Genomic DNA, 58,369 nt, shown 5'->3' on the forward strand with positions numbered 1-58,369 from the left:
GAACGGGCCGAGCACGGCTCTGCTGGGACAGCTGGCGTCTGATGGGGACAGGGACAGAGGGCAGGACCCCCCCACGCCAGCCCGAGCAACCTGCACCCCGGTGGCACAGCTGTGTGTCACCCCTGCCAGCAGCCCTGTGTGACAGTCCCCTAGGACCTGCACAGCACCCACGTCCCAGCGGGACCCCGGGACCTGCTCCCCCACCTCGGTGTGGGAGCCTGTGCTGACTGGGGACCCTCTGCTGCACCCATATCCTGGTGTGGGATCCACGCCCTGGTGCTGGGTCCCACAGGACAGCACCCAAGTCCCATCGTGGGACCCCAAGACCTGCATCCTCGTCCCAGCGCGGGACCCTGCACAGCACTCGCATTCCACCGTGGAATCTTGTGCACAGCACCCAGGGCCATGTGGAGCCCTGCGACCGGCACCCACGTCCCAGTAGGACCCTGCACAGCACCCACGTCCCAGTGTGGGACCCTGACCCCGCACCCGTGTCCCGGCGGGATCCTGCGACCGGCACCCACGTCCCAGAGCGGGCCCCGGCCCGGCCCGGTGCCGGCCGGCCCGGTTGCTCCCGGGCAGCGGCCCTGGCAGCGTCTCGCGTTCCCCGCCCCGCCCGGCTGGCGCCGCCGCCCCCGCCCCGCCCGGTGCCGCCCGGTCCCGCCCGTGGGCGGCGGGGCGGGGGCGGGGCGGGCGCAGGAGCCACGGGGCTGCGGGGCGGCGGGCGAGGGATGGCGGCCCCGGGGCTGGAGCGGCACCGGCTGGCGCTGCTGGCGGCAAAGGAGGACGTGAGCAACCCCCGGGCCGGGACCAACTGGTGAGCTGGGGCCGGGACCGGCAGAGGGAACGGGTACCGGGAGCGGACACCGGGAACGGGCACAGGGCGGGCACTGGGAACGGGGACCAGGCACCGGGAACGGGGACCAGGCACCGACAGTGCCGGGGCGGGCGGCGGCGGGCGGTCCGAGCCACACCGAGCGGCGGCACCGGGACGGGAGGGTCCGGGGCGCACCGGGGATCCGTCTGGGACGCGGGGCGCCGGGCCCGGGGGGGCTGTTCCGGCGGTGCCGGGACGGGCCCGCGGTCCTGGGACTGAGCCCCGCCCGCCGCTGCACTCGCCGAGCGGCGCTGGGAACCGGGCGCCCGGTCCCGCCCCGCCCCGCCCCGCCCGGTCCCGCCGCCGCCGGGCTGGGAGCGGCGCCGCCGCCCGGGAACGGGGCACGGCCGGGGGCTGATCCGGGCTGGGGGAGCAGCCGAGCCCCGCGCCGGCTCCTGCTGCCGATCCCGGGCTGGGGAAGGGGCCGGGGGTACCAGAGGTGCCCGGGGCGGTCAGGGTGCCCGGCCCGGCTGTGCCCCCTCCTGCCCCGGGCCGCACCGCGGGGACAGGCGGCGTCCTGCCCGGGGCAGGGAGAGGGAGGGGCCGGGGGTCCCGGGCCGGTGCCGCGGGGCTGGAGCCGCTTCCTCCCGTCACCCCGCGTCCCGGCCGGGGTGGCCTCACCCCGCTGGGCTGACATCACCGGCACGGCCCGGGATGGGGACAGCGGCACCGGGGCTGCACGGGTCCCGCAGCCGCCCCTTGCCCTGCGGCCCGGCAGCGGCGCTTTGGGCCCAGCACCGGGGCCACCGGCCAGCAGGGCGCTGCCCTCTGCCCTGGCCACTGTCCGGGCCAGCGCGTCGCGGTGCCGGAGCTTGGCTGGCCCCACGCCAGCGCCCAGCCCTGCCGCTGCCAGGCCTGCGCGCAGCCAGCGTGCCCTGCCATGTCCTGCCATGTCCTGCCATGTCCTGCCATGCCCAGCCACGGCCTGCCACACCACGCCACGCCATGCCCTGCTGTGCCACACCGTGCTGTGCCCTACTGTGCTATGCCGGCCGTGCCATGCCCTGCAGTGCCATGCTGTGCCAGGCCATGCCATGCCGTGCTGTTCCATGCTGTTCCATGCCATGCCATGCCATGCTGCTCCATGCCGTGCCATGCCACGCTCCACGTGAGCTCCCAGAGCTGTGCCGCGTCCCGGCCGGCGCGCAGCGCGGAGCAGCACAGCGTGCTGCCACATGTGCGTGTAATCGGAGCCATGAGGAGACAAAGAGGCGGCAGAGCCGACGGGGAATGCCCAGCCAGGGCCTCCGCCGGCAAGGGGTCCCCAGTCCCGCAGCCCCAGCCCTGGGCAGGGGGTCCTGGCACAGCGGGGGCGCTGGGGCTGCTCCCCCCGGTCCAGGCAGGCGAGGGGAGGATGGGGCTGGCAGGCCGGGGGCTGCCCGCCCGGTGGGGGGGGGGTGCCGCGTGCCCTGTGAGGTGCCAGCCGGGTGCTGGGTGCCACCAGCATCGCCCTGAGGGGCTGGGAAGGGGACAGCCCAGGGGGCTGGGGGGGCAGGGAGGCCGTGCCGCTGCGGCGCTTCCCGCGGCCCCATTGTCCCCGGGGCGGATGCTGCCGGCGGCACTTCCATGAATTCAGTGCGGGCAGACGGCACAGGGGGGCTCCGGGGGTGCCCTGGCCTGGCACGTCCCAGCTGCCTCCTCCTGTCCCCCCGGGTCCCCCGGGGCAGCTCCCGGCCCCCCGCAGAGCCGCTGCCCTGGGGGGACACAGCGGCCGGTGCTGCCCGGAGCGGGCCGGGGCCGCGGCCAGGGCCGTCCGGGTGGCCAAAGCACCTGCCGCAGGTGACCTTGCCGGGACCGGGGCAGCTGCCTGTGCGGCTCCCCTGCCCTGGACCCTGACCCCCCCTCTTCCCCCCAGGGCCGTCTTTGCCTATGAGAAGCACCATGACCTCAAGCTCCTGGACTCTGGAGGTAACGGGGAGCGGTGCTGCTGACTCCGCGCCCGGGACAGCTGGGGGTTACCGAGGGGTCCCACCGTTCTCACCCCCGACCAACCCCTCCCTGTAGCCGGGGGTCCGGATGAGCTTGCCGAAAAGTTCTCCAGCACCAGCATCATGTATGGGCTGTGCCGCATCCAAGACCCTGGCACTGGCGCTCACCGCATCATCCTCATCAACTGGGTGAGTGCAGGGCTTGGCGGGGGCTCTCTGAGCATCCTGCCCCCCTACCTGGCATCCCGGGGGACGGGGCCGCGTCACGGGGTCCCAGCCTGAGCCGTGTGTGTTGGCGGCAGGTCGGTGAGAAGGCACCAGAGTCCCAACGAGAGGCGTGTGCCGGGCACCTGCCCGCCATCCGCGCCTTCTTCAGGGTGAGTTCCTGGGGGCACAGGACCCTTTGGGGGGCTGAGGGGGGGAGTAGGTCCCACACCCCCCGCTGTGTCCCCCCCACCCCGGCCAGCCCGACCTTTGCTTGCTGCGCCGGGTGCATTCCTGGCTCTGCTGACTCAGACGCCGCCGTTCCCAGTTCCCAGCCTTGGCCGACGATCCGGGGCTGTGGTTGGGCTCCCCGCCCCCCCGGCCGGATCCTGTCCTCGCTCGGTGGGATCCTGCCCCCCACCCTGCTCCCATGTCCCGACCCCTAAAGACCCAGCTGGGTCCTGGATCTGGATCCGGCTCCACATCTGGATCTGCCCCCACAGCTGGATCCAGCCCCACATCTGGAGCCAGAAAGCACACACGAGGGAATGGTGCCAGGACTCCCCGGGGAGGCTGCACATCCGTCCCGGGGTGGGGGGGAGCGTGGGGGGGCCACGGGTGCCGGGGGGATGACGCCGTCCCGTCTCGGCGGCAGGAGGCCAGTGTGGTGCTGAGCGCCCGCCGCGCCACAGAGGTGACGCAGGAGGGGCTGAGCCGGGCGCTGGCACACATGGCCCCCGCCGCCCCCGCCAGGAAGGGACCCCCTCCGGACGCCCAGGAGCTGGTGGTGAGTGGGGGGTCCTGGGCGAGGATGTGCCCGCATGGACGGGGACTGGCTGGAAGGGCACCTGGTGGGCAATGGGGCTCTCGCCCACCCTTCCTGGTGCCCTCCCGGGGCTCCCTGGCTGGGGGGCTCCTGCTCTGAGCCCCCGGCTCGGTCCCCGCAGGGCACCAACTACCGCAAGACCAACCCGGCGCTGGAGATCCGCCGCACCAAGCGCGACTCCTTCTGGGCGCAGGCTGAGGTGAGGGGCGGCGGCACGGGGGGCACGGGCGATGGGTGCGTCCCCAGCCACCCCGGCATCCCCGGGACCGGGGTCACGGCTGCTGTTCTGGCCATGGCGGTGCCAAGGGCCTGGTGCGGAGCCGAGTGCGATGCTGGTGCTGGAGGGGGTCCCAGCTGGGGTCCCGGTGCTGAGCGCGGTGCCGGCGGGGTCTCAGTGGGGGTCCCGGTGCTGAGCGCGGTGCCGGGTGGGGTCTCGGCGGGGTCCCGGTGCTGAGCGCGGTGCCGGTGCTGAGCGCTCGGGCGCAGCTGGAGGAGCAGCAGCGCAAGGCGGAGGAGCGGCGGCGGGCGCAGGACGAGCGGCGGCGCTGGGAGCGGCAGCGCATGGAGGAGGAGCGGCGGGGGGCGGCCGAGCGGGAGCTGCGCTGCCGGGAGAAGGAGCGGCTGATCGAGGAGCAGCGGTGAGCGGCACCGGCGCCATCCCCGCGGCGGGACCCCCGCGCCTGCGCTTCCCCATCCCCGCGGCGCTGACCCGTGTGGCTCCACGCACAGAGACCCCAGCAGGGTCCTGCGCCCCACGGCTGCTTCCCCTGTGCCTGGTGTCCTTACGTCCCCCGCACCTCCCATACCCCGCTGTGTCACACATATGCCCCGTGCCCCCTCTGCTCCCTGTGTCCCCCTATGTCCCCCATACCTCTCATGCCCCCCAATCTCCCCCACACCCCCAATGCCCCCCATGAGCCCCATGTCCCCCCCGACACTCTTGTCCCGGCAGGAAGGAGCAGGCGCGGCTGGAGGCGGAGGAGCGGAGGAAGGAGAAGGCGCGATGGGTGAGCGGACGGCCGGGGGGTCTGGGGGTGCTGGGGACCCGCGGCCGCTCAGCCCCGCGTGTCCCGCAGGAGCAGCAGCAGCGGGAGCACGAGGAGGCCACGCGGGACCGCGGCCGGCACAGCGAGTCCAGCGAGAAGGCGGCGGTGAGTGCCGGGCGAGCGCCCGGTGCTGCCGCGGGCGGCTCTGGCTGTGCCGCGGTGCCGTGTGGCGGCGTGGCCGCGCCACGGGCGGTACGGTGCCGGGCGGCAGTGCCGCGGTGCCGCGTCCCCTGACCGTCCGGTGCTGCAGGAGGCGGCCGTCCTGGTGTCGCAGCGCTCGCAGAACCCCCGGGATTTCTTCCGGCAGCGGGAGCGCTCGGGATCCACCTCCGGCCCCCCGCTGCCCGCGCCCGCCCTGGGCGCCAGGCCCGGTAGGTGCCCCCGGGGCGGTGACGGTGCCCGGGGCGGGCGCGGGGTGCGGGGCGGGCCGGCCGCTGACCCCCCTGTGCCGCAGGTGCCCGGCGGCCGTTCCTGCGGTACCAGCGCAGCCTGACCGAGTCGGCGTTCATCTTCCGCCGGCCCGAGCCCCCGCCCGGACCCCTCCAGCCCGGGGCCTTCAGGGCTGCGCCCCCCGCCAGCCCGCACCGACCCTCGCCCGCCATCCCCCGCAGCCCCACGGCGACGGGGACCCCTCCCTGTGCCCCCACCGGGACCCCCCCCCCGCCCCATGGGGACAGGGTCCGCTCCCTGTGCCACCCTGGGGAGCCCCCCCAGCCCCGCCAGGGCAGAGCCCCCCCCCGCCACTGGCCCCACAGGGACAAGCCCCCCTCCTTGTGCCACCCTGGGGACCCCCCCCGGCCCTGCGGCCACAGAGGCCCCACCTCTGGCCAGCCCCATAGGGACAGGGCCCCCCAGCCCAGCTGGGACAGGGACAGGGTCCCCCCCCATGCCTGGGCCAAGGCCCTTGACCCCCACCAGTCCCTCCAGGACTGGGTGCCCCCCCAGCCCCCCCGGATTGGGGTCCCCTGACAGCACTTGTGGGGCAGCGGCCGTGCCCCCCCCCAGCCCCCCCTGGCAGCCCCCCCCGGACACGGAGGAGCCCGAGACTCTGCTGCCCCCCAGCCCCCCTGACACCCCCCAGGCTGGGGATGGGCCCCCCCTGGACACCTTCCCCCTGCCCAGCCCCCCAGCGTGGGCGTCTCCAGGGCTGGGCGAGGGGGTCCTGAGCCCCCGAGAGGGGTCTCCTGTACGCCCCGCTGGGACCCCCCTGCGCAGCCACAGCCCCCCCAGCCTGCCGCAGGATAGGGCCCAAGGATCGCAGCCAGGTGGGTGGCCAGGACCCCACTGTGGGGCTGGGGGGTCCCGCACCCTGGACCCCCCACCCAGGCCCCGGGACTGCCAGGGGGCTCAGCCTCCCCTCTCCCCATAGGGCCTGCGGGGCAGGAGCTCCCCCGGGACAACCCGGGGCACAACGGCATCGGGGGCCATGAGCATGGGGGGTGGCCGGTCCCCTGGGAGCAGGACCTCCCCCCGGGACAGGTACGGCACCAACCGAGGCAGCCGGGGGGAGGATGGTTTTGGGACTGGGGGCTATGGCTGGGTGGGCTGGTTCTGGAGGTCAGGATGGGGCTGGAGGGGACAGGACAGGGCTGGGGGCTGCAGGGGGGACACAGGGCAGGAGACAAGGCTGGGGACAGGACAGGGCTGCGGGGTCACCTAGGGGGGGACAGGCACAGCTGGGGGCCGTGGGGATCCCTCAGGCCCCCCCACATCTTGCAGGGGGACAAGCTCAGCAACAGCTTCTTCCTGCCACAGCCCCTGCACAAAGCCACGCCAGGTACCCCCAAACCCCCCGAATCCCAAACCCACCCCCCGTACCCCAGCCCTCCTGTCCCTGTACCGCCTGCACCCCCCACCCCTGTACTCCCCAAACTCCCCCTATCCCTGCACCCCCAATCCCACCCCGACCCCCATGCTCACCCCCCTCTCTTCAGGCTTCGCGCTGCTGCTGGACCGGGACGCGCCCCCCCCGCAGCGCCCCGGGGGCCGCAGCCCCCCCGCCGAGGACGAGGACCTGTCCCCACACGCTGTGTAGCCGGGGGCGCAGCCCCTCGCAGGGACACCCAAAGGCACCACGGCCACCGTCCCCAGCCACGACCCCTCCCCACACAGCGCAGCCCCCGCACAGCCCCACTCGCACCCACAAGAGCAGCTTTGGGAGCCCCAGCCCCCGGGGTGGCGCAGGGCGGGGGGCGCAGAGCACACCCCAGGGCGGCCAGAGGGACCCCCGCCCCCCAGTCACACAGCGGCTGTTAAATAAACTTTAATGCATATTAATAAGGTGGCAGCTCTGGCCCCGGGGGGGCCGGGCTGGTCCCTGCCGGGGGCGCTGCCCCCCGGGAAGGGCGGGGGGGGGCAGCAGCGGGGCCGGGGCGGCGGCCCCCCCGGTTAGAGGTGAGGAAAGCAGAGCTGGGGCCCTGTGCACCCCGGGTTAGACGCGCACCCACCCAGCGGGGTTTGCCCTGAGCACCCGCCCGGGGGTCCCCAGCACCCCCAGCCATGAGGGGTGTCACCCCCAGCCCCCCACTTGGCAGGGTCAGCCCTGAGCCCACCCTGCCCCGCCCCGCCCGGCAGACATTCCAGTTTCTCCCCAAGAACAGATGCTGGAGCCCCCGGCCCCCCAGGACTCCCTGCGGTGTCACCGGGGCTGCAGGGGGGTCCCCCCACCGCGAGGGTCCTGAGGCTCAGACCTGGGACTGGAGGGGCCGGGGGGGCGCGGGGGGGTCGTGCTTGGCAGCTGGGCTGGCGCTGCCGCTGCTGGAGCCGGAGCCGGGGGGCGAGGGGCGCCGGGGGGGCGCCTGCCGGGACCCCCGGCCCTTCAGGGTGCTGAGCTTGGCGTCCAGGGACAGGGTGCGGGGGCGGCCCCAGGGCCGGCGGGGGGGGCTGGGGCTGCCCGCCCGGCACAAGGCGGGGGCACCGGGAGGGGGCTCCTCAAAGAGGGACAGCCAGGGGGGCGTCCCGGACGCCTGGGTCCCCGCCCGCCGCGTCAGGATGTCTGTCACTGCCTCGATGTCGTCGGCCGGATCAATAGCTGGGGGAGGAACAGGGGGGTCAGCTGGCCCCCCCCAGACCCACAACCTGCTCCTGTGGGGATGGGACCTGCCAGCGGCCAGGACGGGGTGTCCCTGCGGCCAGGACGGGGTGTCCCCATGGCCAGGACAGGGTGTTCCTGTGGCCAGGACGGGGTGTCCCTGCGGCCAGGACGGGGTGTCCCCATGGCCAGGACAGGGTGTTCCTGTGGCCAGGACGGGGTGTCCCTGCGGCCAGGACGGGGTGTCCCTGCGGCCAGGACGGGGTGTCCCCATGGCGAGGACATGGCCTGGGGCAGGGGGGGACAGAACATGCTCATGGCTGGGACATGCACTGGAGCCAGAGCAAGCGGCTGCGTCCCGTGGCTGCCACAGCCACATGTGCCCGGCACAGCCACATGTGCCCGGGAGCCAGGCAAGCGCCAGAGCCAGGACCGCCAGGACGTGCCGCGCAGCCGGGATGTGCCAGAACGTCCCGTGTCCCGGCCATCCCCACGCTGTCCCAGCGGTGCCTGGGCCGCGGCACGTGGGGGTAACCCCGCCGGCCCCCCGCCCGTCACCTGTCGCTGTAATAGGAGGAGAGCAGAGCGCGGATCTCCGCCGAGACGGCGTTATCCTGCAGCAGGAGCCCTTCGCAGGCCGAGGGCGGCACGGCCGGGCCAGGCAGGGCTGGAGCCACCGCATGCGGGACGGAGAGACGGGACAGAGACGGCACGGAGAGACGGCACGGAGAGATGGGACAGAGAGACGGCACGGAGAGACGGCATGGAGAGACGGCACAGAGAGATGGCACGGAGAGACGGCATGGAGAGATGGGACAGAGAGACGGGACGGAGAGACGGCACGGAGAGACGGGACAGAGAGACGGGACGGAGAGACGGCATGGAGAGATGGGACAGAGAGACGGCACGGAGAGACGGCACGGAGAGATGGCACAGAGAGACGGCACGGAGAGACGGCACGGAGAGACGGCACGGAGAGACGGCATGGAGAGACGGCACGGAGAGACGGCACGGAGAGACGGCATGGAGAGATGGGACAGAGAGATGGCACGGAGAGACGGGACGGAGAGATGGGACGGAGACGGGACGGAGAGACGGCACGGAGAGACGGCACGGAGAGACGGGACGGAGAGATGGGACGGAGAGACAGCATGGAGAGATGGGACAGAGAGACGGCACGGAGAGATGGGGGACGGAGAAAGGCAGGAAGGGACAGGAAGGCAGGAGGGGGCACACAGAGAGATGGGGGGCAGAGAGGGGAAGGGGCAGCAGAGAGAACAGCGGCGTTAGGGAGGTGCCGGGGAGGAGCCGGCGCAGGTTAGCGGAGAGCAGAGAGGACAGCGGCGCAGCCCCGGCCCTGCTCACCCATCTCGTGGTACAGCGAGCCCTGCCGGGGCAGCACCGCGGGCGGCCGGCGCGGCGGCGGCACCTCCATCCGCATCAGCTCCTCGCAGCACTGCTTCCACTGGCCTGGGGACACGGGGTCAGTGCCACCGGGGGCCCGCGGGGAGGGGTGCCAGGCGGGGTCCCACCGGGACACGGGTCACGCTGGGATGAGGCGTCCCACCATGACGGGGGCAATTCAGGATGGGGCACTGCTGGGACCGGGGTCCCACCCGGAGGCGGTCCTGCCAGGGTGAGGGTCCCGCAGGGACGGGGTCCCACTGGGATAGGGGTCACGCGGGGCTGGGGGTCACGTAGGACTGGGGTCCCGCCAGAATGGGGTCCCACAGGGATAGGGTCCCGCTGCGATGGGATCCTGCAGGGATGGGGGTCCCACAGGGATGGGGTCCCGCTGCGATGGGATCCTGCAGGGATGGGGGTCCCACAGGGATGGGGTCCCGCTGCGATGGGATCCTGCAGGGATGGGGGTCCCCGCACCACCCCCCACACTCACTCATGTCGTAGAAGTGCTGCCAAAAGGCCTCCAGCCAGCGCTGCGCCTCGGCCTGGCTCTCGGCCACCAGCGTGTGTGTCACCTCCTCGCCGCCGTAGCGGTTGGTGACGGCCACGCCGTGGGGCTGCCCGCGGCCCTCGCGCTCCGTCGCGCGGATGCGGGTCTCCTGCGGGGCAGCGGCCCTGAGCCCCACAGCCCAGAGCCCCACAGCCCCACAGCCCAGAGCCCCACAGCCCAGAGCCCCACAGCCCAGAGCCTCACAGCCCCACAGCCCAGAGCCCCACAGCCCAGAGCCCCACAGCCCCACAGCCCAGAGCCCCACAGCCCCACAGCCCAGAGCCCCACAGCCCCGCGGCCCCGAGCCCCCACAGCCCCGCGGCCCCGAGCCCCCACAGCCCCACAGCCCAGAGCCCCACAGCCCCACAGCCCAGAGCCCCACAGCCCCGCAGCCCAGAGCCCCACAGCCCAGAGCCCCACAGCCCCACAGCCCAGAGCCCCACAGCCCAGAGCCCCACAGCCCCACAGCCCAGAGCCCCACAGCCCCACAGCCCAGAGCCCCACAGCCCCGTGGCCCCGAGCCCCCACAGCCCCGCGGCCCCGTCCCGCCATACCTTGTTGACGGCGATGGTGAGCGCCGGCTCCGTGCCGCCCTCGGCCTGGCTGGGGTCGCGGTAGCAGAGCAGCCCAGTGCCGCGCAGGACGCAGAACAGGCGGGTCCCGCTCGGCGCCTCGGCCCCCGGCGGCTGCCCCCGGAGCCGGCACCGTCAGCACGGCCAGCGCCGGGACACCGCGCCCACCCCGGCCACGCAGTGTGGGGGGACAGGGGCAGCCCCCTCCCCAGCACAGGGATCCCCCTGCTCCCAGCACAGCCCCGAGCCCATCAGCGGGGGCTGCTGAGACCCAGCACGCTTGAGCCCCCGCCCGCCACTGTCCCTGTCCCCATCCTTGTCCCTGTGCCCATCTCTGCCTCCATCCCAATCCTTGTTCCCATCCCTGTCCCAATCCCCATCCCATCTCCCTGCTGTCCCCATCTTCACCCCTGTCCGCATCCTCGTCCACATCCTCATCTCTGCCCCCATCCCCATCTTTGTCCCGCTCCCATCTCCCTGCTGTCCCCATCTTCACCCCTGTCCCCACCCTTGTCCACATCCTCATCTCTGCCCCCGTCCCCATCCTTGTCCCCATCCCTGTCCCTGTCCCACCTCCCTGCTGTCCCCACGTTTGTCCCTGTCCCCATGCTGATCCTCCTCCCGGTCCCCGCTCACCTGCAGCAGCAGGAAGCCGCTGGTCACCGGGGCGGCCATGCAGCGCGGCTGTGCCACCAGGCGACAGCACATGCTGCCGTACAGGGGCAGCCAGAAGGAGCTCTCCTCTGGGGGGGGACAGTTGCCTGGGGTGCCGGGGCACGGACCCCCCCGACCTGCCGGGACCCCACACCCGTCCCACCCCCAGAGCAGCTGGGACCCCAGTCCCGTCTCTCCCCCACTGCACCAGCTCCCCCAGACTCATCTGCACCCCACAGCAGCTAGGACCTCAGCCCCCTCACCTGTCACCCCCTGACCCCCCCAGACCACTCACTCATCACCCCCTGATCCCCCCAAACCCCTCACTCGTCACCCCCTGACCCCCCCAGACCACTCACCCATCACCCCCTGACCCCCCAGCCCCATCTCCCCCCAGAGTAGCGGGGATCCAGCCCCATCCGTTCTCTGTGTCACTGCGTCCCCTGAACCCCCTACCCCCCAAAGAAGCCAGGACTGCAGACCCCTCCCCAAGCACAGCCCCAGCCGTGCCGTGCCACCCTGTGCCAAGCCGTGCCAACCCGTGCTGTGCCATGCCGTGCCGTGCCACCCTCTGCCGTGCCGTGCCACCCTGTGCTGAGCCGTGCCACCCCGTGCTGTGCCATGCCGTGCAGTGCCACCCTGTGCTGAGCCGTGCCACCCCGTGCCGTGCCACACGGTGCCATGGGGCACTCACCATTGCTGGCGATGGTGAGGTCGTGGGTGCGGAACCCGTCCTGCACCTCGGCCAGGGACAGCACGGCGTGCGCCAGCAGGTGGAACCGGGGGCCCCTGCGGACAGCGTGTGAGCGGAGGGGCCGAGGGACACGGGGGGCACGGGGGACATGGGGGACACGAGGGACATGGGAGACATGGGGGACATGGGGACACGGGGGCACATGGGGACACGGGGGCATGGGTAACATGGGGGACATGGGGACACGGGGGACATGGGAGCACACAGGGACAGGGGGACACAGGGACATGGGGGCATGGGTAACACAGGGGACACAAGGGACATGGGGGACACGGGGGCACACGGGGACAGGGGGACACAGGGACACGCGGAGACACGGGGGACACGAGGGACACTAGGGACATGGGGGCACACGGGGACAGGGGGACACAGGGACACGGGGACATGGGTAACACAGGGGACATGAGGACATGGGGGACACGGCGGCACGGGGGACATGGGGGCACAGGGACACGGGGGCGATGGGCACATGGGGACACAGGCACGCGGGGGCACTGGGGGCACACGGGGGCACTGGGGGCCCGCGGGGCGCGGGGCGGCACTCACGGCACGCTGGGCGCGGGCAGCAGCAGCGGCGCGGTGCCGCCGCTCCCCGGGGGGCTGCCGGGCGCCCCGTCCATGGCGGCGCGCACGCGGCGGCCCGAGGAGCGGCCCAGCGAGGTGCTGAGGCGCGTGGCCAGCTTCCGGGGGGCGCTGCCCTGCGCCGGCCCCCCCGCCAGCGCCGCGCTGTACAGCTCCACCTTCAGCTCGAAGTCCGGCCCGGCCTCCGAGCTGGGGGCACACACACCCCCCGTCACCCGCCGGGACCCCCGCACACCGCACAGTGCCCGCGGCGGGGGGCGCGGGTCCCAAGGGAGGGAGCAGGGGTCCCCCGGGGCTGCAGGGGAGGGCACGGGTCCCCCCAGCAGAGTGCAGGGGACTCCCCGGGGAGGAGGGGTCCCAATGTGCAGTGGCAGGGGGGTGCAGGGGTCCCCTGGGGAGCACGGGAGGGCGGGGGTTCCCTGGGGGTCACAGGCGACCCCTGGGGGGCACAGGAGAGCAGGGGTCCTGTGGGGGCTGTTGGGGTCCCCTGGGGACACAGGAGGACAGGAGCCCATGGGCGTGCAGGGGTCCCCGGGGGGCACAGGAGGACAGGGGTCCATGGGGGTGCAGGGGTCCATGGGGGGTGCAGGGGCCCCCTGTGGGCACAGGAGGGCAGGGGTCCATGGGGGTGCAGGGGCCCCCTGTGGGCACAGGAGGGCAGGGGTCCATGGGGGTGTAGGGGCCCCCTGGGGGGCACAGGAGGGCAGGGGTCCATGGGGGGTGCAGGGGTCCCCTGGGGGCACAGGAGGGCAGGGGTCCATGGGAGTGCAGGGGTCCCCTGGGGGCACAGGAGGACAGGGGTCCATGGGGGTGCAGGGGTCCATGGGGGGTGCAGGGGCCCCCTGTGGGCACAGGAGGGCAGGGGTCCATGGGGGTGCAGGGGCCCCCTGGGGGCACAGGAGGGCAGGGGTCCATGGGGGTGTAGGGGCCCCCTGGGGGCACAGGAGGGCAGGGGTCCATGGGGGTGCAGGGGTCCCCGGGGAGCACAGGAGGGCAGGGGTCCATGGGGGTGCAGGGGCCCCCTGTGGGCACAGGAGGGCAGGGGTCCATGGGGGTGCAGGGGCCCCCTGGGGGCACAGGAGGGCAGGGGTCCATGGGGGTGCAGGGGCCCCCTGGGGGCACAGGAGGGCAGGGGTCCATGGGGGTGCAGGGGTCCCCGGGGAGCACAGGAGGGCAGGGGTCCATGGGGGTGCAGGGGTCCCCGGGGAGCACAGGAGGGCAGGGGTCCATGGGGGTGCAGGGGTCCCCGGGGAGCACAGGAGGGCAGGGGTCCATGGGGGTGCAGGGCCCCCTGGGGGCGCAGGGTCCCGGTGCCCCGCTCACAAGAGGAAGGCTCCCTCGAAGCAGATGTCGGTGAGGGTCCGGTCCACCAGCACCATGGGGGTGTCGTGGATCTCGGCGCCCAGCTGCAGCAGGCAGAACACGGCGCAGCGGTGCAGCTCTGCGGGGCGGGGGCGTCAGCGCAGGCGGGGGCGCTGCGCACCCCCCCGCGCCCCCACTCACCTCCCTTGTTCCTGAAGTACTCCGTGTCCTTCCACATCAGCGGGATGCGCAGGTCTGGGGGCAGGCGGCAGTGAGGGGGACTGAGCCCCCCGGGACAGCCCCGTGGGGACACCCGAGGGCCCCGCGCCGGCTGCCTGCACCCAGGACCCCCCCATGGGAGGGTGCACGGTGGGGGGGCTGGAGGCACCCACTCTACCCGGGGGGCACAGCAGGACACCCCACCAAGGGAAGGTGCAGAGATGGGGGTGCTGGGTGTATATGGGGGTGTCAGGAGGGGCATGACAGCACCCCCCACCATGGGATCGTGCACAACAGGGGTGCTGGGTGCACAGGGGGATGCACAGGAGGGTGCAGAACGGGGGTGCAGGGTGCATGGCAGAACTCCCCAGTATTGAAGGGTGCACAGAGGGGTGCTGGAGAGGGCAGGACCCCCCAGTATGGGAGGGTATACAATGGGGATGCTGGGTGCACAGGGGTGCATAGGAGGGTGCAGAACGGGGTGCAGGGTGCGCCCTGAGGTGCACGCGGGGGCCGCAGTACGTGGGGGTGCACACAGGACCCCGTACCTGAGAGGCAGACGGTGCCCCGGCAGGGCAGGCGCTCGTCCCCGGGCGCGGTGTCCGAGGGGCTGCGGGGACACGTTTGTCGTGTTGTGCTGTTGTGCTGTGTTGCTGTGCTGTTGTGTTACTGTTGTGCTGCTGTTGTACTGTGTTGTGTTTTGTTGTTGTGGTGCAGTGCTGTTGTGTTGTGCTGTGTTGTGGTTGTAATACGTTGCTGTTTTGCTGCTGTGTTGTGCTGTGCTGTTGTGCTGTGCTGAGCTGTGTTGTTGTTGTACTGTTGTGTTGTTGTTGTTGTGTTGTTGTTGTTGTGCTGCTGTGTTGTGTTGTGCCGTGTGAAGTCCCGCCTCCCGCCCGTTCCCGCACCCCCCGCCGCTCCCGCGCCCGTTCCCGCGCTCACTGCCGTTCCCGCGCCCCCCGCCGTTCCCGCGCCCCCTGCCCCGCACTGTTCCCGCGCCCCCTGCCTCGCACTGTTCCCGCGCCCGTTCCCGCGCCCCCCGCCGCTCCCGCGCCGCTCCCGCGCCCCCCGCCCCGCACCGCTCCCGCGCCCCCCGCCGTTCCCGCGCCCCCCGCCGCTCCCGCGCCCCCCGCCGCTCCCGCGCCGCTCCCGCGCTCACCGCCGCGCCGCGCGCCGCAGCAGTTGCGCCTCCTTGCGGCGCTGCAGCTCCGCCATGTAGGCCAGCGCGCGCGCCGAGCACAGCAGCAGCGACTGCGCGGCCCCCAGCGCCTGCTCGCGCCGGCTGCACGCGGCCAGCAGCTTGCACGCGCCGTCCCGCAGCCGCAGCTCGCGCTCCAGCTTCCGCTGCATCTCCGTGTCCTGCAGGGGGCGGCACGGGGGGGCGGGGGCAGGATGGTGGGACGGGGATGGGGCACGCCGTGGGGCGGGGGCGCGGTGATGAGGGCACGGGATGGGGGGCAGAGAGTGGAGGGCACGGGGTGAAGGTGCACGAGATGGGGCTCCGGGGTGGGGGACGGGGTGGGGGACGGGGTGGGGGGCAGCCCCTGTGGCTGCCGCTTCCCCCCCAGGGCCAGGGAGCAACACACACACCCCCCGCTCTGCACCCCGGGGGTCCCGGACATGCACCCCTGGGGGTCCCGGCCCCACACCCTGGCTCAGCACAGCTCGGGGCGCCCGTCCCAGGTCCGAGCGCGGGGGGGACACCAGCACCCCCCCCCTCCAGCCCCCTCCCACCGCAGGGTCAGTCCCCGTGGCCGCCTCTGTGACCCCACACCAGCCTGTGCTGCGGCCAGGGGAACACGCCGGGACCCCCGGGGCCACCCAGCCGCCAGCTCCTGGGGGTCCCCCTCCCGGGCCCCACAGCTGCCCACCGGGGGCCCCTGTCCCACTGCCCCCCAGCAGCCCCCAAACCTGCCCGGAGGGGAGCTGTGCACCCCATGGAGACAGCAAGCACCCCTAGATGTGCCATGCATCCCCCAGAGGTGCCACACACCCCACAAATATATAACGTGTCCCATAGGGCAAACATGCACCCCATGGATACTTCGTGTACCCCACAGCAGAGCCATGTACCCCACAGGTGCACCAGGCACCCCACGGATATGCCACGCACCCCATGGATACATCATGTACCCCACAGATAAGCCATGCACCCCACAAATACATCATGTACCCCGCAGGGGAGCCACATACCCCACAGATACACCATGTGCCCCACAGGGGAATGACACACCCCACGGATACACTGGGCACCCCACAGATGTGCCATGCACCCCACAAATATATCATGTACCCCACGGGGGGATGGTACACCCCACAGATACACCCTGCACCCCACAGCTGTGCCATGCACCCCACAGCCACATCGGGCACCACACAGGGGACCCACGTGCCCCACAGATGCACAATGTGCCCCACAGATTTACCACAGACCCCCCAGATATGCCACACGTCCCACTAATACTTAATGTGTCCCACGGGGCCACCATGCACCCCACAGATAAACCACACACCCCACAGATACATTATGTACCCCACGGCAGAACCACATACCCCACAGATACATCATGTACCCCACGGCAGAGCCACGTACCCCACAGATACACCACACACCCCTTGGATGTGTCATGCACCCCCCAGATGTGCCATGCACCCCCCGGATTCATAATGTGTCCCATGTGGCAATTGTGCACCCCACAGATAAACCACACACCCCACAGATAAACCACACACCCCACAGATACACAGTGTGTCCCATGGGAGAGCCGCGTACCCCACAGACACACCATGCACCCCACAGACACATTGTGTATCCCCGAGGGAATGGCACACCCCACAGATACACCACGCACCCCCCAGATGTGCCACGTGCCCCACGGCCACATCACACACCCCATGGGACCCACAGATACACCACGCGCCCCACGGATTTGCCACGCACCCCCCAGATGTGCCCCATGGCCCAGACACCCCTATGGGGCGGACACACCGACAGCCACACCCCCCGGGCCCCCCCCGGCCGGTACCGGCTGCTGCTCCATCCCGGTACCGGCTGCCGCCTGAGCCCCCCCGGCCCCCCGCCCGTGAGCCGCAGTGACGTCACCGTGCTATAAATAACCCCCAGTAGCGGGCGGGGGGGCGGCAGCACCCGGGAACTCGCCCCCCGGAACCCGCCGGTGGGACGCGGGGATGCTCCCCGCAGGACGGGACGGGACGGGGGTGGCGCCCTCCACCGGCCGGGGCCTTTGGGACCCCCGGCCCCCGGGCTCTCCGGGCTGCGGGGGTCCCGGGGGGGTCCCCAGATTCCTACCTGGAGGCTAATGGCGATCTGGCGGATATAGAGCATGTTGAGATCTTCCAGGATCCGCAGCTTCTCCTGCATCTGCAGGCGCTGCCCCCTCCCCGCCACCTCCATCGGGACCACCGGCGCCCCCCCGCTCACTCCGGGGGGGCTGGGGGGGGTGGAGGGGGTGTCCCGCATCCACCCCGCGTCCCCCTCCGCGGACCCCGCGGCATCCAGCGCCGTCAGGAGCGGGGCTCGCTGCCCACCCCCCGCACGGCTGCGGAGAGAAAAGGGCCCTTTCATCGGCCCCCCCGGTACCGGCTGCCCGGCCCCCCCGACCGGGCACCAACCGCCCCCGGCCGCGAACAACCGGACACTGTGCGGGAAAGGGCAGCGGGGGCGGCCGGGGAGGGGACAAGGGGTGCGGGGGACAAGAGGGGGTACAGGGAGGGGACAAGGGGTGCAGGGGACAGAAAAGGGGTCCTGGGGAGGGGGGACAAGGGACGGGGTGCAGGGGACAGGACGGAGGCTGCGGGGACAGGACGGGGGTGCAGGGGACAGGACGGCGGGGACAGGACGGGGTGCGGGGGACAAAACGGGGGGTGCGGGGGACACGACGGGGGACACAGGACAGGACGAGGGGCGCAGGACAGGACAGGGTGCAGGGACAGGACGGGGTGCAGGGACAGGACGGGGGGTACAGGACAGGGTGCAGGGACAGGACGGGGTGCAGGGACAGGACGGGGGTGCAAGGACAGAATGGGGGTGCAGGGACAGGGGTCCAGCAGCCCGCACGGGCGCAGGGGACGGGCTGGGTGGGGGGCCCGGGACAGAGGGTGCCGGGGACCGGGAGCCGTTCGGGAGCTGGGGGGGGGTGTCGGATCGGGGTGCGGGGAGCCGACCGCGTACCGGGATCGGGACGGGCGCGGGGACGGGGGGACGGGGTTCCGGTACCGCCCCCCCTCACTCCCGTCGGCCCCGGTGCCGCCCGCCGCCCCCTACCGGCCCCGGTGGGCGCAGCAGCGCGAGCCAACCCCCGGTACCTTCCGCCGCTCCCGCTCCGCCGCTCGGCGCACAGGAAGGCGGCGGCCGCCCGCCCCCGGCCCGCCCCCCGGCCGCTCCTCCGCCGGCTCCGCTTACAGGGGCCGCCCCCCGCCCGGCCCCACGAGCGGCGGCACCGGGGCTGCCCCGGCCCCTGTGCGGGCGGGACCGGGGGTGCTGGGACCCCCCCCAAATGCCCTCTCGTGTTCATCAGGATCCAGCCGTGTGCACCGGGACCCCCCATCATGTGCATGCAGGACCGGGGCTACTGGGTCCCTCTGGAAATGCGCCAGGACTTCCCCCCGTGTGCAGCGGGACCCCCCGAGTGCACCGGTGTCCCGTGTGTGTATCGAGACTCCCCCGACGTGCAGACGGTACCGGGCGAACCGGGACCCCCCCATGTGCACGGGAACCTCCCCAAAAGTGCACCAGGGAACCCCCCATGTGCAGCTGTCACCGGAGGAACCGAGACCCCCTTGTACGCACCACGACCCCCTGTGTGCATATGAGATCCTCATACGCACGACCCCCTGTGCGGGACCCCCGGCTGCACCGCTTCACGCCGCCGGGTGCCACGTGCCAGCAGGACGAGGGTCTCGTTCCCACCGGCGCGTCCCCTGCGGCCCCCGCCGCGGAGCCCCCCCGGGCACCCCGGACCCCGTGCGGTGCCGGCGCCCCCCACCCCGGCGCCCCGACAGCCCCGGGTCCCGGCAGCAGCAGCAGCCGCGGTGCCGCCGGGCTGGCGCGCTGCCGGGGGCGCGGGCGGCTGTGCCGGGAGCGCGGGCGCTTCCCGCCCTGCCGGGGCCGGGACCGGGGCCGGCCGGTGCGGCGGGAAATCCCGGCTGGGCCGGTGGCAGCCGGTGCTGCCGGCGGGACGGGCAGGACGGGCGGGACGAGGGCGGCGGGAGCCAGAGCGCGGGGAGCGGCCGCCAGCTGCATGCCCGCGGCCGGTGGCGGGGCCGGGGCGGTGGCGGGGCCGGTGGCGGGGCCGTACCTGCGCGGTGTCAGCCAGCAGGCTGAGCCGGCAGCGGCCGCGGCGGATCTCCATCTCCAGCGCCGAGCCGCGGGCCACCGTCACCCGGCTGCGCTGGTTGCGGCAGAACATGGTGCCGGCGCCGGTACCGATCCTGGGCCGCTCCGGCTCCCGCGGGACTTTCCCCGGCTGCGGCCCCTCCCCGGCCCCGCCGCACCTGGCACGGGGCGGGACGCGCCGGGGGCACCGGGACGCGCCGCTCCCGGCCTCCGCCGACCCGCAGGGCTGCCGGGCAGCGCGGGGCGCGCCAGGCGGGGCGGGGGCTGGGCCGGGGCCGGTACCGGGCGGCTCCTGGCGCGGGCGGGACAATGGCCCGAGTCAGCGCGGCAGCTGCGGGCCCGGGGGGGCGGGGGGTGAGCCGGGTGTGCACGTGCACGTGGCAGCGCCCGCCGGCGGAGCCGCACCGGCCCGTGTGCGTGTGTGCGTGTGTGTGTGTGTCCACACGCGTGGGCAAGAGCTGGCACGGGGGCGTGCTCCCGCGCGCGCACACACACGTGCACAGCACGCGTGTCCGTGAGCGCAGCCCCGTGCGCCCGGCAGCGCGTGCCCGCGGGCACACTCACACGCGCTGCCCGCCGGAAACCGCCGCCCCGGGCCCGAGGATCCCGCGGGGCGGGTTTCCGCCCGGGCCGCGCTCCCCCTTGCCCGCTTCAAAGATGGCGGCAGCGGCGCCGCTGCGCCCGCCCGCCCGGGGTCACCGCGCCCAGCGGAAGCGGGTCCGCGCGGAACCGGTTCCCCCGCCCGGCGGGCCCGCGGCGCCCGATGAGCGCGGGCTGGCGGCGCGGCGCGATGGACGGCGGCGAGCGCGGCGAGCGCGGTGAGCGCCGGGCCAGGCGGGGCGGGCGGGGCGGGACGGGACGGGACGGGACGGGCCGGGCCGGACGCGCGGCTGCGGCCCCGGGCCGGGCCCGGCGGCGGGTCCCGGGCCGCGCTGACCGCCGTGCCCCGCAGGGCAGGACGCCGAGGCGGGCGGCGGGCACGGCGCGCACAAGAAGAAGCACAAGAAGCACAAGAAGAAGCACAAGAAGCGGCACCACCACGAGGCGGCCGGGCCGCCCCCCCCGGGCCCCGAGCCCCGGCAGCCGCAGCTCAAGCTGCGCATCAAGCTGGGGGGGCAGATCCTGGGCACCAAGAGGTGAGCGGGACCGGGGCACATCCCGGCACCAAGAGGTGAGCGGGACCGGGGCACATCCCGGCACCAAGAGGTGAGCGGGACCGGGCAGATCCCGGCACCAAGAGGTGAGCGGGACCGGGGCAGATCCTGGGCACCAAGAGGTGAGCGGGACCGGGGCACATCCCGGCACCAAGAGGTGAGCGGGACCGGGGCAGATCCCGGCACAAGAGGTGAGCGGGACGGGGGCAGATCCCGGCACCAGGAGGTGAGCGGGCCGGGGGCTGCACGGGCTCTCCCCTCGCCCGCAGACACGTGTCCCCGTCCCGGCCTCACCGCCCCGCTCTCCCCGCAGCGTCCCGACCTTCACGGTGGTCCCCGAGCCGCCGCGCTCGCCCTCCCCGCTCATGGTGGTGGACGAGGAGGAGCCCACCGAGGGGGTGCCCATCGAGCAGTACCGGGCCTGGCTGGGTGAGCCGGGGGTGCGGGGGGTTCGGGGCAGGAGGGGACCCTGTGGGGATGCTCCAGCCCCTCCAAACGTGCTGGGGTGTGGCTGTTCCCCTGTGCCGGGGCACGGACGGTTCCTGTCACCTTGTCCCGGGGTGGGGTGACCCCCGTGACTCCTGTGCCCCCACTGCCCGCCCAGATGAGGACAGCAACCTGGACCCCTCACCACTGCCCGACCTGGACTCTGAGAGCTGCTTTCCCACCCGCGAGGAGGAGGAGGAGGAGGAAGAGCGCTGGCTCGACGCACTGGAGAAGGGCGAGCTGGACGACAACGGGGAGCTCAAGAAGGAGGTGGACGAGTCCCTGCTGACGGCCCGGCAGGTGAGGGGGCCGAGGGGTCCCCGGGCAGGGCGGGGGCGCAGCCGCGGGGCTGGCGCTGCCAGTGCTGGGTGAGACGGGGTGACAGGGGCCCCAGAACCGGAGCGGGGCTGGAGTTGGGGGGGAGGGCCGCCCCGGCCCGGCTGTGACGCCGCCCCCGTGCCCCCAGAAAGCGCTCCTGCACAAGCAGCAAAGCCAGCCGCTGCTGGAGCTGCCCATGGGCTACAAAGCGAAGGAGCTGACGGAGGAGATGCTGGTGAAGCGGGAGGAGCGCGCCCGCAAGCGGCGGCTGCAGGCGGCCAAGAAGGCGGAGGAGAACAAGAACCAGACCATCGAGCGCCTCACCAAGACCAACAAGGCCAAGGTGAAGACGCTGCGGGAGCGCAAGGCCAAGCAGGCGCCCTGCCCCGTCGTGCACTATTGCAACGCGGCCGACCGCATCACCGTGTCGTTCCCGCCGGGCATGGCGCTGCCGCTGCCGCCCGCCCCCGCGCCCGCCGCGCCGCCCCCCGTGCTCTGCGGCGTCACCGGCTGCTCCAACCACAAGCGCTACAGCTGCTCGCGCACCGGGCTGCCGCTCTGCAGCCTGGCCTGCTACCGCCGCAACCTGCAGCTGCGCGCCGCCGTGGCGTAGGGGCCGCGGCTGCGCGGACAGAGGGGCCGTGGGGCGGCCCCGCTGTGGACTGAGGGGGCTGGGGGCGGGGGGGGCACGGCTGCGGCTGGTCCGGGGGGGGTCCGGTGTCGCGGGGCTAATTAAAGGCTTTTGGAGTAGGAGACGAGTGTGGGTCCGGTGTGGGGGGGACAGACCACCCTCCCCCCGGGAGCGCTGTGGTACAGCCCTTCGCCCCCCCTCCCCGAGCGCTGTGGTACAGCCCGTCCTGTTCCATATCCCCCCCCCGCCCGGAAGGATTATGGTAAAATCTTCTCTTTCCCCCCCGCCCCGGGAGCGCTGTGGTACAGCTCGCCCGCCGCGGGGGCGGGGACCCATCCGGCCGCAGCGCTCATTGGCTGGGACCTTTCCGGGCAGCGAGCGGCGGTGCTGATTGGTCTCCCGCCGCGCCAATCACGCACGAGGGTTGTGCCTGCGCCGCGCGTTCGCCACGCTGTTCCGAACGCCCGGCCAGCCAGGGGCGGCTGTGCCAGTCCGCCGGGCGGGGCGGGGTCACCGTTGGCTGGCGTCCCCGTCAGTCACACGCGGGAGGGCGGGGCTCCGCCTCCGGTTGGAGGTGCTGGCCGCCAATCTCGGCGGGGGCGGGGCTCGGTCCCTTTGTCTCTGTTGTTGGGCGTGAGGCGCGGGCAGACGGCGCCCGATTGGCGGAGTCAGGGCGGCGGCGGCGGCGCCGATTGGCGGGTGTCGGCGAGGCGGCGGCGGATTGGCCGGCGGCGGCCGCGGGGGGCGGCACCTTCGGCCCGGGCGTGATGGCGGCGGCGAAGGCTGCGGCCCGGGCGGCGGCGGCGGGTCGGGCGGCCGCGATGGCGGCGGCGGGGCGGGCGGCGGGGCAGCGGCTGCTGCTGCGGGCGGCGGGGGCCGGGGCCGGGGCGGCCGAGCGGGCGGAGCCGGCGCGGGGCCGCGCGGGGCTGTAGGCGCGGCCATGGAGCGGCCCGGGAGCGGCGGCGCCGAGGGGGCCTGGGCCGCGCTGCTGGGCCGGCAGCAGCAGCAGCAGGTACGGGCGGGACGCCGGGGGGGCCGGGCCGCTGCGGCTGCGCCGGCTGACGGTTGTGCCCGCAGGCGCGGGAGTTCTGCCCGGGGGTGAACAACCAGCCCTACGTGTGCGAGACCGGGCACTGCTGCGGGGAGACCGGCTGCTGCACCTACTACTACGAGCTGTGGTGTGAGTGGGGGCGCGGGGGCGGGCGGGCGGCGCGCAGCCGCAGCCCCGCGGGGCGGCCCGGCGGGGGGCTGACCCCGCTCTCCCGCGCTTCCCCGCAGGGTTCTGGCTGCTCTGGACCATCCTCATCCTCTTCAGCTGCTGCTGCGCCTACCGGCACCGCCGGGCCAAGCTGCGCCTGCAGCAGCAGCAGCGGCAGCGGGAGATCAACCTCATCGCCTACCACGGTGCCTGCAACTACCCCGCCTCCATGATGGACCTCAGTGAGTGCGGCCCCCCCGGCAGCCCCTGCGCTCCCCCCCGCCAGCCCCTGCGCTCCCCCCCGCCAGCCCCTGCGCTCCCCCCGGCCAGCCCCTGCGCTCCCCCCGGCCAGCCCCTGCGCTCCCCCCCGCCAGCTCCTGTGTCCTCCCCCTAGCCAGCCCCTGCGCTCCCCCCGGCAGCCCCTGCGCTCCCCCCGGCCAGCCCCTGCGCTCCCCCCGGCCAGCCCCTGCGCTCCCCCCGGCCAGCCCCTGCGCTCCCCCCGGCCAGCCCCTGCGCTCCCCCCCGCCAGCCCCTGCGCTCCCCCCCGCCAGCTCCTGTGTCCTCCCCCCAGCCAGCCCCTGCGCTCCCCCCCGGCAGCCCCTGCGCTCCCCCCCGCCAGCTCCTGTGTCCTCCCCCCAGCCAGCCCCTGCGCTCCCCCCGGCAGCCCCTGCGCTCCCCCCGGCCAGCCCCTGCGCTCCTCCCGGCCAGCCCCTGCGCTCCCCCCGGCAGCCCCTGCGCTCCTCCCGGCCAGCCCCTGCGCTCCCCCCCGGCAGCCCCTGCGCTCCTCCCCGGCAGCCCCTGCGCTCCCCCCCGGCAGCCCCTGCGCTCCCCCCGGCAGCCCCTGCGCTCCCCCCGGCAGCCCCTGCGCTCCTCCCGGCCAGCCCCTGCGCTCCCCCCCGGCAGCCCCTGCGCTCCTCCCCGGCAGCCCCTGCGCTCCCCCCCGGCAGCCCCTGCGCTCCCCCCGGCAGCCCCTGCGCTCCCCCCCGGCAGCCCCTGCGCTCCCCCCGGCCAGCCCCTGTGTCCCCCCGGCCAGCCCCTGTGTCCCCCCGGCCAGCCCCTGTGTCCCCCCGGCCAGCCCCTGTGTCCCCCCGCCAGCCCCTGTGTCCCCCCACCAGCTCTGCCCCAGGGCCCCCAGGGCTGCGGCTCCAGGCTCACTCCTCCGGGGCTGGTGGCAGCCCGGGGTCTGCGCTGATGCGTGCCCGTCCGCAGGGCTGCTGGCCTCCTTCAAGCTGCCGGCCTACGAGGAGGTGGCCCACCAGCCCAGCACGCCGCCGCCGCCGTACAGCGCCATCCTGGCCCAGCTGAGCGGCCCCCGCGGCCGCCCGGGCTCCGGCAGCCTCACGCTCTCGCCCAGCTCGGAGAACTGCACCAGCTGCTCCTGCGAGTCGAGCTGCGCCACGTCCCCCAGCAGCACGTCGCTGTCGGCGCCGGCGACGGACGAGACGGAGCGCAGCCGCGCCAGCACGCCCAGCGAGGAGGGCGGCACCAGCAGCACCAGCTGGGAGCTGCCCCCCGAGGAGGCGCCGGCCCGGGGGGGACCCCCCCAAACACGCCCTGTTCTCCTCCACCGTGGACTTCTTCGAGGCCGACGGGCACCCCTGCTCCGACATCGAGGAGGGCGAGGAGGAGGAGGGCGGCACGGCACGGGAGGAAGGCAGCGGCAGCAGCGAGCACTTCCGGCACCGGCGCCTGACGGGGACTCGGGCATCGAGGTGGGACGCTGCCCGGAGGAGGAGGAGGGTGAGGGCGAAGGCTCCCAGCTCCTGGGCAAGGCCGGACCCCCGCCCCGCTGCGCACTGCCGGGCCCCGGGGGCGCCGAGGGGCCCGGGTCTCCCGTGCTGCCCGTCTGAGCCTGCGCTGCCCCCCGGCCTGCGCTGCCCCCCGCCTTGGAGCAGCTGTGGGGAGTGGCGGGTGCAGCCCCCCTGCTCAGAGGGCACTCGGACGGGCAGCGCTGCGGGGGGCTGCCCACGGCCCCCCGTGCCTGCTGCTGGGGGCTGGGGCAGCATCCTGGGGTCTGGACTCTCAGTGCGGAGCCCCCAGGGGCCCCTCACCCCAACTGACCCTCCCGCCCCCCCCGTTGTATCTGGTACCTCGTGCGGCGCAGCCCCCCCCAACCCCTGAACTGCTCCCGGGGCCCCACGCCTGCCCCGTCCCCCCCCGCTGCCGGGGCCGCGCAGCCACGTAGCTCTTGCACCATTAAAGATGTGGAAGAACAGCTGCCCCATGCCTGCCGGGGGGCACCGGGGGGCCACGGGGCTGACTGAGCACCCCCATCCAGGGAGGGGACCAGGGACCCCAGCCGCTCAGGGGCTGCTATCCCGGCGCAGGACGGAGCCATGAGCCCTGAGAGAGGCAGCGCCAGCCTATGGGGGTGGAGTTTATTCTGGGGGGGCTCTGTGCCTCCCCTGCACCTGAGAAAGACAAGCAGCGCAGGCAGCTGCCCGCACTGCACCAGCCTTAATAGTCCTCGGCCATGGCCAGCACCACCAGCGCGGTCCAGCCGGCGAAGGGCCGGCAGCCGTGGCCGCGGCCGGTGCTGTCGCTGTAGTGCTCCCACAGGAAGCCGCTGTCCCGATGCTGCTGGTACACGTTGCTCACCAGGTTGTGCCGCAGCTCCCGGTACAGCTCGGCAGCCCGCTCCCGCTGCGGCCCCTCGGCCGCGGCGTAGCCGTGCAGCGCCCGCAGCGCCAGGTAGTTGATGTTGACCCAGATGTGGCCGCGCCAGTACGGCGGGTCGTGCTCGGTGTTGCGCTGCAGGTAGAAGGGGCTGTCGCGCGCCAGTGAGCGCAGCCCGAACGGCGTCCAGAGCTGCCGCTCGCTGCGCATGGCGTCCAGCAGCGCCGGCAGCCGCGGCGAGTCGGGGCGCAGCAGCTGCAGCAGCAGCGGGAAGAGGCTGACGTAGCCCAGGGCCCCCACGAACCGCGGCCGCGGCGGCTCCCGCACCTCCCGCAGCAGCTGGGGCGCCGGGGGGGGCTGTCCCGGCGCCGCGGGCGCCGCCGTCCGCCAGCGCAGCCCCACGGCCGCGCTGTGGTTGCCGTAGTCGGCGAAGGCGCCCAGCTCCGGCGCCCAGTGCAGCTCGTCCAGCAGCGCATTGTCGCTCAGCGCCCGCTCGGCCTCGCGGTACGGCCCGGCCGGCTCGCCCAGGCGCTCGGCCAGCGCCGCCAGCACGCGGGCGCCCAGCGCCATCCAGCAGCGCAGGTCCAGGTGCCGCTCCTGGGGCGAGGGGTGCGAGGCGCGCGGGTAATCGTCCAGCCCCGACGCCAGCGTCTTGGGGTTGAGGAAGCGCTCGTGCTGCGCGTCGCGCCCGCGCCAGCGGAAGGTGAGCGGCAGCGGCCCGGCCTGCGTGCGGTTGAGCCAGTCGTACCAGGCGCGCAGGCGCGGGAAGAGGCGGCGCAGGAAGGGCTGGGGGGCGTCGGGCAGCAGCCGCTCCAGCGCCAGCAGCAGCGAGGGCGGGTTGGCCACCTCGCTGTGCTGCAGCACGAACTCGGGCGGCACTTTGGCCCGCGCCTCCTCGCCCAGGATCTGCTCTCGCGGGATCCAGCCCTCGGCGTTCATCAGGTCCAGCCAGTGCGCCACGATGTCCCGGCTCAGCGCCGGCGCCCAGCGGCCCAGCAGCAGCTGGTGAAAGCCCTCGTCCCACAGGAACCCGCGCGGGAAGAAGGAGCGGGACGGGACGGCGGTGAAGAGCGCGGCCTCGGGGCCGGGCACCGGCTGCTCCTGCCCCGGCACCTGCACCAGCGAGCGCCCGTGGAAGTAGCCGACGCCGCCCAGCAGCTCGCTGAGCGCGGCCTGGGCGAAGCGCTGCTGCGGGGGCGCGAAGCCCTTGCGCCCCAGCCCAAACGTCTCCTCGAAGCGCCGCTTGAACGCGGCCGCGTGCCGCGAGAGCTCCGCCGACAGCACCCGCCCCGCCAGGCGCCCGGGCCGGCCCGCCGCCGCGCTGCCCGACTCGAACGTCACCTCCAGCGTCCCCGGCGGCTCCAGCGTCACCTGGTGCAGCAGCAGCCGCCCGCGGGAGGGGTCCCCCGGCGGCCCCCGGACGGCGTCCACGGCGAAGAAGCGGCGGCGCTGCTGCCCCGGCGCAGAGAAGACGAAGCGGCTGCTCAGGCTGCTCCGCACCAGCTCGGTCAGGCGGTGCAGCCCCGGGCTGGCCGCGTCCAGGTAGTTGTAGCTGTGAATGGAGACAGAACGTCAGGGGAAAGGGGGCGTTGGGGACAAGGGGACAGAGGGGACACGGAGACAAAGGGGACACTTCAGCAAAGCACCTGGCGTGTTTGGGGTCCTCCCCGCCCTCCGCCGTGGGTGGGAGGAAGGTGAGGGTGAAGCTCCCCAGCTCCTCCGTTGTCCCCGTCACGGCCGTCAGCCGCGTTCCGTTCTCCAGCTGCGGCTGCAGCGTCCCCTGCCCGTCCGTGGCCACGTAGAAGAAGAGGGACAGGAGGGGGACGGGGCCGCCCGCGCTCTGCGGAGGGAGAGCGGCGGCGGTGAGAACGGCCCCGCCGCGCGGCTCCCCGGCACGCCCCGTGCTCACCTCGGTCCGCGCGGTGACGCGCCAGCTCCAGTCCCCGCCGTGCTCCCCTCCGGGCCGCTTCACGAACTCGGTTCTCAGGACCAGCCCCCCGTCTCGAATCTCCTGCACCCCGAAGTTCTCCCCGTCGTGCATGAGCCAGCCGTAGCGCTCCAGCCCGTCGCTCTGCTCGCAGCCGTGCCGCAGCTGCCCGCCCTGCTGCAGCCACATCAGCCCTGCGCACCGCGGCACGGGGGTCAGCCCCGGGGGACGGGGGTCAGCCCCGGCAGAACGGGGGTCAGCCCGGAGGGACGGGGGGTCAGCCTCGGTGGGATAGGGGGTCAGCCCCGGCAGAACGGGGGTCAGCCCTGGCAGAACGGGGGTCAGCCCCGGTGGGACAGGGGTCAGCCCGGAGGGATGGGGGGTCAGCCCCAGCAGAACGGGGGTCAGCCCGGGCAGAACGGGGGGTCAGCCCCGGCGGGACGGGGGTCAGCCCGGAGGGACGGGGGGTCAGCCCCAGAGGGACTGGGGGTCAGCCCCGGCAGAACGGGCGGTCAGCCCCGGCAGAACGGAGGGTCAGCCCCGGCAGAACGGGGGGTCAGCCCCGGCGGGACGGGCAGCGCGGCGCCCCCGGCCCCGCTCCTCACCGGTAACGAGCGCCCGAGGGCTGCGCGTCTTCATCCCGAAGTAGACGTGCGGGCGGTAGGTGCCCCAGAAGAGCCGCGGCGCGGCGCGCGGGCCGGCGGAGCCGGGGGGCAGCGCGGGGGCCGCGGGGTGCGGGGTGACCAGCCGGGCGGCCGCGCTCCAGCGGCTCCACTCGGCCGCGGCCGCCGCCAGGCCCAGCGCCAGCGCCGCCGCCGCGCCCGCCAGCAGCGCCGCGCGGCCCCGGCCCGGCCCCCGCGGCCGCTCCCGCTCCCGCCGCGCCCCGCGCTCCCGGGGCCGCTCCCGGGGCCCGTCCCCGCCGCGCCGCCGCCGCTCGCCCGCCATGGCCCGTCGCGCCCTTGCGTCATCACGGCGCGACGGACAGAGCGGCGCGGGCTGGGTGACGGCGCCCCCTCGTGGCGCGGAGGAGGAACAGCACGGCCGGGCCTCTAGCGCCCGCCCCGCCCCGAGCCCGCCCCGCCCCGAGCGCGCCCCGCCCCGAGCGCGCCCCGCCCCGCGCCCGCCCCGTTCCGCCCCGAGCCCGCCCCGCCCCGAGCCCGCCCCGTTCCGCCCCGAGCCCGCCCCGCCCCGAGCCCGCCCCGTTCCACCCCGAGCCCGCCCCGCCCCGAGCCCGCCCCGTTCCGCCCCGCCCCGCCCCGAGCCCGCCCGGCCCCGCCCCGCCCCGCCCCGCCCCGAGCGCGCCCCGAGCCCGCCCCGCCCCGCCCCGCCCCGAGCGCGCCCCGCGGGGACACGGAGCCCCCGGTGCCCCCAACACACACAGCGGGCTCAGCGCGCCCCTGGAAACCGCTTTATTGTGTCCCTTGGCCGGCCCCACGGCCGGGAGGGCGTCCCGGGCACAAGCCAGAGGCCGGGGGGGCCGCCCCACGGCGGGACTCGGCCCCCCCACGGCCGGCAGCGCCCGGGCAGCCCCGTCACTGCTTCACCCGGCCCCCGTCGCCCTCGCTCACGAAGCGTTTGCGGCCCCTGCGGAGGAGGATGAAGAGGGGATGGAGGGGCCACGGGGTCCCCCCTTTGGCGGGGGATGGAGGGGCTGGGGTCCCTCATTTGGTGGGGGATGGAGGGGACGTGGGGTCCCCCTTTTGGCGGGGGATGGAGGGGCCGGGGTCCCCCCTGTGGAGGGGGATGGAGGGGCCGGGTCTCCCGCGCCAGTACCTGGCAGGACAAGCGTCCCGCAGCGCGCGGGTGACGACGCCGCGCTCGCAGCACCGCTCCAGCAGCCGCTCCAGCAGCCCGTGCGCCCGCGGCACGTCCAGGCTGATGTCCCCCAGCTCCTCGTACACGCGCCGGAAGCCCTGGGGGGGACGCGGTGTCACCCCGGGGGGCGCGCGCCCCACCCCCCGCGGCCCCACGCTCACCCGGTCCATCTGGTCCAGTGTCAGCAGCCCCGACTCCCACAGCACCTTCAGCAGCGTCACCATCTCCTCCAGGGGTCCCGAGCCCTCCAGCACCAGCAGCACCGCCTGCGGCACCGGCGTCACCGCGGCCGCCGGGACCCCCTGGCCCCCCAGCCCCCGGCCCCCGGCCCCCGGCCCCACCTCATACACCAGCTCGTGGTGGAAATGAGGCACCTCCAGCTCCCGCAGACACTGCTCGGCCTCCGACACCTCCCCGGACAGCAGGTACTCGCGCAGCAGCAGGTTCATCTGGGGACATGGGACAGCGGGCTGCAGGGACAGCGGGGGCAGCGTGGGGACATGGGGACAGTGGGCTGCGGGGACAGCGGGGAAAGCATGGGGACAGTGGGGACACCGGAGTGCGGGGACACGCCGGGGCAGCGTGGGGACAGTGGGGACGCTGGGCTGCAGGGACTCGAGGGGGCAGCAGGGACAGCATGGGGACATGGGGACATCGGGCTGTGGGGACAGCAGGGAAAGCATGGGGACAGTGGGGACACTGGGCTGAGGGGACACATGGGGCACAGCATGGGGACACGGGCACACAGCACTGCAGGGACATGTAGGGCGCACAGGGGGACAGTGTGGGGACACAGCGGGGGGACAGCTGGGGTGGGGGGTCACAGGGAGAGCCGGGGGTCACCACTGCCCGGGGTGAGCATGGGGATGTGTGGGGACACCGCTGGGGTCACGTCCAGAGGGACGTGGCAGGGGACACCCAGGAGACGTCTGGAGGCGGGGGGGCAGGGATGAGGGACGGAGCAGGGGGTGCGGTGACAGGGCTGGGGGACACAGTGACGCCGCGGGGGGACACAGTGGCAGGACCAAGGGATGTGGTGACAGGACGGGGGACACGGGGAGAGGACCAGGGGATGCAGTGCCAGGATGGGGGACACGGTGACAGGACGGGGGACGCGGGGACAGGACCAGGGAACGCGGTGACGGGACGGGGGACACGGTGACAGGATGGGGGACATGGGGACAGGACCAGGGAACGCGGTGATAGGATGGGGGACGCGGTGATGGGAATGCGGATGCAGTGATGGGACGGGGGACGCGAGGACAGGACAGGGGACGCGGTGAGGGGCCGGGGCGCGGCGCTGACCTCCTTGACGAGGTGCTTGACGGGGCGCTGGCCGCCCCCCGCGCCCCAGACGCTGTCCAGCCGGCTGACGTCGCGCTCGACGCGGAGCAGGACGGCGGCGCGGTCCAGGGCGGCCCTGCGGGACGGGGGTGAGGGGCTGCGGGGGCGCGGGGGGCGCGGGGGGGGCGGCGCTCACCTGGCGTGCTGGCAGCCCACGCGCCCCCTGTAGCGCTCCAGGAAGTCCCGCGGCAGCGCCTGGTCGGCCACCGCGCGCGCCATGAACTGGCCCAGCATCTGCGGACACGGCGTCAGCCCGGGACCCGGCGCGGCCACAGCGCCCCAGCGCGCCCGTGTCCCCCCGTGGCACGGCACGGCCCCCAGCGCAGCCATGGGCCCCCGGAGCTTCCCCAGCGCGCCCGTGTCCCCCCGTGGCACGGCACGGCCCCCAGCGCAGCCATGGGCCCCCGGAGCTTCCCCAGCGCGCCCGTGTCCCCCCGTGGCACGGCACGGCCCCCAGCGCAGCCATGGGCCCCCGGAGCATCCCCAGTGCACCCGTGTCCCCCCGTGGCACGGCACAGCCCCCAGCGCAGCCATGGGCCCCCGGAGCATCCCCAGTGCGCCCGTGTCCCCCCGTGGCACGGCACGGCCCCCAGCGCAGCCATGGGCCCCCGGAGCTTCCCCAGCGTGACCGTGTCCCCCCGGCACACCGATGACCCCCTCATCAGCCCCTGGCATGGCCGCAGGCCCCCAGCAAGGTGTGTCCCCCCAGAGCCATGGCCCCCCATGTCGCCCTCTGGCACAGCCATGACCCCCCCAGAGCAGCCATGGCCCCCCATGTCGCCCCCTGGCACAGCCATGGCCCCCGGCACAGCCAATGGCCCCCCATGTCACCCCCTGGCACAGCCATGGCGCCCGGCACAGCGTGTCCCCCAGAGTGTCCCCAGCACGGCCGTGTCCCCCACTGTCCCTGTCCCCCTGCGCACCTGCGGGGCCTCGGGGGTGTCGAGGATGAGGTCGGGCAGGTCGCGCAGCATCTTGTCGAAGGCCCAGGCGATGTCCTCGGGGGCCAGCGCGCGGGCCACCAGCTCGGCCAGCAGGCGGGAGGTCAGCTCGCGGTGACTGGCCTTGCCCTCCAGCGCCAGGGCCACCGCCAGCGCCGGCACCGCCGCGCGCCGCGCGCCCAGGTTCAGCCCCCGCAGCAGCTCCTGCGCCCGCGTAACCGTCACCCCGGCCCGGGAACCCCTCCTGCCCCGCAGAGCTCCCCCCGCCACGCGGCGCTCAGCGCCCCCCAAGGGACCCCTCCCCATCCCCAAGGGTCACCGGGATGCCTGTCCCCAGGGGACCCCTCCCCCACCCAGCCCACCCTGTTACTGAGGGTGCTGGTCCCTGAGGGCCCCCGCGCAGCCCCCACGCACCACGACCTCGCGGGTGTCCCCGTGCTCGAAGTACTCCAGCACCATGGGCTGCACGTTCTTCTCCAGCTCCCCCTCCTCCAGCTCGGGCACCACGGTGGCGTAAACCGTGTCCCCCTGCGGGGACAGGACGACGTCACCCGCTGTGCCGCTGCCGGGCCCCGCGGGGGCGGGGGGCTCGGGGGCCGTACCTGAGCCGCCTCGTCATAGTTGGGGTCGCGGGCGTCGGGCTCCTGGTCGCCGTAGACCACGCCGGGGGCGCCCCACACGCCCTTGCCCCCCGCGCCGCCTGCGCCGGGCACACGGGGGAGCGGGGGCTCGGCCCGGGGTCCCCAGGGAGCCCCCCGGGGGGACTGAGCCTGTGGCTCTGGGACGGGTCCCAGCGCCACGGGGGATGCGGAGTGATGGAGCTTCATGGGGTGCCCATGGGGGGGACAGGAGGGTCCCAGCCAGTGGAGGGGACAGGAGGGTCCCAGTCTGAGCCCCCTGGGGGACACAGGAAGGTCCCAACCCCAGGAGGATTCAGGAGGGGACTGATGGAGCTTTATGGGGTCCCCGTGGAGGGGACACAAGGGTCCCAGCCTCATGGAGGGGACAGGAGGGTCCCAGCCCCACAGGGACACCAGAGCCATGGGGACACAGGAGGGTCCCAGCCCCACAGGGACACCAGAGGCGTGGGGACACAGGAGGGTCCCAGCCCCACAGGGACACCAGAGGCGTGGGGACACAGGAGGGTCCCAGCCCCACAGGGACATGAGAGCCATGGGGACCCAGGAGGGTCCCAGCCCCACAGGGGCGCTGCCCCCACCGCAGCCCCTCACCTTTCTTGGGGAGCCCGCGGCCCTTGCCGGAGCGGGAGCGGCGGTCGTGGGCCCGGCCCCTGGGGCTGCCGGGCTCGGGGCCAGGCTCGCCGCCCTCGCCCAGCGACTCGCGCGCCGCGTCCCGGGCCGACGTGCGCCGCAGCCGCCGCTTGGCCTTGGCCCTCAGCCGCGCCTCGTGCAGCAGCTTCTCCTGGGGGGTCCAGGCGCGGGGACCCCCGGCCCCCAGCAGCTCCTCGTCCCCGTCCTCCTCCTCCTCCGCGCCCACCGCGCCGGGGCCCTGCGCACCGGGCACGGGGACGTGACACGGCCTCCCCGGGACCCCCGGTGTGTGCCCCTGATCCCCCTGGGGTCCCCCGGGACCCCCACTGTGTGCCCCTGACCTCACTGGGACCCCCATGGGAACCCAGCGTGCACCCCTGGACCCCAGCAGGACCCCCATGTACCCCCTGACCCACCCCAGGACACCCATGGGAACCCAGCGTGCACCCCTGACCCTACTGGGACCCCCATGGGAACCCAGCGTGCACCCCTGACCCACCCCAGGACCCCCATTGGAACACACCATTTACCCCTGACCTCCCTGAGGTCTCCCAGGACCCCCACTGTGTGCCCCTGACCTCACTGGGACCCCCATGGGACCCAGCGTGTGCCCCTGATCCCCCTGGGGTCCCCTAGGACACCCACTGTGTGCCCTTGACCTCCCTGGGACCCCCATGGGAACCCAGTGTGCACCCCTGGACCCCAGCAGGACCCCCATGTACCCTCTGACCCACCCCAGGACCCCCATGGGAACCCAGCGTGCACCCCTGACCCCACTGGGACCCCCATGTGCCCCCTGACCCACGCCCCTGCACCCCCATTGGAACACACCATGTACCCCTGACCTCCCCGGGACCCCATGGAAAACCCACCGTGCACCCCCAGCCTCTGCCGGGACACCCGGGGACCCCTTCCAAGTGCCCCCCAGCCTCTCCCAGCACCCCCACGGGACCCACCATGCACCCCCAGCCTCCTCTGAGACCCCCATGTACCCCCTGGCTCCCCCCAGGATTCCTATAGGACCCCAACCACACACCCCTGGCACCCCCAGCCTCTCCCTGAGACCCCACCATGCACCTCCAGGCCCCCCATGTACCCCCAAACCCCCATAGGAACCCCACCATGCACCCCGACCTCCCCGCCACCCCCTGAGACCCCCCCCCAAAGCGACCCCCAGCTCCCCCTGGGACCCCCAGCCCCCCCGTTTCCCGCCGCTGCCGCCCCCGCCCCGCAGCACCGATCCCAACCGGGGCTCCATCCCCGGTAACGGGGCTGGGGGGGCACTCGGTGCCGGCACTTGCCGTGGCCAAGAGGCCGCGCTCGGCGGGGGGGGCGGCGGCGGACGCGGCCATAGCGGGCGGCAGCGGGGACCGCGGTTCGACTCCGCCCCGCGGCGGAAGTGACCGGGGGTATCGGCATCATGGGAACCGTAGTCACAACGGGGACACCGGTGGCCCCCGAGCCCCGAGCCCGGGTCGACGGGGCTTCGGGAGCGGCCGTTCGGCCGCTCCCGAAGCCCCGTCGACCCGGGCTCGGGAGCCATGGACAGATATGGGGACGGACATGGGGACACCGGTTTTATTGGCTCAGGTTTCGGGGCTCCCCACGCACGGCAAACCGGGGACGCGCCAGCGGCGGGCGCGGTGCAGCCGTAGCGCCAGCCATTGCTGCTGGCTGGGTGACAGATAGGGCTCTGGGGACAGGTAGGACTCGGGGACACCGCGCTGCGGTTGTGATGGCGCCTCGGCAGCGGGAGGGGACAACGCGGGGGTCCCCGGTGAGGGGGGCTCCAGGGCGTCCAGGGTGCCCAGGTGTGGGTCCGGGGGGTGGGCGCCGTGGTCTGAGCCTAGGGGGGAAAATGGGGGTCAGAGGGGTGGACACGTAGCTGTGATGGGGATCCTGGATGTTCCCCCCCCCGAGACGCAGATGTTGTCACCACCACGCTGTCCCCAACACCCGCTGACACGGCCAGTGTGGCCGTGGAGCCACAGAACCACACAGGGTTTGGGTCCCAGCCCCCAGCGCCCCCTCTGCCATGACAGGGACATCGTCCCACCCCCAGTGCCCCCTGCCACGACAGGGACATCTTCACCAGCTCAGGGTGCTCAGAGCCCGTCCAGCCTGCCCTGGGATGTCTAGGGATGGTTCATCCACCACCTCTCTGGGAACCTGCGCCAGTGTTTCTCATAATGAAGAAGTTATTCCTCACGTCCAGCCTAAATCTCCCTCCTTTAGTCTAAAACCATCACCCTTGTCCTGTCACAACAGGCCCTGCTCCAAACTCTGTCCCCATCTTTCTTATCGTCCCCTTTTAAGCACTGAAAGGTGCACTAAAGTCTCTTCCCTTCCCTTCCCTTCCCTTCCCTTCCCTTCCCTTCCCTTCCCTTCCCTTCCCTTCTCTCTTCTTTTCTCTCTTCTCTTCTCTTCTCTTCTCTTCCCTTCTTCTCTTGTCTCTTCTTTTCTCTCTTCTCTTCTCTTCTCTTCTCTTCTCTTCTCTTCCCTTCCCTTCTTCTCTTGTCTCTTCTTTTCTCTCTTCTGTTCTCTTCTCTTCTCTTCCCTTCCCTTCTTCTCTTGTCTCTTCTTTTCTCTCTTCTCTTCTCTTCTCTTCTCTTCTCTTCTCTTCTCTTCTCTTCTCTTCCTCTTCTCTTCTCTTCTGTTCTCTTCTCTTCTCTTCTCTCTTCTCTTCTTTTCTCCTCCTCTCCTCTCCTCTCTTCTCCTCTCCTCTCCTCTCCTCTCCTCTCCTCTCCTCTCCTCTCCTCTCCTCTCCTCTCCTCTCCTCTCCTCTCCTCTCCTCTCCTCTCCCTCTCCCTCTCCCTCTCCCTCTCCCTCTCCCTCTCCCTCTCCTCTGCTCTCCCCTGTCCCAGCAGAGCTGTTCCAGCCTCGGGTCACTCTGGGGCTGCTCTGGCCCCTCTCAGCAGCTCCATGTGTGTCTGTGCTGAGGACCCCGAGCTGGCCCAGCACTGCAGGGGGTCTCACAGAGCGGGGCAGAGGGGTAGGATCCCCCAAACCTGCTGCCCACGCTGCGGGTGACGCAGCCAGGACACGGGTGGGTTCTGGGCTGTGGGTGCACACGGCCGGGTCACATCTTATTTTTCACCCCCCCACCCCATGTTCTTTTTCTCAGGGCTGCTCTCTGTCCCTCCATCCCCAGCCCGGACTGACAGCAGGGGCTGCCCCGGCCCCGCAGCAGGACACTGTCACCCCTGTGCCACCCCGTCCCGTCCCGTTGTGACTCACAGCAGCGGCGCAGGGAGTGCCACGGCCGGGGGGCCGCGCCGGCCGCCCCCCCGGGCTGCTGCAGCAGGCAGAGGATGGCGCCGTCCATCTGCTGGAAGACGCGCAGGGCGAGCAGGGACTGCCGCGTCTCGGGGGCCAGCCCGTAGCGCTCCGAGCCCAGCAGCTCCCGCACCAGCTCGAAGTCCTGCCGCAGCTGCAGCGCTCCCTGCAGGCTGGGGCAGCGGCACGGCTCAGCGCGGCCCCCCGGCGCCGCCGCGCCCCCCCGGCCCCCGGCCTACCTGAACTTGATGCGCTGGGCCAGGATGTGGTCCATCCAGGCCTCCAGGAAGGCCGTGGTCACCCGGGCCAGCGCGGGCGCCTGCGCGTCGCGGGGCAGCAGCTGCGCGACCTGCAGCACCTGCCCCAGCACCGCCTGCGCCGCCGCCGCCGCGTACGCGCTGGGGGAGCTGGGCACGTCTGCGGACAGCGGCTCGGTTCAGCCCGGCGCAGGGACCCCGGCCCTGCCCCCGCAGCGCGGCACCGCGGCAGCGCGACCCACCGGCGCGGAGGCCGACCCTCCAGTGCTTGCCCAGCGGCATGGTCTGCCCGAAGATCTCCGCCGACATGCGCTTGCAGTCGCTGGAGAACATCTTCAGCACGTCCCCCGCGAACAGCTGCGCAGAGCGGGACAGCGCGCTGGCACGACGGACCCGCGGCACCCGGCGGCTCCCCGGCGCGCCCAGCTGCGGCGGAACCACCATGGCGCGGCGCGGCACAGCACAGCTCGGCACGGCATGGCATGGCCATACCTGGATGCTGGCAGCCGTGGAGCGGATCTGCCGGCACAGCTGGTGTTCCAGGGGGGACGGAGCAGGGGGCAGGGGGGTGTCCCCAGGCTCTGGGAAGGTCCCGCTCACCAGCACCACCAGCCGGTCTGTCTCTGTCTGCAGCAGCTGGGGGGATGAGGGGTGAGAGGAGCCCTGCCCAGCCCCCAGCCCCACAGCCAGGCCCACAGCCAGCTATGCAAATAGCCCCCAGCCAGCCCCCAGCCCCACAGCCAGCCCACAGCCCCACAGCCCCTCAGCCAGCCCTACAGCCAGCCATGCAAACACCCCACAGCCAGCCCCCAGCCCCACAGCCCCCCAGCCAGCCCCACAGCCAGCCATGCAAACACCCCACAGCCAGCCCCCAGCCAGCCCTGCAACCAGCCCCAGCCCCACAGCCAGCCCCACAGCCAGCCCCCAGCCCCACAGCCAGCCCACAGCCAGGCCCACAGCCAGCCCACAGCCCTACGGCCAGACCCACAACCAGCCCCCAACCCCACAGCCAGATCTACAGCCAGTCCCTGCCCCACAGCCAGTCCCAGCCCCATGACCAGCCCCAGCCCCATGAGCAGCCCCAGCCCCATGAGCAGCCCCAGCCCCACACCGCAGCCCGGCCCCGGGTACCTGCAGGTCCCCCTGGGTGACGAGCAGGAACTGCGGCACGGCCCAGGCCGCCAGGTGCCGGCAGGCGCTGCCCATCAGCCAGGTGCAGGCGGCGTGCGCCGTGGCCAGGCAGCAGCCCAGCACCTGCAGCCGCGGGCAGGGGGGGCGGCCTGGGGACAGGGGTGTCACGGCAGCGGGGGCGGCACCCGGGGGGGCGGGTCAGCGCGGAGGTGCCCCCGCGGCGCCACTCACCGTGCGGGCAGGCGGGCAGAGGCCGCAGGCAGCGCAGGGCGAAGGCCAGGGCCGGGTAGAGCCGCTGCAGGCACCGCGCCGTGCGGCTGCACACCGCCGCCGGCACCGGCTCCCCTGAGCACTTGTCGGACAGAGCCGAGCCCAGAGCGCGGGCGAAGTCTAGGGGGCACCGGTCAGCGGCCCTGTGCCACTGACCCGTAACCTGCACCCCGTTCCCCGCACCCCACACCCTGAACCCCCCGCCCCACACCTGCGTCCCGCAGCCCCCGCCCCGTCCCCACCCCCGTCCCCAGCCGGTACCTCTGTCCCAGCCGCGGAGGACGCTCCGGCACAGCAGGCGCAGGCAGAGCCGCCCCAGCTCCTCCTGGCACTCCCGGGGCGCGGGGGCTGCAGGGCAGGGGTGAGGCCAGCGCACCCCATGGTGGCGCCGGCGGCTCCCAGGGAGCTGCTCGGTGCCGCCGCCACCCGGTGCCCCCCCGGCCCCCACCTACCCTGGGCGAGCGCCCGGCTCAGCTCCAACGCCGCGGCCGTGCCCGTCCCATGGTGCGGCAGCCCCAGGCGCTGCCCCAGCGCGGTGCCGGCGGCCGCCCAGAGCAGCGGGCGGTACCGCGCGTGCAGGGCCGCGGCCGCCAGCGCGTGGGAGGCGTCCAGCCAGCGCACCGACTTCCAGCCCGCGGGGCTCGCTGCGGTGACCGTGCCCGGCCCGGCTGCCCGCGGCTCGGGCGGCTCGGGGGTCCCCGCCGCTGGCCCCTCCTGCGGGGGCTCGTGGAGGACGTGGTGCCATAGGCTGTCGGCCGAGGCCACCAGCGCCCCCAGCACGAGGCCCATCAGCTCCTCGTCATCCCGGCACAGCGCCCGCAGCTCCCCGGCGAGGCCCGGTGGCTCCTCCCACCCGGAGGGTCCCACGTCCGCTGCCGGCGCGGTCCCGCGCTCCGGGGGCCAGGGCACCACGGCGTCCTCCCAGCAGACGTGTTCCGCCCCGGCACCCCCGTCCCGCGGCTGCAGGAGGGGCCGGAGCCGCTCGGCCGCCAGCCGGCCCCGCTCGGCCGCCAGGACCCCCAGCACCCTGGCTGCCGAGAAGACGTGGGAGCCGTCCCCGGTGGTGCCGTGGCAGCCGGTGATGCCGGCGATACCCAGCTCCAGCGCCAGGTCACCCAGAACCTGGTTGTAGATCTCCAGGCCCTGGAAGAGGTCGGAGAGCAGCGCCGGGGCGGGGGCGCCGGCCCGTGCCAGCCCCCGCAGCCGCACCTCGGCATGGCGCTGAGCCAGCCGCGCGGCGTGCAGCGCCAGCACCAGCAGCGCCCGCCGCATGTGCGCCACCGACTCGTGGCGCCGCAGCAGCAGTGGCCGCAGCCAGGGGTCACCGCGCATCCGCCGCCGCAGCGCGCTCCAGTGCCTGGCGTGGGTCTGCAGCTCCTGGCACAGCCCCCGCAGCGGCTGCGCGGCCCCCGGCGGCTCCGGCTGCTCCGGCAGGGCCAGGAGCCGGCGGAGGAAGGCGGAGGAGGCCTGCAGCCGGCGGGCGTAGTCGCGGGCCAGGCGCAGGAGGTGCCGGTGCCGCAGCAGGGCGTGCAGGGCGGCCCCGCGCTCGGCCACGCGTGGGCGCACAGGGTGGCGGGAGAAGGCGCCGCCGTCGCCGGGCTGGGGCCGCACGTGGCCGCGGAAGGTCTCGGTGCGGGGATCCTCCCAGATGCAGAGGCAGCGGCGCAGCCCCGGGAAGCTCAGCTCCAGCAGCGCCGGGAGGGCCGGCGCCTCCTCCTTCTCCTCGTCCTCGTCCTCGTCGTCGCTGCCGTCGCCGCGCTGGCGGGGCCGCAGGGGCAGCAGGCGCCGCAGGCCGGGGCTGACACAGCTGCGCAGCTTGGCCTCCGCCTTCTGCAGCGAGCGCGCCAGCCCGCCCAGGGAGCCGCTGCCTGCGGGGCAGGACCCGCGCTGGGGGGGACACCGGGACGGCCCGGCCCTGCCCGGCAGCTGGGGGGCGCAGCGGGACAGCCCCACCGCCCGCAGCCACCCCGGCCCTGCCCGGCAGCTGGGGGGCGCAGCGGGACAGCCCCACCGCCCGCGGCCGCCCCGGCCCTGCCCGGCAGCTGGGGGGCGCAGCAGGACAGCCCCACCGCCTGCGGCCGCCCCGGCCCTGCCAGCGCCGCTGCTGAGACCCCCACGGGCACCCGGGAGCCCACAGCCCTGCTGGGCACGGGGCCCGTTCCAGGGGCTGCTCCTGCTCCTGGCAGCTCAGGTACGTGCCACACGTTAATGACATCAACGTGCAACAGGTGTCACCTGTCCTGCCCCTGCGAACCTGCGCCCCTCAGGAGCCGCACCCCAGCGGGGCTGCCCTTCCAGCCCCCGGCTGCCGCGGGGCTGTGTCGATGGGCGGATCAGCCCACCGGTGCCGTCCCAGAGACCCCCGGAGCCGGTCCCTCCACCCGGTTCCGCCGCCCCGGGCAGCCCCTCACCTGGCTCGGTGTGCTCCCCGCGGGCAGCCCCATCGCTCGGGCCGGGCAGGGCCGGCCGGGCCGTGAGGAGCAGCAGGACGAGGCCGCTCAAACCGGCGCCGTCACCTTCGTCCACCTGCGACAGGTCAGACCCGCGGGGAAGGGGCGGGGCTGCCGGCCCAGGAGGCGGGGCATCCCGCCCAGTCCCCGCCCCCTCCGCGCTAACCCCGCCCCTCGCCGCCGCCAGCGCGGAGTCTCGCCTCCAGAGCCACGCCCCCACCAGGCCACGCCCCCTCCGCGGCGGCGGGGGCCGTTGTCAAGGAGACGCCGAGAGCGGCCTCGACCCCCGTGCCGGGAATGGCGGCTCCCGGCCGGGCGGAGGCAGCGAGCCCAAGGCCTGGCCGCTGTCCGCGGGTTGAATCTCCTCGCCCGTTCGAGGCCTCACCTGCTGGCAGGGCTCCCCGCCGCGACGCTCAGGGCTGCCGTCCTCCATGCTGGGCCATCCCCGGGGGCGGCGGGAGGAAATAGGCTTAGGCCGCGCCTGCGCTAATCCGGAGGAACGGGCAGCACTGACTCGCTGGGGGGCAGCGCCGCGGTGCCCGGCGCAGGCGAGGTCCTGAGCAGCGCGACGCGGCCGGGCCCGCGGCTTGAGGGAAGGCGGGAACGGCGAGAGGGCGCGCGGAGCCCCGGCGCTGCTTGGTACGGGCCTCACGGGCCGCCGTCCTGCCCACACCCAGCATGGCGGCCGGGCAGCCTCATCCGGCACATGCCCCACTTCCGTCCCGCGCTCCCGCGCCGTGCCCCACTTCCGGCGCGGGCGGCGGGTGCCAGGGCGATGCGGGGCGCGGGCGGGACGCGGGACTCGCCCTGGGCGGGCGCGGCGGCGCTCAGGGCCGGGGCCGCCCCCGCCGCCTGCCCCTGGGGCTGCGCGCCGGGCCCCGGCGGCTGGAGCGGCGGTACGGGGCGGGGGCTCCGGGGAGCGGGACCGGGAGGTCCCGGGGCGGCGGGGCCGGGGGTGCCCGCGGGGCCGGGGCTCGGCGGGGCGGGGCCAGCGCGGCCCCAGCGCCGCGTTTCGGTTTCGTTTCCGCCGGCTCAGCGGCGGCTCCGCTCCCCGCAGCGCCGTTCTGCCCCCGGCACCGCCCGCCCGGCGCCGCCCGCGGCCCGCGCGCCCGCCCGCAGGTACGGGGGTTCGGGGCGCTCGGGGGGCGGCGGGGCCGGGCGGGGCCGGGCGGGGCGCGGCTGCAGCCCCGGGCGCCCGCGGGGGGCAGCGCCGCCTCCCCCGGGCCGGTGCCGCCGCTCCAGCTGCCGGTGCCGCCGCAGGCCGGGTCCCGCCCGGGAAAGCCCAGCGCGGCGGGGGACGTGTCCGAGCCCTGGGACCCCTCCGGTGAGTGGGGGGAGTTACCGCGCGGGGAGGCGGCTGGCGGCACCGGTGCTCGGGAGCTGCCGGTAACGGCCCCGGTTCTCCCCGCGCAGACCTGGGCTTCTGGTACAGCCCCCGGCTGGAGCCGCCCGGCGAGGATGAGGACGAGGAGCAGTGGGTCGACTTCAGGCACCACTGGGACATCTCCAGCGACGACAGCGACAGCCCCTTCAACTTCTGCGCCTTCGAGAAGTCGCTGCTGCTGGAGGAGCCGCCCGCCCGCCCGCCCAGCGCGCTGGAGGTGAAGATGAGCAGGCTGCCCGCGCCCTGGGGACACCGGCTCACGGCCGAGGTGAGGGGCCCTGCGGCCCTGCTCCCGCGGTGCGCCCTGCTCCCGGTGCGCCCTGCTCAGCCGCGGTGCGCCCTGCTCAGCCGCGGTGCGCCCTGCTCGGCCGCGGTGCGCCCTGCTCCCAGTGCGCCCTGCTCGGCCGCGGTGCGCCCTGCTCGGCCGCGGTGCGCCCTGCTCCCAGTGCGCCCTGCTCAGCCGCGGTGCGCCCTGCTCAGCCGCGGTGCGCCCTGCTCGGCCGCAGTGCACCCTGCTCCCAGTGCACCCTGCTCGGCCGTGTCACGTCCTCCAGCCCCTCCTGTCCTCCCAGCCCTGGGGGCGCTGGGCGCTGGCAGTGCTGCCGGGGCTGCCGACGCTGCTGTCGCCACACCCGCGGCGGTCCCGCCGTCCGCACGCGGCGCAGTGCAGGTACCGGCACTCATGGCGTTGCTCCCCCAGGAAGCGGACAGGAACGCGCGGGAGCTGGTGGCGGAGGAGGAGCGGGTGAAGAGGAAGGCGGAGAAGAAGAAACTGAAGAAGAAGGTGATTGTGTCCCGCAGGAGCGGCCCTGCCCGCCTGCAGCGTGCCCGCAGCTCCTCTCCCTGAGCCCGGCTGTGTCCCAGGGCCCTGGGCTGCGCTCCTGCCCGGCGTGGCTGCGGCTGGGGCTCCGCGCTGCTCTGCCGGGCGCCGGCTCACAGCTCGCTCTGCTTTCCAGAAGCAGAAAGACCGGAAGAAACAAGAAAAATTGGGACAAGAGCTGCAAAGCCAGGGGGAGGCCGAGCCGGTGGGTGCCCGTGCCCGCTTCGAGCCCGACCGCGGGAGGCGGCTGCCGGAGCTGCCGGAGCTGCCGGAGCTGCCGTCTCACCGCCGCCGTCTCCTTCCAGAGCTCCTTGCTCCCCAGCAGCACCGCGGGCCCTGCGCACCCCCAGAGCAGCAACGCTGAGGAGGGGGAGGCCCCGCTGGGCCCCAGCCCCTCCCTGTGCCCTGGGGACAGCGCGGAGTCCTCGGGCGAGGAGCACGGAGGCTGCGGGGCCGGGGCCGAGCAGATGGAGGTGAGGGTCCCGGCGCAGGTCTGCGCTGCGGGGGGGGCCGGGGCTCTGAGCCCTCACCACCCTGCGCTCGGCCTCCCCAGGACGAGCTGGACCTGAGCTGCACCTTCGTGTGCAAAGCGCGGCAGAAAGCGGGCGTGAGGCTGCCGGTGCCCGGGAAGGAGAAGCCGCCAAGGAAGCAGGATGCGGAGCCGGCCAAGAGGGCACCGGGGAAGGTGGGTTGGGGTCCTGGGGAGGGACCTGCCCCCCCAGTGCAGGTCTCACTGCCCCCCTGCCTGAGCCCCTGCTGCCCCCCCTGCCTGAGCCCCTGCTGCCCCCCCTGCCTGAGCCCCTGCTGCCCCTGCCCGCCCCACAGGCAGCTGAGCCCACGCCCGTGGCCCCGGACGCCGACGCGGTGCAGCAGAGCCTGGTTCTTGCAGGTCAGTGCCTCGGCCCCCCGGCAGTGAGAGGAGGGGGGTGGGCTTGGGGGCTGCGCCGGGCCCCTCGCCATCGCTGATTGTCACCGGCCTTGGTGGCCCCAGGCTGGCCCCGAGGTGCCTTTCCCTGGTGACCGGGTGACGGTGGAGCCGCAGTCGGCCCCGTGGCCCCGCTCCCCTCTGCCGCGGCTCCGCTCCGCAGCCGGGGGGGGTCGGCAGCGGGCCGTGTTGTCCCCCCAGCCCGCGGCACCGAGGCTGCGCAGCAGGGCCGGTTCGCCGAGGCGGTGACGGCGTTCAGCGAGGCCGTGCGGCTGAACCCCCGGGAGCACCGGTGAGCGGCGTGGCTGGGGAGCGCCCCGGGGGCTCCACGTCCCGGCTGTGCCCGCGGCGACCCCCCCGTCCCCACAGGCTCTTTGGGAACCGCTCCTACTGCTACGAGAAGCTGCAGCGCTACGAGGAGGCGCTCGGGGACGCGACGGCGGCTCTGCGGCTGCAGCCCGGCTGGCCCAAAGGCCTCTTCCGCAAGGGCAAGGCGCTGCGGGGGCTGCAGGTACCGCGAATGGGGGGCTGGCAGGGGCTGTGGGGTGGACTAGAGCATGGGGCTGTGGGGTGTCAGTGGGGCTGGCTGTGGCGCTGTGGGGTGCCGGGGCGCTGTGGGTGTCAGTGGGGCTGGCCGTGGGGCTGTGGGGTGTCAGTGGGGCTGGCCATGGGGCTGTGGGGTGTCAGTGGGGCTGGCTGTGGGGTGCCAGGGCGCTGTGGGTGTCAGTGGGGCTGGCTGTGGGTGTCAGTGGGGCTGGCTGTGGGGCTGTGGGGTGTCAGTGGGGCTGGCTGTGGGTGTCAGTGGGGCTGGCCGTGGGGTGTCAGTGGGGCTGGCCGTGGGGCTGGGGGTGCCGGGGGCCGTGCAGGCAGCGGGACTCGGCTCCTCTCCCCAGCGCTACGCCGAGGCCGCCGGCGCCTTCGAGGAGCTGCTGCGCCGGGACGGGGCCAACGCGGAGGCGGTCGCCCAGCTCTCGGCCTGCCGGGCGCTCCTGCCGGTGAGTCCCCGGCGCGCTCCTCCCCCGCTGGCACCCCACGGGGCCTGACCTCCTGTCCCCCCACAGCAGAACGGCCCCCGTGGCTGGAGCAGCCCAGGGGGGGTCCCCGCGTCCCCGCCCCTGCTGGAGGCTGGAGAGCCGTCCCCGCTGCCTCCCTCCGGTAAGGGGCCTCGGTGCCGGTTTTGCTTTGGAGCTGTGGGCAGAGCTGGCAGCAGGGGGGAGTGTGGGAGCTGGGCTGTGGTCTCGGGGGGCGCTGGGCTGGGGGTGGCCATTGTGGGGGCTGCGCCGGCCCCCAGAGCCACCTGAGCCCGTCCCCATCTCTCGGCAGGAGAACGCGCGAGCAGGAGCTGCCAGGACCAGGACACGAGTGGCCTCGGGAGCTGCAGGAGCCAGGGCCGAGCTGTGACCCCCCAGCCACTGCCCCCCACCCACCCTGCCAGGTACAGCTGGAGCCGGCAGTGCCGGGGTGGCCCCCTGCCCCCTGGGACGCTGCCGGGGCGGCCCCCTGCCCCCCTGGGACGCTGCCGGGGCTCACTGGGGGCGCTGGGCGGGAGGGGGTGGATCCCAGAGCTCCTGGCGGCTGGGCGTGCTCAGGGTGGCGTGGGACAGGCCGGCTGCTGGTGCCACTGGTGCGGTTCTGCAGGGACTGCTATCCCCTCTGGGTGGGGAACGTCACTGCCAGGATCAGTGAGAAAGCTCTGCAGGGCTCCTTCGGCCGGTGAGCACGCCCCCGCAGCCCCCCAGCCTGTACCTGTCCCGCCCCGCGTCACCTTCCCGCTGTCCTGCAGCCCTGTGCCTGCCCCGTTCCCTGGTGCTCCTGGCCTGGGGGGCAAACCCTGTGAGGGGAGCACAGGGGAGCCTCTGGGATGGGTGCTGACACCCCCGCAGGTTTGGGGAGATTCGGTCCCTGCGGCTGCTGCCGGAGCGGCGCTGCGCTTTCCTCAACTACGCGCACAAGGAGGCGGCAGAAGCGGCGTACGCAGCCATGCAGGTGAGCGGGGGCGCCCTGACCCCCCAGCTCCGGGGCGGGGGGCGCTGGGGGGTGTCTGTCCTGGGCACGGCCCCTGCTGTCCCTCCCCCTGGGGCAGCGCTGCCCCTGCTGTCCCTCCCCCTGGGGCAGCTCGGTCCCTGCTGTCCCTCCCCCTGGGGCAGCTCGGTCCCTGCTGTCCCTCCCCCTGGGGCAGCGCTGCCAGCTCCCCCTGCCCTCCTGTCCCCAGGACGCGGAGCTGGAGGGCAGCCGGCTGGTGCTGCAGCTCAAGCACCCCTCCCACGCCACCCCGGCCCCCCGCCGGCACCCCCAGCCCTGTGGCAAGGTGGGTGCCCCCCCCGGGGGGCTCCTGTAGCCAGAGGGGCTTGGAGCTCCCCGCAACACCGCGGCTCCCAGTGCCCGAGCCAGCGCCTGCGTGTGCCTTTCCCTCTGTGGGCAGCGGGACCTACCCACCCGGGACCTGCCCCCCCGCTGCCTCTAGTGCCTGTGCCTTGCGGGGCTGCCCTGGGGGCTGTGCTGGGCTCACCTGCCTGGGGCCACAAGGGTCCCGTGGGGCTGGGGGAGTCTGTGACCCCTCAGAGCTCCTCAAACTACTGCTGGGGGGGCTGTGCCCCTCAGCCCCTTCGTGGATTTGTACCTCATTTGGGGTTTTAATAAAACTGAGAGCCAGTGGTGGCTGTCTGTCCGTCCCATCCCTCCCCTCCATCCCTCTCCATCCCTCTCCATTCCTCCTCCTCTTCTGCGGGGCCGGGGGCTCCTTCCCACGCCGGGGCGGGTTTTGTCTCTGGGACCGACTCTGTGCCCCTGAGACGCCCGGCGCAGCCGTTGAGCTCCGTTACAGCTCCCGGTGCCGAGCCGGCCCCGCCGGGGCTCCGGTAGGTCGGTGCCAGGGGCCGGCCCGCGGCTCCACCCCCCCGCAGCGCTCCCCCCGCAGCGCTCCCCCCGCAGCGCTCCCCCCGTGGCGCTCCCCCCGCAGCGCTCCCACCGCGGCTCCACCGCAGCGCTCCCGCCGCTCCCGGTACCGGCCCCGCGCGGCGCCACCGGCGGCCAGCAGGGGGCGGCCTCGGCCCGCGCGGGGGCGGGTCCGGTGCGGAGCGGCGCTGGGCGCCCTCCGGGCTCCACGCGCGTCCCGCGCTGCCCCGGGGAGCCCCGGGCGCGGGTACCGGAGCCCCAGCAGCGGGAGCCCCCGGCGCGCGCGCCCCCGCCCCGCGGGTCCCGGCCCCCCGACCCTGCTGTAACGTCGTTTGCGGGGACGGCGTCGCGGGGGCCGTGCGGGGGGTGACGGGCGGGCCATCAAGTAGAATTTGATTAATATGCAAATAGGCAACAGGGAGAAGGCGCGCGGGAGACAGCGAGTAATTAATCACTAGTTAAAAGAAATTAATACCAACAGCAGAGGTTGTCAGGAAACAGCGGTTGAGTTAATCATCCAGAAAATTGGAAGAGGAAGAAGATGAGCGTGTGCGGCGGGGAGGAGCGGGGGCTGAGCCCGGCACAGCCCGAGGCCCCGGTGACGGGCGGCAGGGGCGACAGGGGTGACGGGCGGCAGCGGTGACGGGCGGCAGCAGTGACGGGCAGCAGGGGCGATAGGGGTGACGGGTGGCAGGGGTGACGTGCAACCCGAACCTCCCTGGGCCCATTCCCCGCAAGCAGGGGCGGGTGGTCCCGGGGGAGCCGCAGCGGGTGCTGGGCAGGGGCCGTGGGGCTCACACGTGTGTGCGGTGCAGCCCCAGGGTCCCCGCTCGAGCTGTGTGCCCGGCTGCCTGTGCCGCGATGGGACACGTGTGCTGTGCGCACCGCCGGCGTGTCCCGGTCACGGCTGTGCCGCGATGGGACACGTGTGCTGTGCGCACCGCCGGCGTGTCCCGGTCACGGCTGTGCCGCGATGGGACACGTGTGCTGTGCGCACCGCCGGCGTGTCCCGGTCACGGCTGTGCCGCGATGGGACACGTGTGCTGTGCGCACCGCCGGCGTGTCCCGGTCACGGCTGTGCCCGCGGCAGCAGCTCTGGGCCCCACATGCACACTGGATGCCTGGCTCTGCTCCCACATGTGTGGGTCCTGGTGTCTGTCCGTGCGTGTACGTGTGCCCCCACACCGTGCCCGTGCTGGCGGTGTGGGCAGGCGCTGGCGGTGGTCCTGGTGGGCCGGTGGTCCCGGTGGCCTGGTGTGGCCGCGTGGAGCGGTGGGAGCCGGTGGGCACAGGGCTGGCGGTGGCAGCGTGCCTGATGCCTGCACCGTCTCTGGCAGCAAAGCCTCCTGCGGGGCAGCCGGGGGCGATGCCAGATGCTGCCAGGCCCGGCCAACGCTTCCGCCTGCGATTAGCTGCCCCGGGGGAGGCTGGTGTGGGGCAGGACGGGGGCGGAGGGGCGGCAGCCCAGAGGCCACGGTGAGGGAACTTGGCATCCATTGTCTGCCCTGGGCCGAGAAGGGACAGGGGCGTCTGGAGGTGCTGGACTGGCTCGTGCTATGGGGACGGATGAGATCCTGGTGGAAAGGGGGTTGGTGGGGCAGGGCTGCCCGGCTCTGGGTGCCGCGGTGGGGCCAGCACCGTCCTGTGGCACAGAGGTGCGATCCTGATCCCCTGGTGGGGCAGGGCTGCCCGGCTCTGGGTGCCGCGGTGCGGCTGGCACCGTCCCGTGGCACAGAGCTGTGACCCTGATCCCGCCAGCTGCTCCCGTGCGGTCGCCGAGGGACCCGGCCCCGCCGTGAGCTCATCTCTGGGGCTGGACTCCGCGTAGCCGCCAGGAGCTGCTGGGGTCGCGGGGAGCTGCTGGCACAGGTCTGGGGGGAAACCTGCCCTTTCTGGGTCAGCAGAGAGTGAGCAGGGGGTCACAGTCCCTGGAGCCCTGCCCAGGGAGTCACCCGCTGCGGTTCTGTGTGTGAACCCAGTGCCAGGTGTGTGAACCCAGTGCCAGGTGTGTGAACCCCAGGCAAGGGTGTGAACCCCAGTGCCAGGTGTGTGAACCCCAGTGCCGGGGTGTGAACCCCAGTGCCGGGTGTGCAGCCCCCCCAGGCCGGGGTGTGAACCCCAGTGCCGGGTGTGGGAACCCCGGGGGCTGCAGGGAGGGGGTGGAAGGTGCCAGCCCCAGAGCAGGCCCAGGGAGCGGGGGTGCCGGGGGCTCCTCAACCCCCGGGGTGCTGGGATGGGGGCCCTGAGCCCGGGGGATGCCAGGCTTGGGGTTCCTTAACATCGGGGGTGCCAGGGTGGGGCAGCCCGGGGGGGTTCCAGGGACCAGAGAGAGGGAGGCAGGATGGGACCCCCGGGGTTGCTCCCCATTGTCTCTTGCCCCTGCCGCGCTATCTGTCCCTGCCGGTCCCTGCCGGTCCCTGCCTCCACGGGCAGGGGCCCATGTCCCCCCTCCCCTGGCCGTGCCCCCGGGTCACCCCCTGCCGTTACCGGGCAAGGGCGGGCAGCGGAGCCGGGGGGCGGGGCAGCACCGCGCATGCCCCACGCGTGTCGGCCCGGCCGCTCCTACCTGTCAGATGAAAAGCAATTCCCCGCGGGGATGCTCAAAGGCACTTTCAGGCTAAATCTCATTTCTCCCCCTCCCCCCTCGGCCGGGCGGCTGCGGCGCGGGGGGAGGGGCGGGACAATGCAATTAAAACCGGAGAAAATACCGGGGGGGGGGCGGCTCTGCCTTCGGAAGTTTGCACCGCCGTAATTAGATCAGCGGGGGCTCATATGGACGCTGGAGGGACCCGCAGCCGCGACGGGCGTAGCTGCGGTGACAGGGGCCCCGGGGGACCCGCCGGGGACAGGGGCGGCAGCTGCCCGATCCCCCCGCGCGGGCTCCTCCCGGCCCCCCCGCTCCGGCTCGTCCGAGAGTGACATCACCGCTTCGCGCAGTGACGTCACCGGGGCATGACGTCACGAGGGGTGGTGTGGGCTCCAGCGGCCGGGGCGGGTCTGCGGGGGTGGTCGGGGAGCGAGGTGCCGCCACCCGGCGCTACCCCGGCCCCGCTCCGGTCATGCGTGGGGCAGCGGTCACGGGGGGACGGGCGCTGACGCCGCCCGCGGAACGTGCCCCCGCCCCCTCCCCCGCGGGTTCTGCGCCCCCCGCAGCCGACATGCGGGTGTGGGCGTGGGGCTGGACTCACAGACACCCCCAGCTCCCCCCGCAGCCGGGGCGCAGCGCGGCCCCGGAGCCGCTTTGGGGCCGTAGCCGGGACCCCCATCCCCTGCCCTCGCCCGGGCCGGTACCGGGTGACCTCCCCCAGCCGTGCTGTCCCCACGAGGGGGCCTTTCGGCTCTCGGGGGCGGCAACGCGGGGCAGCGGGGGACACGAGGTCCGCAGTCCCGGAGCCGCGCGGCGAGGCCGGGGCGCCCGCGGGGTGTCTGGTGCCCCGTGCTCCGGCCCGGGGCTGCGGGGTGACCTGTCCGCCCGTCCCGCCGCCAGAGCCGCTCCGCGCTCCTCGATAAGGTGTCGCCTTTATTCCAAATATGTACAGCCGGCCGGGCCGGGACCCCCGAGCCCCCGGCTCTGCGGCCCCGGGGCCACGGACGGGCCTGCGGGACAGACACGGTAGAAAATAACGTTAAAATTTAAAAAAAAAAAAAAAAAAAAGGAAAAAGGCGAAAAATTGCACCAATTGCCCCCGGGGGGGCAGCGCGGCCGCCCCGTCCAGTCCGGGGGCTCGGTCAGTCTCGGTGCCGGCCCGCGACCCCCCGGCCCCACCGCCGCCGCTTCAGTCCCCCACGTCGATCTCCTCCTCCGAGAGCTCGGCGGGCGGCGGCGGCGGCGCGGGGCCGGGCCCGGGGGGGCGCGGGGGGTCGGGCAGGGCCGCCAGCTGCTGCAGGGCGGCGGGGGGCAGCGCCTGCAGCGAGGCCACGTCGGCCCGGAGCTCCTCCAGGTCCCGCTTGAGCTTGGCGCGGCGGTTCTGGAACCAGGTGATGACCTGGGCCGTGCTGAGCGCCAGCCGGGCCGCCAGCTGGTCCCGGTCCGCCGGGGACAGGTACTTCTGCCGCAGGAACCGCTGCTCCAGCTCGTAGATCTGCTGGTTGGTGAACGCCGTCCGCGACTTGCGCCGCTTCTTGCAGGCCGGGCGCTGCCCCAGGGCGCCCAGCGGCTCCCGACCTGCGGGGACAGCGGGCTCAGCGCGCCGGCACCGGTACCGGCACCGCGCCCGTACGGGCACCGCGTCCGCACCAACACCGCGCCCGTACCGGCACGGCGCCCGTACCGGCACCGCGCCCGCACCAACACCGCGCCCGTACCGGCACCGCGCCCGTACCGGCACCGCGCCCGCACCAACACCGCGCCCGCACCAACACCGCACCCGTACCAACACCGCACCCGTAGCGGCGCCGCACTGGTACCGGCACCGCACCCGCACCAGTACCGCCGCGCCTCGCTGAGCCGAGCTTAAGCGACCCCAGCCGCGCGGAGCCCAGCCGGGCCCGTCCCTGCCCCGCCAACCCCCGCCGCACAGCACCGACCCCCTCCCAGCCGTGAAACGCCGAAACCGGCCGAACCGACCCCACCCGGGTCGCGCCGAGCTGAGCTGAACTAAACCGAGCTGAACCGAGCCGAGCCGGCCCCAGCTCAGCCGCACAAACCAGACCGAGCCGCGCCGAGCCCCGGGCCTACCCGCGGCGCTGCCCGGGCGTGGCGCCGCTGCCGGGATCCCGGTACCGGAGAGCTGCCCGGGCTGGCCCCGCGCCGTTCCGCAGCGGTCCCTGTCCCGCCGGGGCCGCCGCGGCGCGGGGCCGAGCCCACCCGTGTCCCGCCGGCGGCGCGGTCCGGCGGTCCCGGGACTCCGTGAGCCCGGTTCGCTGCCGCGGGGCCCGCACCGCGCCGGGGCCAGCATCCCGTAACGGAGCCCCGGGAGCTCCGGACGGCGGGGCCGGACCGGCAGTGCGATTGGCGGCCGTTCGACTGTGCTTTCACCCATCGATTTTCACGAGCCCCGGTGCCGGTGACTCCCCGGTTCGTGCGGGCGCCCCGGGGTCTGGTCCCCGCTGCCGCTCTCGGCGCGGCCGCGCCGCAGCCCCGAGGCCCCGATCCCGTCGCCCTCCGGTGCTGGTGACGGTGGAGGACAGAAACCTCCCGTGATCGCGTCTGCCCGCGGCACCGGTACCGGCTCCGCACGGGCCGCAGAGTCCCGGTCCTGCCCCCCGGGAACCCCCGGCCCCGCCGCTGCTGTGAGCGGGTCCCTCCGTGCAGCGGCCCCGGTCATTCGTTACCGAAGCACCGGGATCTCCCGGCCGTGTCCGCGGGTCTGTCCCAGTAACGGGGTTTTACGTCACTCGCGAACCCCGGTCGCTCCGTTTCTGTCTGTCTGTCGGTCCGTCGGGGCAAAGAGGCTTTTTTTTCGTTTATCACGGGACCCGCGCTCTGTCCGGCCGTGTCCGTCTGTCCGTCCGTCCGTCCGAGCAATGGGATTTTACCTTAATTACGGGAACCTCGATCTGTCTTCTTTCTGCCGGTGAGTCCGTCTGTCCGTGAGTCCCGGTTCACTCGCCGTTAGCCGCGGGCCGCCCCGCTCGGACAGAGAAGGAGTTTTGTTTTCGCTGATTACAAGGCCCACGCTCGGCCCGGCCGTGTCCGTCTGTCCGGCCGCGTAACGCGGTTTTACCTCCATCCCGGGAGCCCCACTCTGTCCCGTGTCTGTCCGTGGGTCCGTCCGAGTAAGGGGATTTTTTTTCCTTTATCGTGGGACCTGCGCTCTGCCCGGCCGTGTCCGTCTGTCCGCCAGGCAACGGCTCTTTTCGTTAATTACCGCAGCCCCGCTCTGCCCGGCCGTGTCCGTCTGTCCGGCCGGGTAACGTGTTGGGTTTTTTTAACCATAATTCTGGGAGCTCCAAGCTGTTCTCTTTCCGTCCGTCTGTCCGTCCGTGCAACAGCTTCTTTTCGTTAAATACAGGAGCGCCGATCCACCCTGCCATGTCTGTCTGTCCGGATAAGGGCTTTTCCCCTTCGTTAAGCCCCGCTCTGTCTGTTTGTCGGTCCGGTTCGTTAGTTAACGGAGAACCGCTCGGCCCTTCCCTGCCCGGCGCGGAAAGGAGGGTTTTTTTCGTTAATTACCGGCGCTGGGCTCTGCCCGTGTCCGTCTGTCCGCCCAGACAAGGGTTTCTTCGTTAGTCGCGGGGCTGCACTCTGCCTGTCCCTGTCCGTCTGTCCGGCCGGGTAACGGATTTCTTGCTTAATAACGGGAGCCCCGCTCTGTCTGTTCATGTCCGTCTGTCTGGCGGAGCAATGGTTTTCTCGTTAACGGCGAGGCCCGAGCTCTGCCGATCCATGTCCGTCTGTCCGGCCGAGTAAAGGTTTTTTTTTCTTCGTTAGTTGCATGAGCGCAGCTCCGCTCGTCCCTGTCCGTCTGTCCGTCTGTCCGGCCGAATAAAGGGTTTTATTTGTTGGGGTTTTTTGTGTGTTTTTTTTGTTGTTGTTGTTTGTTTGTGTTTGTTTTTTGTTTCTGTTAATCACAAAGCCGTGTTCTGTCTGTCTGTCTGTCGGTCTCGGAAAGGGTTTTTTCATTAACGGAGGAAGCCCTGTTCTTTCTGTCCGTGTGTCCCTCCATTTAAGGGATTTTTCGTTATCGGCAGGCGCCGCGCTCCGCCCGCGCTTGTCTGTCTGTCTGTCCGCCCGACGGATGACTTTCGTCTGGGCCGCAGGGGCCCTGTTGCCGCTCGGTTCGTCCGTCTGTCCGTCCGTCCGCTCTCACGGCGGGTTTGTTCGCTGGGGTCGAGCCGACGACCGTCGCGGCCGGTTCGTTCCCGCGGGTCTATGACCCACCGGGTCTGCCCAGCCCGGTGTCCCGGGAGAGCCGCGGCCGGTCCGGGGAGCGGCTGACGGACCCCGCCGGGAGCCGCCGCGGTTCCCCGGCCCCCCCGGTAAGGCATTTCTGCCGGAGAAGCGGAGCCCGGCCGGAGCCGCCATGCCCGGGGCTCGCGGACGCTGGCGACGCGTCGGTAACGGATTTTCGTTGCCGACGGGACCGATCCGTCGCTCTGCCCCTGCGCTCGGTCACGGTCACGGCTCGGCGGGGCCGGCTGCAGCCGCTCCACCCGGTGCAGCCCGGTCGCCGCCGCGGGACCGATCCGCCGCCCGGTACCGCAGCCGCCGAGGCCCGAGGCCGGGTCGGTCCCCGCGTGTCCCAGTAAAGCTGCCGCGCCCGGGCCGGCCGGTCCTCTCGGGGCTCCGAGCTGCCCGCGGCGGTGTCTCGGTCCCACTCGCGGCTCACCCGCCGCCGCGGAGCGGATTCGGCCGGGACTCGCTCGCGGTACCCGTGTCCGGCCCCGGGCCTCTCCCTCCCTCCGGGCCGCGGCCGCCGGTGCGGCTCCGGGGAGCGGTGTCGGGGCTGCCCCAGCCGGGCTGCCGCGGCCCCGCACCAGCACCGGCCTCTCCCCGGCCAGCGGCCGCCGGGTCTCTCGGCCGCTCACCGCTCCGGCGGACCAGCGAAACTTACCGGGGCCGCGCCGGGCTGGGGGCGAGGAGGGACCCCGGCACCGCCACGGGCCCGGCGGCGGAGCAGTCCCGGAGCCTCCCGCCCGCCGTCCCAGCACCTGCCCGATGCCCGCCCCTGTCCCCCGTGGTCGCGGAGCCCCCGCCGCCCCGGTACCTTCGGCCGCCTGCAGCACGCCCAGCTCCAGCCCCTGGAAGGTTTTGCTGGCGAGCTCCTCCAGCGCGCAGAGCGGCGAGGACGGGGCGCAGCCGCCGCCGCGGGGCCCCGCTGCCTTCTCGGGGAGCCGGGCGGGGGGCGCGGCGGGGCCGGGGGGGCTCCCGCCGCGGGGCCGCCCCAGGATGTCCTCGATGCCGAAGGGGGTCAGCGGCTTGTTGGAGTTGGCGGGCGGCGGGAGCTGGTCCAGGGCGCTCCGCCGGCGGCCGCCGCCCGGGGGGTGCAGCGGGGGGGAACCGGCCGCCTCCCGCGCCGAGGTCATGGCGCGTCCCCGCTCCCGCACCGGGGCCGCCTCAGCACCGCGCCCGCCTCATCCCGCCGGGGTCCCCCCCTCTGGCCGTCCCGCCCGCGCATCAAGCCGCGGTCGCACTTAAACCCCGTGGGCGCAGCCCGCCCCCTCGGCGGGGGCCCGGCGGCCGCGGGGAGCGCTCGGCCTCCCGGAGCCGCTCGGCGGGGCTGGGCAGCTCCGCGCTCGCCGCCGCTCCCCTTGCCCCGCGGCCCGGCTGCCGCAGACTTAAAGACCCGCGGCCGGGGCGGCAAATTGGGCACCGGGAGGAGGAGGAGCCACCGGCGGGGGCGGGGGGCGCCGCTCCCTCTCCGCCGCTGACACCGGGATGCAGACGGGGCGCGGTGCCGCACCTCCCCCTCGTACAGCCATCTTAATTCCCCCCCAGGGGGTGGCCGGTGGGTGCCCGCTGTCCCCCCTCCATCATCCTCAGCGGAGCTTTTACCGTCGCAAAAATTTATTAGCTCCCCTGCTCTAAAATGCCCCATAAAAGCGCAGGGGCCGCCGCGTCTGGGAGTGATTAGGCCGCTTCGGGTGGGTTTTGGGTTTCAGAGTGCGGCCCGGCCATAAATCCCCCCCCGCCGCAGCTGCCCTCCCCGGTACAAATAGCTCTGGGATCCTGACCGCTCGTAAAAAGCCCAGGGACGCCCGCACACGCAGGTGAGCCCCGGCTGCCGGCACCGGGCCTGGAGCCTCCGGTAGGACAGCGACCGGGGTTGCCAAATCATCCCTCCGGGGCAATTCGGCATCCCCGGCTCCGGTTCGCCCATGGGGCAGCTGCCGGGAGGTTCTGGGCCTGGCAAGGGGACATGGGGGGCACACAGGGGGGTGTGGAGGGCACAGGGGTCACGGCAGTAATGGGAGAAAATGAACCTGTGGGCAGGGGGTGGTGGGAGAGCTGTGCGGGGCTGGGGGAGCAGGTGCAGGGGACCTGGCAGTGCTGGCGCTGGGAGGGGCTGGGGGCTTCCAATCTTGCTGACAAAGGCAGAACGCGATCCCCCGGCTGGAAATTGGAGTTAGACAAATTCAACCTTGAAATTTCCCAGCAGCCGGAGCAATTAAATGCCGGCGCGGGCGGGGGCAGGGGCTCCGGCAGCCTGGGATCAAACCGATTTGGGAGAGATTTCCAGGCTGCTCGCAGGAAGCGCCGGCCTGGCAGCGCGGCTGCCCCGGCTTGGTGCTGCCAGACAGACCCCCCCCACGGGCACACCGGGCCCCACCGGCGTGCGAACCGCGGCAAGCTGACACAGCGGCGCTTGCACGGCCGCCTCGCGTGCAGCTTTTGTCCTCTCCGATGGCGGCAGCGTGACGTGGGGAGATGTGGAGCTGCCGCTGCTGCGTGTGCCGCCAGCTCCTCTCGCGTGCCGAAGCGGGGCCTGCTCCGGGTGGGCCGTGTCCCCGGCTCCGTCCCGGCCGCTGGCCCCGCAGGAGCTGCCAGCGGACCCGGGCTCAGCTGGGCCCCTCCGCGCCGCGGTGCCCCCGGGCAGCACCGCGCTGGACACGACGCCGCGGGCACCCAGCAGGCAGGGCCAGGGAAGGGACACAGCCCCAGCACGGCCCCGGTTGGCGCCCGTGCCCTGCGCTCCGTCCCAGCTAATGTCCTGTGACACGTCAGGAAATTGCTGCTCGGGAATAATTCCTTGTTCTTGCGCCGTTCGGGCTCAGGGCTCGCAGGGCTCGCAGCCACCCTGCCCCACTGAGCAGCCCCTGCAGCCCAGGCGCTCGGGGCCGGAGGGAGCTCTGCTGCAGAGCAGAGTGCCGGGCCCTGGGCACCGGGCAGGCAGGACCGGGCTGGCGCCCAGCGGAGCTCCGGCAGCATCGCTCACCCCGGTGGGACACCCCAGCACCCCTGCTCCATGTCCCCTGCCCGTCGCTCCGCAGCGGTCGGGTGAACACCCTGCGCGGCAGCCGGTGCCCAGGGAAGCTCCCGTGAGCAGTGCCAGCACCTCTCGCTCTCCTCGAGCCCCAGCTCGTGCCCAGGAGCCCCATGGCAGCCCAGGGCGCTGCCGGGGGGGCTGAGCAGCCCGAGTCCTGCTGGCCCCCAGGCAGCGCTGAGCCGGGCAGGGAGGCGCCAGGTCCAGCTGTGGGAACATGGGAACGGAACCGCTTGTCACCCCAAAGCGGGACACACAGGGAAATCGAAAGGAGAGCTCTGGGCTCTTGCAGGAACGTTGGAGTTTCCTGCGGAGCGGGGCAGAGCGCCCTGCGCCAGCCGGACGCCCACGGCTGGGGGGATGGCGGCGGGCACGGCTGCTTGGATGAATCTGGTGGCACCACGGGGCAGCACGGCCGGTGTGACACCGCCAGCGCCTCCTCAGCTCCCACACCTCCGTCCCACCAGGGCTGCGGTCCCTGGGGGTCCCTGGGGGTCTGGGGCCCTGTGCGAGGCCTGGGCCCCTCCCCAGCAACCATGCCAGGCTCTGCACGTCGGCACAGGGGCAGCGGCGCCTGAGCGTGTGAGTGCATGTGTGAGGGTGTGTGTGCACACGTGAGGGTGTGTGTGCACCTGTGAGGGTGTGTGTGTGTGTGTGCACAAGGGTGTGTGTTTACATGTGAGGGTGTGTGTGCACGTGTGAGGGTGTGTGTGTGTGCACAAGGGTATGTGTGCACGCGTGAGGGTGTGTGTACATGTGAGGGTGTGTGTGCACACGTGAGGGTGTGTGTGCGTGCATGAAGGTGTGTGCGCGCACAGGTCAAGGCATGTGTGCGTGTGTCAGGGTGTGTGTGCGTGTGTCAGGGTGTGTGTGTGTCAGGGTGCGTGTGCACGTGTGAGGGGGTGTGTGTGTGCACAAGGGTGTGTGTGCATGCATGAGTGTGAGTGTGCGTGCATAAGCGTGTGTGCGCGCACAGGTCAAGGCATGTGTACGTGTGTCAGGGTGTGTGTGTGTGTGTCAGTGTGTGTGTGTGTGTGTCAGGGTGTGTGTGCACGTGTGAGGGGGTGTGTGTAGACGGGTGCCAGGGTGTGTGTGTGCTGGGGTGTGTGTTTGTGCCGGGTGCGTGCATGCACGCAGGGGTGTGCACGCAGGGGTGTGCACGCAGGGGTGTGCACGCAGGGGTGTGCACGCAGGCACAAGGAGGTGCCTGTGCTGGGGACTGTCCATGCCAGTGGGGGCTGCCCTGTTCCCCCACTCAGGATGCCCCATCTCGGGGTCACCCCCAGTTCCAGGCACCGGCAGCATTGTGTCCCCCACGCGGGGCACCCAGGGCCGCCGGTGTGTCCCAGCCCGGTGCAGCCGCTGTGGCGCAGGCCGGCGGGACACCTGCACCGCGCCGGGTAACGCGGTTAGGGGAGGCGGTGGCTCAGCCCGCTAACACGCTTACGAACCAGCACCGCACGCTGCCCCTGATCTATTATTTAGCGGATCCATTTCAATAACGCGTCTCCGTGCCGAAGCGCCTGGCGGTAACTCGATTAGGGCCGCTCCCAGCCCCGCGCCGGAGCCGGCGCTGCAGAGCAGTTTGCACATGGAAATTGCTTGCAAATGAATTTTCCTTTAATAAGGGGAATAGCTCGGTGCAAAATTAAACTGTCGGTAGCAGAGACAAGTGGGGCATCGCCAGGGGAGCCACCGGCAGCGCCGCGCCATGCGCCGGGGGAGGAGACCCAGGCAATTATTGGCAATAAATCCTGACCCTGCTCACGGGGCTGGTGGCCACTGGCGAAGCCACAGCTAATGGGATTACACCTCGCCCCGGTAAACAGGGATTAATGTGCCGGGAGCCGGGGGACGCTGGGGATCCCCCCAGCGGCTGTTGGCAAATGATCTATTCATTAACACATGCTGACTGACCTCACTGCGCACTGGTGCGGGGCTGACGGACCTCACTGCGCACACCGGTGCGGGGCTGACGGACCTCACTGCGCACACCGGTGTGGGGCTGATCTGGCGCTGTGCACAGCGAGTGGAAGGGAGCAGTGGCAGGGACAGGGATGAGATGGGGATGGGATGAGGATGGGATGGGGAT

General features: G+C 73.3%; 9 protein-coding genes across 11 annotated transcripts; 4 read left to right on the forward strand and 5 right to left on the reverse strand.

Annotated features, from left to right (window-relative positions):
- The first annotated feature begins 686 nt into the window (after positions 1-686).
- Positions 687-7,100, forward strand: LOC308040073 (drebrin-like). Its single transcript, XM_080343883.1, is given in 17 exon segments — positions 687-817; positions 2,733-2,785; positions 2,882-2,994; positions 3,108-3,182; positions 3,665-3,796; positions 3,957-4,034; positions 4,322-4,473; positions 4,788-4,842; positions 4,912-4,986; positions 5,132-5,252; positions 5,336-5,535; positions 5,537-5,554; positions 5,637-5,707; positions 5,809-6,146; positions 6,251-6,360; positions 6,601-6,658; positions 6,816-7,100. Coding segments are annotated over 17 exon segments (1,836 nt in total). The 5' UTR covers positions 687-731; the 3' UTR covers positions 6,917-7,100.
- A 465-nt stretch (positions 7,101-7,565) lies between these two features.
- RTKN (rhotekin) lies at positions 7,566-17,343 on the reverse strand (the record flags this gene model as incomplete). The annotated part of the gene is made up of 12 exons (XM_080344062.1): positions 17,257-17,343; positions 15,106-15,305; positions 14,498-14,559; positions 13,932-13,985; positions 13,752-13,869; positions 12,393-12,617; positions 11,787-11,881; positions 11,075-11,181; positions 10,421-10,552; positions 9,810-9,975; positions 9,278-9,382; positions 7,566-7,912 (listed from the first exon to the last, which is right to left on the reverse strand). Exons 1-12 carry the CDS (start codon positions 17,326-17,328, stop codon positions 7,566-7,568), a joined length of 1,683 nt encoding a protein of 560 aa, XP_080200188.1. The 5' UTR covers positions 17,329-17,343.
- A 2,639-nt stretch (positions 17,344-19,982) lies between these two features.
- On the forward strand, positions 19,983-21,925 carry INO80B (INO80 complex subunit B). 2 transcript variants are annotated; one of them, XM_080344198.1, is made up of 5 exons: positions 19,983-20,120; positions 20,255-20,438; positions 20,770-20,885; positions 21,061-21,242; positions 21,409-21,925. In XM_080344198.1, the coding sequence occupies exons 1-5, from the start codon at positions 20,066-20,068 to the stop codon at positions 21,871-21,873; spliced, it is 1,002 nt and encodes a 333-aa protein (XP_080200324.1). In that variant the 5' UTR covers positions 19,983-20,065; the 3' UTR covers positions 21,874-21,925. The 2 variants fall into 2 exon arrangements, with proteins under 2 accessions (XP_080200324.1, XP_080200323.1); XM_080344197.1 differs by having other exon boundaries at positions 20,008-20,128; positions 20,254-20,438.
- An 865-nt stretch (positions 21,926-22,790) lies between these two features.
- Positions 22,791-25,292, forward strand: WBP1 (WW domain binding protein 1). Its single transcript, XM_080344267.1, is given in 6 exon segments — positions 22,791-22,903; positions 22,969-23,071; positions 23,170-23,331; positions 24,299-24,621; positions 24,623-24,779; positions 24,782-25,292. Coding segments are annotated over 6 exon segments (975 nt in total). The 5' UTR covers positions 22,791-22,831; the 3' UTR covers positions 24,940-25,292.
- Positions 25,293-25,468: 176 nt separating this feature from the next.
- On the reverse strand, positions 25,469-28,577 carry MOGS (mannosyl-oligosaccharide glucosidase; the record flags this gene model as incomplete). Of its 2 annotated transcripts, XM_080344346.1 has the most annotated exons (4): positions 25,469-27,257; positions 27,352-27,545; positions 27,615-27,826; positions 28,238-28,577. In XM_080344346.1, the coding sequence occupies 4 exons, from the start codon at positions 28,575-28,577 to the stop codon at positions 25,547-25,549; spliced, it is 2,457 nt and encodes an 818-aa protein (XP_080200472.1). In that variant the 3' UTR covers positions 25,469-25,546. The 2 variants fall into 2 exon arrangements, with proteins under 2 accessions (XP_080200472.1, XP_080200471.1); XM_080344345.1 differs by having other exon boundaries at positions 27,352-27,826.
- A 456-nt stretch (positions 28,578-29,033) lies between these two features.
- LOC308040074 (programmed cell death protein 4-like) lies at positions 29,034-34,546 on the reverse strand (the record flags this gene model as incomplete). The annotated part of the gene is made up of 11 exons (XM_080343884.1): positions 29,034-29,216; positions 29,406-29,545; positions 29,609-29,713; positions 29,789-29,896; positions 30,753-30,867; positions 30,928-31,025; positions 31,715-31,936; positions 32,147-32,260; positions 32,335-32,432; positions 32,965-33,241; positions 34,301-34,546. 11 exons carry the CDS (start codon positions 34,544-34,546, stop codon positions 29,165-29,167), a joined length of 1,575 nt encoding a protein of 524 aa, XP_080200010.1. The 3' UTR covers positions 29,034-29,164.
- Positions 34,547-34,589: 43 nt separating this feature from the next.
- Positions 34,590-41,095, reverse strand: CCDC142 (coiled-coil domain containing 142; the record flags this gene model as incomplete). The annotated part of the gene is made up of 11 exons (XM_080343885.1): positions 40,773-41,095; positions 40,349-40,463; positions 38,390-39,805; positions 38,199-38,285; positions 37,899-38,057; positions 37,668-37,816; positions 37,029-37,172; positions 36,779-36,893; positions 36,519-36,696; positions 36,241-36,452; positions 34,590-34,849 (listed from the first exon to the last, which is right to left on the reverse strand). Exons 1-11 carry the CDS (start codon positions 40,818-40,820, stop codon positions 34,590-34,592), a joined length of 2,883 nt encoding a protein of 960 aa, XP_080200011.1. The 5' UTR covers positions 40,821-41,095.
- Positions 41,096-41,162: 67 nt separating this feature from the next.
- Positions 41,163-45,984, forward strand: TTC31 (tetratricopeptide repeat domain 31; the record flags this gene model as incomplete). Its single annotated transcript, XM_080343886.1, has 17 exons — positions 41,163-41,290; positions 41,380-41,506; positions 41,648-41,711; positions 41,801-42,039; positions 42,472-42,555; positions 42,728-42,796; positions 42,897-43,064; positions 43,145-43,276; positions 43,417-43,480; positions 43,718-43,808; positions 43,886-44,027; positions 44,410-44,511; positions 44,578-44,671; positions 44,840-44,951; positions 45,155-45,229; positions 45,400-45,502; positions 45,729-45,984. 17 exons carry the CDS (start codon positions 41,163-41,165, stop codon positions 45,852-45,854), a joined length of 1,920 nt encoding a protein of 639 aa, XP_080200012.1. The 3' UTR covers positions 45,855-45,984.
- Positions 45,985-49,654: 3,670 nt separating this feature from the next.
- On the reverse strand, positions 49,655-54,379 carry LBX2 (ladybird homeobox 2; the record flags this gene model as incomplete). Its single annotated transcript, XM_080343469.1, has 2 exons — positions 49,655-50,576; positions 54,061-54,379. The coding sequence occupies 2 exons, from the start codon at positions 54,377-54,379 to the stop codon at positions 50,188-50,190; spliced, it is 708 nt and encodes a 235-aa protein (XP_080199595.1). The 3' UTR covers positions 49,655-50,187.
- Between the last annotated feature and the right edge of the window lie 3,990 nt (positions 54,380-58,369).

The sequence above is a fragment of the Nesoenas mayeri genome, assembly GCF_963082525.1.
Source record: "Nesoenas mayeri genome assembly, chromosome: 4".
NCBI lineage: Eukaryota > Metazoa > Chordata > Aves > Columbiformes > Columbidae > Nesoenas > Nesoenas mayeri.

Excerpts from the sequence above, each read along its gene's own strand:
- INO80B (XM_080344197.1), top strand. The coding sequence starts at position 20,066 with ATGAGCGCGGGCTGGCGGCGCGGCGCGATGGACGGCGGCGAGCGCGGC. Across the intron at positions 20,886-21,060 it reads GCAGTACCGGGCCTGGCTGG|ATGAGGACAGCAACCTGGAC; the intron begins GTGAGCCGGGGG and ends CTGCCCGCCCAG. Across the intron at positions 21,243-21,408 it reads CCCTGCTGACGGCCCGGCAG|AAAGCGCTCCTGCACAAGCA; the intron begins GTGAGGGGGCCG and ends CCGTGCCCCCAG.